Genomic DNA, 72,089 nt, shown 5'->3' on the forward strand with positions numbered 1-72,089 from the left:
TTTCATAAAAAAAACATGAACATGCCAAAATGTCAATTTACAAATCAATGGCGTGTGTGTCCACCTCTGGTTGCGATGCAAGCAACACATCTTCGTCTCATGGAATGGACCAAGCGTCGCACAAAGTCCTGTGGGATATCCGTCCATATATGCTGGAGAAAGTTTCGAAGTTCCTGGAGTGTCTGTGGAACACGTGGTTGACGTCGGAGGCGCCGATCCATCTCATCCCACATGTGCACGATTGGTGAGAGATCAGAGAGGCGAGCGGGCCAGGGGATGACATTCACGTTGTTTTGTTAAAGAGAATCCTGAACAAGTCGAGCATTATGAGGCCGGGCTTTGAAAGGTAATGCCTGGGCCATGACGACGCAAAAACGGTAGAACAACAGGGTCCTCTTGCTGTAATCCCACCCCATACCATAACGCTGCCGCCCTCGAACCGATCTTCTTCCATGACACAATGATTGATGTAACGTTCACCTCGACGTCGGTACACTCGAATCCGTCCATCGCTGTGACTGAGGTGAAAACGAGACTCGTCAGTGAACAGAACTTGTCCCCACTGCATGGCCGTCCAGCGTAGACGCTGTCTGCACAACTGCTTGATGGTGGTTTCCTGTCAAAATGGGACGTCTGGTGGGTCTTCTGGCGACAATCCCTTAACATCTGAGGCGACGACGTACGGTTTGTGAAGATTCGTCGAAGGCCAGGTATACTTCTTGCAGTCACTGTTTCTGGCTGGAATCGACTTCGTAGGTGTGTTGTTCGAATCCAGTTGTCTTGTCGATTATTGGTTACGCGTGGCCTGCCACTCCGGGGATGGTCTCTGACTGCATTCGTCTGTTGCCAACGTTGCCATAAACACCAAATGGTGCTTCTGTGGACGTTAAACTGTCTTGCAACATCACGTTGACTCGATCCTGCTTCAAGCATACCAATGGCTCGCAGACGCTTATTTTCGGATAGGCGTGTCATTTCGTAATGTTGAATAATTGCGTAATTTTGTTGTTTTTCTGAGTGGTTGTTGTCAGCACGATGCTAAACAATGCATATGGAAACCCGTTAACGCACATGTTTTTATAGTGAAATGCATGGGGCTTGCATAAAGTAAACTTTTGCATGGAATGCCTGCTTTTCTGTAGCAGTTGTGTTTTTGTGACTTGATTCCATACATGTACTACAATATTGAAAACCAAACTTTTCTTGTTTGAAAAGTACACTAAAATATTGGTGTCACAGGAACTTTTGTTGTTGTGTAAAGATGGAACTTAACTTCCCTCCAACTTGACCCGGGTGGTCAAATTTAATTAAAACAAACCATGTGTATCATAAAATACAGTATTTAATCTACCCCAATACTACTTTTATAAGACCATAACAAATTGTATTTAAAACGAAGTCTTTCAATCGTTACAAGAGCGCCATTTCTCCACCTCACTCGCGACATAGTCCCTATCACAAATGTTTGCTGACTTGTTCCGGGCTGTCAAAATCAACTTAAACTTCACAAAAAAAATATTATCAACTGTTTCTACAGCTGTAGAATTGTTTCATATTTTCTTAAATACTACTTTGTAATGTCCAAGTACAAAGTATTTTCAACGAACTCGTCCCTAAAGTGATGCCATTTTCCCCTCTACTCATAATCATAACATAATCTCTTTTAGAAGTTGTGATAATTTTTGTAACCCTAAAGTGGACCCGATTGTTTTATACTTACGGAAAAAATATAACTAAGTTTCATAAAAATTATAATAAAAATAGATTTATTCTGAAGTTAAATATTACAGCTTCAATACATATTCATGAATACATCACCTCGACTTTAAGGTGGTGATTCATAATTTGTACGTGCATGTTAGTACATGGCGCACAATTTGCATGTTTTCACGTTTATTGTGAGCATGAAATTCACACCCGTGTTTTTTTAAATGTGAACAGCACACAATGATTGTTTAGTTATCAGGTGCTCATAAAACCACTTTTGTTTGACCGTATGTAACGCTTACGGAATGCCATGGCCTCCTGAAAATCAACGTGAACGCGCCGTGGCTATGCTGTAAACAGGAAATGCGTAAAACGAAGTTGCCAGGCTTTTAATGTTCATCAAAACACAATATCATCTCTTTGGAGAAGTTATCTACAGAAGGGCAACACTCATGACTCACCACGGACCGGTCGTCCACTATGGAATCGATACCAAATTGCCACATTAACAGCTCGGACTATTCATGGGTTTGGACCAATTAGTTACAGAACAGTACGCAACTGGTTGAGTGAGTGAGTATGGTTTTACGCCGCTTTTAACAATATTCCAGCAATATCACGGCGGGGGACATGGGCTTTACATATTGGACCCATGTCGGGAATCGAACCCTGGTCTTCGGCGTGACGAGCAAACGCTTTAACCACAAGGCTACCCGACCGCCCCATCACCGAAGGAGCACAACATCCGTCCATCGATACGCACAATGTTTGCTTCCACGTCAGTTTGTTTAAGAAAGCATGTGAAGTTAGGAAGACAAGGATGGGACAAGGATCACAGATGAGTCCGTTTCCATCTGCACAGCTCCGAGTGTCTTGCATGGATCTACATGCGTTCAGATGAACATTATAGCGACGCTTGCGTTACTCAACGTTGCCAGTGTGGGGGTGGAAGTATCATGGTTAGGGGTGCCACGCGACTCATGGGAGAACAAAAATTTACATTGTTAATGGCAAGTTGAATGGCGTACGCATTTGGGACGACATCGTTCGAGATCATGTTTTACCCTCTGTGCAATTGTAGTAACGTCACGTCACAGCAGAATAATGGCCAGAGGACAGGGTGTGTGATTTGTCTGGTTCACCCGGTAGAAACACGGACTGCACGAGAGGCAATCGGGAGGTTTCAAATCAGTCTTGACTTGGTCGTAGTGGAGAAAGATAGACTCCGGGAGTAAGCTCGGTGACATTATGTCACTGCAGGAGGCTTTATACGAGGGCTGGTCAAAACGTTCTAAACCTAACAAACAAAACCAACAATTGTGGAAGTGTTATTAATTTTAATTTTAAACATAATCTCCCTGCTTTCCAATACACTTCTCATATCAGTAGTTAAGCTTTTCAATTCCAGTCAGGAAGGAACTTTCTTAAGCAACCCTGAAAAACCCTTTTTCGGCAGCTCTGAGGTCATCGTCGTCGGCATAGCGCTTTCCACGAACGTGTTCTTTTAGCTTAGGAAACAGGTGGATATCACTTGGTGCCAGATCTGGCGGGTATGGAGGGTGAAAATCACCCTTTGCATCCAAGAATACGGTGACCATAACTTTCTTCACTGATCTTGAAGACTTGAATGGTGCCATTCCATGGATTGACGTTTTGACTCGGGATCATAGTGGTTGACCAATGTTTCATCTACCGTTACTTATCACTTTTTGAATTTGACGAAACCCTCCCCAACTTGTCTCTGGCAATGTCAGTTCTTTTTCCCGTAAGATCAAAATTTAGAAACTTTGGCTCTCAAGGAGCAGATATCTTATTCATCTGTAAATGTTCATAATAGTTTCAATGGATCAAGGCTTGTTCTCCCAGCATTAAATATAGCTGTCCAACGCTTAACACTGGAATAGCTCGGGAACTTAACCCCATACACTTGTGGCCCAAAGTTGAAAGTTAGACAGGCTTAGAACTTTTTGACCAGCCCTCGTATTGATAGGGAGGTTTAAGGTAAATTATGTTTAGTTTCTGCCCCTAGTAGGTTGTAATAATTATAGTACTAATTATGTATAGTTTCAGATCCCAGTAGGTTGTATTAGATCTTTTTTGATTATGTATAGATTCTGATCCCAGTAGGTTGTAATAGATCTAGTATTGATAATGTATAGTTTCTGATGCCGGTAGGTTGTAGTAGATCTAGTATTGATAATGTATAGTTTCTGATGCCGGTAGGTTGTAGTAGATCTAGTATTGATAATGTATAGTTGCTGATGCAAATAGGTTGTAGTAGATCTAGTATTGATAATGTATAGTTTCTGATGCCGGTAGGTTGTAGTAGATCTAGTATTGATAATGTATAGTGTCTGATGCCGGTAGGTTGTAGTAGATCTAGTATTGATAATGTATAGTTTCTGATGCCGGTAGGTTGTAGTAGATCTAGTATTGATAATGTATAGTTTCTGATGCCGGTAGGTTGTAGTAGATCTAGTATTGATAATGTATAGTTTCTGATGCAAATAGGTTGTAGTAGATCTAGTATTGATAATGTATAGTTTCTGATGCAAATAGGTTGTAGTAGATCTAGTATTGATAATGTATAGTTTCTGATGCCGGTAGGTTGTAGTAGATCTAGTATTGATAATGTATAGTTGCTGATGCAAATAGGTTGTAGTAGATCTAGTATTGATATTGTATAGTTTCTGATGCCGGTAGGTTGTAGTAGATCTAGTATTGATAATGTATAGTTGCTGATGCAAATAGGTTGTAGTAGATCTAGTATTGATAATGTATAGTTTCTGATGCCGGTAGGTTGTAGTAGATCTAGTATTGATAATGTATAGTTTCTGATGCCGGTAGGTTGTAGTAGATCTAGTATTGATAATGTATAGTTTCTGATGCCGGTAGGTTGTAGTAGATCTAGTATTGATAATGTATAGTTTCTGATGCCGGTAGGTTGTAGTAGATCTAGTATTGATAATGTATAGTTTCTGATGCCGGTAGGTTGTAGTAGATCTAGTATTGATAATGTATAGTTTCTGATGCCGGTAGGTTGTAGTAGATCTAGTATTGATAATGTATAGTTTCTGATGCCGGTAGGTTGTAGTAGATCTAGTATTGATAATGTATAGTTTCTGATGCCGGTAGGTTGTAGTAGATCTAGTATTGATAATGTATAGTGTCTGATGCCGGTAGGTTGTAGTAGATCTAGTATTGATAATGTATAGTTTCTGACCCCAGTAGGTTGTAGTAGATCTAGTATTGATAATGTAAAGTTTCTGATGCCGGTAGGTTGTAATTCGATAATGTAATAATCAATTGATATTGCTGGATTTCTGACACAGATCATGGAAGGTGTTTTGATATAGTAGTAGCATATCCACGCTGGTTAAAGTGAGGCCCTTTTCGTCCATACTTGGTCTCTCCAAGGAGTGTTTGTCAGAGACACCAGAAACAGTTAAGGTAAGAGAGATTTACGGTAGTATCAGTCCAGTGACACCAGAAACAGTTAGGGTAAGAGAGATATACGGTAGTATCAGTCCAGTGACACCAGAAACAGTTAGGGTAAGAGAGATATACGGTAGTATCAGTCCAGTGACACCAGAAACAGTCAGTGTAAGAGAGATATACGGTAGTATCATTCACGTAACACCAGAAACAGTTTCGGTAAGAGAGATATACGGTAGTATCAGTCCAGTGACGCTAGAAACAGTCAGTGTAAGAGAGATATACGGTAGTATCATTCACGTAACACCAAAAAACAGTGAGGGTAAGAGAGATATACGGTAGTATCATTCACGTAACACCAAAAACAGTTAGGGTAAGAGAGATGTGCGGTAGTATCATTCACGTAACACCAGAAACAGTTTCGGTAAGAGAGATATACGGTAGTATCACTCACGTGACACCAGAAACAGTCAGTGTAAGAGAGATATACGGTAGTATCATTCACGTGACACCAAAAACAGTTCCGGTAAGAGAGATATAGGGTAGTATCATTCACGTGACACCAGAAACAGTCAGTGTAAGAGAGATATGCGGTAGTATCATTCACGTGACACCAAAAACAGTTCCGGTAAGAGAGATATACTGTAGTATCATTCACGTGACACCAGAAACAGTCAGTGTAAGAGAGATATACTGTAGTATCATTCACGTGACACCAGAAACAGTCAGTATAAGAGAGGTGTGCGGTAGTATCAGTCACATGACACCAGAAACAATTAGGGTAAGAGAGATATGTGGTAGTAGTGGTCACGTGACACGAGAAACATTTAGGGTAAGAGAGATATACGGTAGTATCAGTCACGTGACACCAGACACAGTCAGTTTAAGAGAGATATACGGTAGTATCAGTCCAGTGACACCAAAAAGTCAATGTAAGAGAGATATACGGTAGTATCAGTCACGTGGCACCAGAAACAGTTAGGGTAAGAGAGATGTGCGATAGTATCAGTCACATGATACCAGAAACAGTTAGGGTAAGAGAGATATACTGTAGTATCAGTCACGTGACACCAGAAACAGTTAGGGTAAGAGAGATGTGCGGTAGTATCATTCACGTGACACCAGAAACATTTAGGGTAAGAGAGATATACGGTAGTATCAGTCACGTGTAACCAGAAACATTTAGGGTAAGAGAGATATACGGTAGTATCAGTCACGTGACATTAGAACAAAGTCAGATATACGGTATTGTAAGTCACGTGACATCAGAACCTCGTCAAATATACGGTAGTATAAGTCACGTGACATTAGAACCTAGTCAGATATACTGTAGTATCAGTCACAGACACAAGAACCGGGGTCAGAGATATACGATATTATCAGTCACGTGACACAAGAAACAGCTGGAGACGTAAGAAGACAAGGTAGTATCAGCCTGGCATTGACTCTGTATGAACCCTTCAGGGTGTTTGACAGTTATAGGATGTAGACTTCATGTCGCATCCACACGGAACCCACACAGACAGTGATGGGCGATAGGGAACGTGCCGCTGTCACTGAAGAGCGCAACAAGACAATAAGCCGTAAAACTCCTAACGAAAACTGATGTATCCATGCTTGTCAAACGGTCGTATGGCAAGCCGTTTTCACATTTATTACGGAATTACAGATATCTTCAATTGTTTTAAAGATATCCTGAATTGAATTCGAATAATTAATGTGAAAAAGGCTTGCTACGCCATATGCTTGAAACAGTTACATCTTGGGAACATATTTGTGTGGATTTCACATACTTGATTACTGTTGGCATCGTGATCGGATCCCCGGCCGCGTCATACCAAAACACGTTTAAAGATGTCACTTGTTGTTACCCTGCCTGAAACTCGGCATGAAGGGGCTAAAACAAGGACTGTACGGCGCCTGCACGCACGCACGTACACATAAATACATAGACACGCACACGTCGCTACGTGCAATGATCATAAACGAGGAGTTTAGAGCCATTTCATCTCACCTTTGACCTCGGCTCGCACTTTGGTTGTCAGAGAAACCCTGGATTGCTGACAGTGAAAGTTTTCATAAATGTTTGAAATTAGTATTAGGAATAATACAAATGTTGCAATAGTATCAAACACTAATTTATTTGCTAAACTGTATATTAACAAAGAAGTTGAATGACCAACTGTGTTTAAAATTAAGAGTTTATTCAATGCTTATGTGTTTGCAGACAATTCTTTAGGTGCAGATTCTCGTTGCCCTCAGACATATGGATATTAGGTCATACATTCAAAGACGTTAAAACATACCAAGGACATCAGTAATATCACTTGCATGATCACAGACACGGTGAGCTCGGTCATCGCATATGCCATCACTTCAGACCGGGGTGCACCTACCACATGCTGCAATGTGACGTCATCCATGCACCGGAATGGATATAATGGCCATGACGTCAGAGGGAAACGTGCAGCTAGGAGTAGTGCTGATGCCAGATGGCCGCAGTCATAGAGCTAACCCAATGTTACTTAAAGCACTGCGCATTTGGCAGTCGAGACTTGGGGGAAGTACAAGCGGCTACCTTCGCCAATAAGGTTAAATTATCTTTCCTTCCAAAAAAATAAACCACATCCTTCTTCATCGCCTGTAAAACTTCGTCTTTATACATCAGCGGCAAACTTCAGCAAAGTTTCAGCACAAAATGTCAAGTATGATCTCTACATGTTTCTTCTTTAAAGGTAAGCCTGACATCCCCCTTGCAGCATTGAACATCCTACCTGTCCGTGAACAGCTTCCCCAGCACATCTGAATTGTACACTCCTTATCTTCAGTAATGGGTATACGCTCTACGGTTCTACGGTACTATGCCACTGTAGCCACAATGCATGGCTCTACCCACCTGTATCAGATGCATGCCCCTACGCCTTTGTCTCCGTGAGTCATGTTCCTTCTCTTCATGTGGTGTAGTGGATGGAGGGTCTGTCCGGAGATCGGAAGTTCTGGCGTTCGATCCCCCGATCGCGTCATACCAAAACTCGTTAAAAGATGATACCTGTTACCCTGCCTGGCAGACGGCATTAAGGGGATAATATAAGGACTGGCCGACTTGGAGTTAGTATTATGTGTCTAAGTGGGGTATATATGTTAAACTGTAGCATGGTATCAGACATGTACAAGCGCACACAGAGACACACACGTGTCACCTTTTCTATAGGTAATCAATCATTTCCAGTTTCTTCATTTGTGGAATTGACTGCACGCTGATACACGAGGTGTCCCATATTCCAAATCCAACGTTGTATTTCCAAGTATATTGTGACACCCGATTGTTTGATTATTTCATGCCTTTTGTCTAAATGTCCAGTCCTAGACCAACGTTTAGTCTTTGAAAATATACTACTGGAAATTATTTAAGCACCACCAACATGTTCATGAATGAGCCAATTTACTTGCGTGTATAATGCGTTCAAGATAACAGTGTGCAACGACGTTTACTGCTTACCATTAATCATGAAGACACTAAGGGTTGGAATTGAAACATTGACATTTACTCTGACTTGTTGGCATTTTGAAGGAAGACGTTATATTCACCAAAACCAAAGTAGAAATTACTATTGTCGCACAATAAATACTGAACTTATTCAAACCAGTCTGTATAAATGGAATCCTAAACCAATGTCTGTAGATGCAAGAAACAGTTCTCGAGAATACAAGAACGCCAGACGCCTCCTCATTCCATGAATCAGATGTTGCACTTGGCGTTGAGGTAGTCAATCACATTCCGCATGCAAAGCAACAACAAGTTCACGTGAATTGGGGACAGGTGGGTCTCTGTCGAACTTGACGGCCTAAAAGGTGCTACATATGTTCTATTGGAAATGAGATCTTGTGTTATTGCTGGTCAAGGAAGTGTCTCGGTGGCATTCTGACGTGAGCATACCAAAAAGAGCATGTGACCTGTGATTTCCAGCATTGTCATCCATGAAGACAGGACTAGTGGCCAACGCATGATATCGTGGTCCGTTCAGGATACCCTGCACAGTGATACCATAACCCACCACCCACCAAACGGAGGGGTCTCTAGTATGTTGTGTGCGTAAGCTGCTTTATGGGCCGAACAATGGATTTTTGATTGGTCTTCTGGCTCAGATCCAGCTGCTTTAGACGACTTCTGATGGTTCTGAATGAAATCGTTCTGCCTGGTAACCACTGTGCCTTTAAAGCTGTACTGTTGTCAAATGGACGACATATAACTAGTAGCCCATATAGTAATCGTGTTGTATTATTCAAGTGCAAATGATACGAAAAGAAAACAACCACGACACGAAATATATATACTCTGTGTATCTGTGTTGCTATTTATAGCTTGGAAGACGAAGCAGGAACTTTTAAAAAGCCATGCAAGCAAACAGATTTAATACGATGGGACTCGCTGTAGTGCTGTAGACATTTGTAACAAAGCTTTCCTTATGGTCTCGGTATAGCGAGTGGTAGAGGACAACAGACAATTTGTTGAACATATGATTACTTTTCTGTTTTATTACCAATAACCATTTACAGATGGGGCCACGCGAGCGTTATAACGAGGATGTGTAGGCATCTGGTGGTGAAGGTAAGAATGTCGTAGCCTGTTGGTATGGAAAGGCAGGATGTGGGCGGATCATGGTGGCAGAAGGCCTGCCTCATTCAAGACCAGAGTAGTTTTACACATAACGCAAACAGAAAAATGGTACGACCCACCTTTGAAACGATTTTGTGAAAATGTTTAATGGAACTTGAACTACTTGTGCATGTTCGTAAAACCAACTGTTTTCTTCAAACATTTGTAAAACCCGGAACATATGATAGTTTACCTACACATACTCTCTCTCTCTCTCTCTCTCTCTCTCTCTCTCTCTCTCTCTCTCTCTCTCTCTCTCTCTCTCTCTCTCTCTAACGTCAATCCGTGTTATCAGTGTCAACTATGCGGTTAGATAACCTGGTATTGTTTTAACATCCTGAAAGGTTAACATGTGAGAAACAGTCGCACATCCCTCGCCAACATTGACATTTATAGGAGAATGCTCCACGGACAAGCTGGCCTGAATGCCCTACACCCACTGTACTGCCACCACCCAGTCGACAGTTTTAGGCAATCTCGCCATTTTACACACATATGTTGCGCAGCATCTAATCTTGCCTCTGGAACAAAAATTGGCTTGAATGTCCGCCATTCGCGCCAGCTTTACGTCACGGGTATCGATAAGCACGTACGTCTACCGCTAAGTGCATTTTGACATCAGAAGCAAACAGTTCGCCTGTTAAGAATAGTTTAGTTTTGAAAAAAACGATAAACTCGTTTTATTGCATAAATACATTATGACTAATGAATCGACCAAATGTGCAACGCTTATCAGCAATCCTGGACTTTCCAGTCTTCCCAGCCTCCCTGCTAGAACACATATACCTGCATTCACATTGTTCCAAACATTAATACGACCAGACAGTAACTTAGCTAAGTATCACCGTTCCCTCAGCCAGATAACCAACGTTCTATGTCTAGTTTACTATGTCCTGTCAAATCCACCCACCACTGCCTCACTATTTAAGGTGTATTATATTTCAGACATATCCGGGATTACTACAATGAACTCGAGCTGGACCGACAGGATTAACTGGTAACTTCAGTAAGATGTCTGTGACGTAACCACGACCGCTGACCCTTCCATCCGCCCGCCCGGGGTAATGACTGCAGCAGGCACCCCACATGTAACCCAGCAGTGACCACACGTCTGACCAGCGGGAGGCCCTCATCCCTTCAACGGAGGGGAAGTGACTGATACCCATGACGTCATTCGACATAACCCTTCACGTCACTGTCTACTTCCGCTTATAATGTATCTGCATATACATGTAAACTGTGTATTGTAAAGTCACATTACAGCATCGTCTGATTTGCTGGTTCAATTACTGTATCCCATAGTTCAGATTATGTCTGGCCCATCTGGATCTATGACATGTAGACTATACCGCCTACACGTAAAGTGAGCTGGTTATCATGCTTGCGCATGCTTACAGACATCACGATGAACGTCTGTTTGCTGCCAGTCTGTGCCAGGCAGGCAGTATTTCCGTCTCCTAAAGAACAGAATAACATGGCGCCCCGCGGTCAACTTGCAGCCGCGAATAACCTGGCGCCTATGAGTAAGTCTAGGTGTGGGCGCGAACTGACGTTCCAGAATGGCCTGACTGCCAAGTTAAACCACAAAGGGAGAACTCATCATGTTACCTTGATTACGGTATAGATTTGGTTTGTGAGAAGAGGTGAGTTTGGCTCGAAACAAGTGTCTGTGCATCTTATCGTAGTGATGATGTCACTGAATACCTTCTGTTGGAGACATTATGTTTTCGAAGAGTTTTTTTAAAAACTTAAGACTTCCAGCTGCATATAAATTCACCCCTCCTTAATAATCAGGAGATCTGAAGATCGGAAGTGCATCACGATTAAATGGGGATTTGAACACATGTGTGTTACATGTACTCTAATCTGAAAAGCAACTCTGAACGATATGCTCCGTGTGTCCCATTAAACACAAATGCAAACGTCTTCCCCCTATCCCCTTTGCTGATAATACACACACTCTCTCCCACGTCGTGCATAACCTGCACAATGACCATCTACACACCCTTATGCGTACTGTGCATTCCACTTGTAGGAACACATCAGGACTATATCTACAAGACCATGAACGTGTAACGTGAAGCCACCCCAAAATGGCTCAATACGTGAGCGTGTTCATGTCAAGACAGATGGACGATACCAGTTGCCTTGTGAGCAATGGTACCTTACATTGTGAGGCGTACCTAGTTCTCCGGCTCGGGTTTCATTCAAAGACCCATTCCAACCTCAGTACATCTGCGAGTTCTTGACGAGATTGTACAGATGTTGTTCATTACAGTGGTTGATGCACAGCAGAGGCCATGTCGGCTCGTAGACACATCAAGGGGGTTACAACCGGGTTCCCTCACACATTGTAACTAATCAATTCTTAACCCTATGCCAGACCAGCCTGTGTACATACGAAATAGTGACTGGGGAGGCCCGATCACGAATTTTAATCAGAAATTAATTCGAAGTGTCGATGATGAAGCTAGAGCCTGCATGAGGGTTTGTTTCAGCTTACTCTGTAAGGTGTGACAGTCAGGTAAATGTGAGGCAGCAGTCTGTAAGGTGTGACAGTCAGATAAATGTGAGGCAACGGTCTGTAAGGTTGAACAGTCAGGTATCTGTGGGGCAACAGTCGGTAAGGGTTGACAGTCAGGTATCTGTGAGGCAACGGTCTGTAAGGTGTGACAGTCAGGTAACAGTGAGGCAACAGTCTGTAGGGTGTGACAGTCAGGCAACTGAGAGGCAGCAGACTGTAAGGTATGACAATCAGGGAACCGTGAGTAAATAGTATGTAAGATGTGACAATCAGGTAACTTTGAGGAAACAGTCTGTAATTTTGGACAGAAGGGTAACTGTGAGGCAACAGTATGTAAGGTGTGACATACAGGTAACTGAGATGGAACAGACTGTAAGGTTAGACAGTCAGGTAAATGTGAGGGATCAGTTTGTAAGGTGTGACAGTCAGGTAACTGTGAGGCAACAGTATGTAAGGTGTGACAGTCAGGTATCTATGAGGCAACAGTCTGTAAGGTGTGACAGTCAGGTATCTGTGGGGCAACAGTCTGTAGGGTGTGACAATCAGGTAACAGTGAGGCAACAGTCTGTAGGGTGTGACAGTCAGGTATCTGTGAGGCAGGAGTCTGTAAGGTGTGACAGTCAGGTAACAGTGTGGCAGGAGTCTGTAGGGTGTGACAATCAGGTAACAGTGAGGCAACAGTCTGTAGGGTGTGACAATCAGGTAACAGTGAGCCAACAGTCTGTAAGGTGTGACAGTCAGGTAACAGTGAGGCAACAGTCTGTAAGGTGTGACAGTCAGGTAACAGTGAGCCAACAGTCTGTAAGGTGTGACAGTCAGGTAACAGTGAGCCAACAGTCTGTAAGGTGTGACAATCAGGTAACAGTGAGGAAGCAGTCTGTAGGGTGTGACAATCAGGTAACTGAGAGGCAGCAGTCTGTAGGGTGTGACATTCAGGTATCTGTGAGGCAGCAGTCTGTAGGGTGTGACATTCAGGTATCTGTGAGGCAGCAGTCTGTTAGGTGTGACAATCAGGTATCTGTGAGCCAACATTCTGTAAAGTGTGACAATCAGGTAACAGTGAGGCAACAGTCTGTAAGGTGTGACAGTCAGGTAACAGTGAGCCAACAGTCTGTAAGGTGTGACAATCAGGTAACTGAGAGGCAACAGTCTGTAGGGTGTGACATTCAGGTAACAGTGAGGCAGCAGTCTGTAGTATGTGACATTCAGGTAACTGTGAGGCAGCAGTCTGAAAGGTATGACAGTCAGGTAACAGTGAGGCAGCAGTCTGTAGGGTGTGACAGTCAGGTATCTGTGAGGCAGCAGTCTGTAGGGTGTGACATTCAGGTAACTGAGAGGTAGCAGTCTGTAGGGTGTGACAATCAGGTAACAGTGAGGCAGCAGTCTGTAGGGTGTGACAATCAGGTAACTGGGAGGCAGCAGTCTGTAGGGTGTGACATTCAGGTAACAGTGAGGCAGCAGTCTGTAGGGTGTGACATTCAGGTAACTGAGAGGCAGCAGTCGGTAGGGTGTGACAATCAGGTAACAGTGAGGAAGCAGTCTGTAGGGTGTGACAGTCAGGTATCTGTGAGGCAGCAGTCTGTAGGGTGTGACATTCAGGTAACTGAGAGGCAGCAGTCTGTAGGGTGTGACAGTCAGGTATCTGTGAGGCAACAGTCTGTAAGGTGTGACAATTAGGTAACAGTGAGGCAACAGTCTGTAGGGTGTGACAATCAGGTAACTGAGAGGCAGCAGTCTGTAGGGTGTGACAGTCAGGTAACCGTGAGTAAATAGTATGTAAGATGTGACAATCAGGTAACTTTGAGGAAACAGTTGGTAAGGTGTGACAGACAGGTAACTGAGAGGGAACAGACTGTAAGGTTAGACAGTCAGGTATCTGTGAGGCAACAGTATGTAAGGTGTGACAGACAAGTAACTGAGAGGTAACAGACTGTAAGGTTAGACAGTCAGGTAACTGTGAGGTAACAGTTTGTAAGGTGTGACAGTCAGGTAACTGTGAGGCAACAGTCTCTAAGGTGTGACAGTCAGGTAACTGTAAGGCAACAGTATGTAAGATGTGACAGACAGGTAACTTTGAGGAAACAGTATGTAAGGTCTGACAGTCAGGTATCTGTGAGGCAACAAACTGTAAGGCGTGACAGTCAGGTAACTGTGAGGGAACAGTCAGAAAGGTATGACAGTCAGGTAACTGTGGGGAAACAGTCAGAAAGGTGTGACAGTCAGGTAACAGTGAGGAAACAGTCTGAAAGGTATGACAGTCAGGTAACTGTGAGGGAACAGTCTGAAAGGTGTGACAGACTGGTGACTGTGAGGGAACAGTCAGAAAGGTATGACAGTCAGGTAACAGTGAGGAAACAGTCTGTAAGGTGGAACAGTCAGGTAACTGTGAGGAACCAGTCAGAAAGGTATGACAGTCAGGTAACTGTGAGGAAACAGTCAGAAAGGTGTGACAGTCAGGTAACAGTGAGGAAACAGTCTGTAAGGTGGAACAGTCAGGTAACTGTGAGGAACCAGTCAGAAAGGTATGACAGTCAGGTAACTGTGAGGAAACAGTCAGAAAGGTGTGACAGTCAGGTAACTGTGAGGGAACAGGCTGTAAGGCTGAACAGTCAGGTAACTGTGAGGAAACAGTCTGAATGGTATGACAGTCAGGTAACTGTGAGGAAACAGTCTGAAAGCTGTGACAGTCAGGTTACTGTGAGGCAGCACTCTGTAAGGTGTGACAGTCAGGTAACTGTGAGGAAACAGTCTGAAAGGTGTGACAGTCAGGTAACTGTGAGGGAACAGGCTGTAAGGTGGAACAGTCAGGTAACTGTGAGGAAACAGTCTGAAAGGTGTGACAGTCAGGTAACAGTGAGGAAACAGTCTGTAAGATGTGACAGTCAGGTGACTGTGAGGGAACAGGCTGTAAGGTCGAACAGTCAGGTAACTGTGAGGAAACAGTCAGAAAGGTGTGACAGTCAGGTAAATGTGAGGAAACAGTCTGAAAGGTATGACAGTCAGGTAACTGTGAGGGAACAGTCTGAAAGGTATGACAGTCAGGTAACTGTGAGGGAACAGGCTGTAAGGTGGAACAGTCAGGTTACTGTAAGGGGACACACTGTAAAGGCAACATGGGACAGACAGGTAAATAGACCTCTAGATTTTAGAAACCAACTACAAATTTTGCTTTGATGGTTTCTTAAATTGATATATGTTGTTTTCCAAATTGTGACATCCAAGTTTCGAGGCAATACAGTAAATTGCCGACATTTGCATTACATCTTTCGCACTCCCCAAATGGCCACCTGATTACCATATCGCCAGTTTGTATATACCACCCGACATGGCCACCTGACGACAACATCTCAAGTTTGTATATACCACCCGAAATGGCCACCTGACTACCACATCTCCAGTTTGTATATACCACCCGACATGGCCACCTGACTACCACATCTCCAGTTTGTATATACCACCCGACATGGCCACCTGACTACCACATCTCCAGTTTGTATATACCACCCGACGTGGCCACCTGACTACCACATCTCCAGTTTGTATATACCACCCGACGTGGCCACCTGACTACCACATCTCCAGTTTGTATATACCACCCGACGTGGCCACCTGACTACCACATCTCCAGTTTGTATATACCACCCGACGTGGTCACCTGACTACCACATCTCCAGTTTGTATATACCACCCGACATGGCCACCTGACTACCACATCTCCAGTTTGTATATACCACCCGACGTGGCCACCTGACTACCACATCTCCAGTTTGTATATACCACCCGACGTGGTCACCTGACTACCACATCTCCAGTTTGTATATACCACCCGACATGGCCACCTGACTACCACATCTCCAGTTTGTATATACCACCCGACGTGGCCACCTGACTACCATATCTCCAGTTTGTATAGACCACCCGACATGGCCACCTGACTCCCACATCGCCAGTTTGTATATACCATCCGACATGGCCACCTGACTACTATATCGCAAGTTTGTATATACCACCCGACGTGGCCCCCTGACTACCACATCGCCAGTTTGTATATACCATCCGACATGGCCACCTGACTACCATATCGCCAGTTTGTATATACCACCCGACGTGGCCACCTGACTACCACATCGCCAGTTTGTATATACCATCCGACATGGCCACCTGACTACCACATCGCCAGTTTGTATATACCATCCGACATGGCCACCTGACTACCACATCTGCAGTTTGTATATACCACCCGACATGGCCACCTGACTACCATATCGCCAGTTTGTATATACCACCCGACATGGCCACCTGACTACCTATCTCCAGTTTGTATATACCACCCGACATGGCCACCTGACTACCACATCTCCAGTTTGTATATACCACCCGACATGGTCACCTGACTACCTATCTCCAGTTTGTATATACCACCCGACATGGCCACCTGACTACCATATCGCCAGTTTGTATATACCACCCGACATGGCCACCTGACTACCATATCGCAAGATTGTATATACCACCCGACATGGTCACCTGACTACCTATCTCCAGTTTGTATATACCACCCGACATGGCCACCTGACTACCTATCTCCAGTTTGTATATACCACCCGACATGGCCACCTGACTACCACATCGCCAGTTTGTATATACCATCCGACATGGCCACCTGACTACCACATCTCCAGTTTGTATATACCATCCGACATGGCCACCTGACTACCTATCTCCAGTATGTATATACCACCCGACATGGCCACCTGACTACCATATCTCCAGTTTGTATATACCAACCGACATGGCCACCTGACTACCACATCGCCAGTTTCTATATACCACCCGACATGGCCACCTGACTACTATATCGCAAGTTTGTATATACCACCCGACGTGGCCACCTGACTACCACATCTCCAGTTTGTATATACCATCCGACATGGCCACCTGACTACCTATCTCCAGTATGTATATACCACCCGACATGGCCACCTGACTACCATATCTCCAGTTTGTATATACCAACCGACATGGCCACCTGACTACCACATCGCCAGTTTCTATATACCACCCGACGTGGCCACCTCTCTACGACATCGGTGCTGTGTAACACCTACACCACCTGACACTGATCATCACTACGACGTCTCCGGGGTGTAACACCTACACCACCTGACACTGATCATCACTACGACATCGGTGCTGTGTAACACCTACACCACCTGACACTGATCATCACTACGACGTCTCCGGGGTGTAACACCTACACCACCTGACACTGATCATCACTACGACGTCTCCGTGCTGTGTAACACCTACACCACCTGACACTGATCATCACTACGACGTCTCCGGGGTGTAACACCTACACCACCTGACACTGATCATCACTACGACGTCTCCGTGCTGTGTAACACCTACACCACCTGACACTGATCATCACTACGACGTCTCCGGGGTGTAACACCTACACCACCTGACACTGATCATCACTACGACGTCTCCGTGCTGTGTAACACCTACACCACCTGACACTGATCATCACTACGACGTCTCCGTGCTGTGTAACACCTACACCACCTGACACTGATCATCACTACGACGTCTCCGGGGTGTAACACCTACACCACCTGACACTGATCATCACTACGACGTCTCCGTGCTGTGTAACACCTACACCACCTGACACTGATCATCACTACGACGTCTCCGTGCTGTGTAACACCTACACCACCTGACACTGATCATCACTACGACGTCTCCGTGCTGTGTAACACCTACACCACCTGACACTGATCATCACTACGACGTCTCCGTGCTGTGTAACACCTACACCACCTGACACTGATCATCACTACGACGTCTCCGTGCTGTGTAACACCTACACCACCTGACACTGATCATCACTACGTCTCCGTGCTGTGTAACACCTACACCACCTGACACTGATCATCACTACGACGTCTCCGGTGCGTTTACACCACACATCGTGACCTCACTTCGCAACTTCGACAAATGGTATGCACACGATCAAGATATATGAGACTGCATTACACTTACCACTTGTATTATCACAGTGCAGTTCTGCCATGAATAGCAACGTTTATATTGCATGCTGTATAACATATAGTTTCATTACACGTTCACCTCTTTCATAGCGGATTATGCTCATTTGTTAGTTCGTGTCACACAGTTCCAAGCATATACCATTTTATGTTATCATTGCCCTTGTAAACAAGCACACAACATGTCCTCCATGTGGATGTACAAGACAAGTTACTGACCCTGGCGTCCCCGGACTTCCCCTGGCGTCCCCCGTCAAACGTGCGCCAGGCAACCATTGCAGAATCCAGATGTGCTGCACGTGAATTCGGATATAAGAGATTAATACACATTAGATAACAGAAACGTGAAGGGTGGAGTGCGTTTAGTCCCTAGGCAGCAGTTTGTTTGTTTGTTGTTTAACGCCGCACTCAGTAATATTCCAGCTATATGACGGAGGTCGGAAAATAATCGAGTCTGGACCAGACAATCCAGTGACTGACATCGTGAGCATCGATCTACGCAATTTACTTCATGCATATAACTGGTTTTCATTCGTGAGACAACTACACCGGTATTCAGTGTCATTCGTGAGACAACTACACCGGTATTCAGTGTCATTCCTGATACAACTACACCGGTATTCAGTGTCATTCCTGGGTGCCGTTGTACAAAACAACCTTAGCGCTACGACTGTCGTAAGTCTATGTTAAGGTATGGGCGTTACGATCACCTTAGCGCTCAGATCGCTTTGTACAACGGCACCCTGATATATAACTACACCGGTATACAGTGTCATTCCTGATACAACTACACCGGTATACAGTGTCATTCCTGAACTATAACTACACCGATATACAGTGTCATTCCTGATATATAACTACACCGGTATATAGTGTCATTCGTGATACAACTACACCGGTATTCAGTGTTATTCCTGATACAACTACACCGGTATTCAGTGTTATTGATGAGACAACTACACCGGTATTCAGTGTTATTCCTGATACAACTACATCGGTATTCAGTGTTATTCCTGATACAACTATACCGGTATTCAGTGTTATTCCTGATAAAACTATACCGGTATTCAGTGTTATTCCTGATACAATTATACCGGTATTCAGTGTTATTCCTGATACAACTATACCGGTATTCAGTGTTAGTCCTGATACAACTATACCGGTATACAGTGTCATTCCTGATACAACTATACCGGTATTCAGTTTTATTCCTGATACAACTATACCGGTATTCAGTGTTATTCCTGATACAACTATACCGGTATTCAGTGTTAGTCCTGATACAACTATACCGGTATTCATGAGTGAGTGAGTTAAGATTTAACGTCACATCGGCAGTATTTCAGCCATATCGTGACGAGAAGTACATTAATAATACACATAATTATACGAAATAAAAACCTGTCGACGAAGGACAGTAGAATAACTAGAATATCACAGACTTGATTTAAAACTAGTTGTGAATAATAAAAACAGTAAGCATTAATGAACATCACAATATAAAAATGGGCTAGAAATCGTCAGCCACTGAAAGGAGATCACCATACTGGGGACCATGGGGACTTACAGTACCTTAGCTTCCTGCACGGACCCCGGCAGGATTTATATCATCCCTTCAGTCACTGACGACATTGTATCAGTTAAGCCTTAGATTAAAATAACGAATATACTACGTTTAAAAGCCTGGTATGCAGAAAAATACCTGGAATGAAATGGGACTTACATACCCTCTTAGGGGGACAATAATTTTACGCTACTTCAACCCCCCTCGAGGGTACAGCCACTAACAATCTAAGTTATTAATTAGCACTACCAATTAATAAAATAATACATTAAGCACATCAAAATTTATGGACAAGTTCTATTTCTTTTAAAAAACATAATATTAAACGAGAATTAACATCATTAAAAAGGTCCTTAATTGTTTTTACATTGAAATATTTAGCCCTTGTGATGGAAAAATCAACACAGTCAAGCAGGACATGCTTGACTGTGATTCTTTCATCACAAGGGATACAAAACGGAGGATCCTCACCTTTTAGTAAATATTCATGAGTATATCTGCTGTGGCCAATACGACATCGTCGCATAATGACCTCTTCAAATCTGGACTGACACCCCAAGAAGGTATATCCGATATTTGGTTTAATTTCATGTAATTTATTGATACCTACTTGGGCGTCCCACTTCTGTTGCATAAGATCTCGGATGTAGGATCGAATCATGGGTTTAAAATCAGTGTACCGGTATTCAGTGTTATTCCTGATACAACTATACCGGTATTCAGTGTTATTGATGAGACAACTACACCGGTATTCAGTGTTATTCCTGATACATCTACATCGGTATTCAGTGTAATTCCTGGGACAATAATACCGGTATTCAGTGTTATTCCTGATACAACTATGCCACATGTATCTAGCTGGTGTCTGATTAGCATTCAGTGTTATTCCTGAGACAATGTTAACGGTATTTGTTCTTATTCCTAATACATATACTACATGGTTATCGGTGATGTTGCCATACGTATGTTTCCATCGTTGATTTTGAAGTGTCAGAATATATCAGTTCTGATGCCATTGTTGAGTGTGAGGCGTCTAAATATATCAGTTCTGATGCCATTGTTGAGTGTGAGGCGTCTAAATATATCATTTCTGATGTCATTGTTGATTGAGAGGTGTCTGAATACATCAGTTCTGATGCCATGATTGATTTTGGGGTGTCTGAACATATTCGTTATACCCGAAGGATTTCGACAGTAACAGTCCGACAATGAGAGTCAATGCCATCCTGTCACACATTCCATTTACGAGAGTATCCATATTGACCTATTACCCTATTGACTTCAGTTCCCTAGGAGTTAGTATCTCATGGCGGCATTTTTCATTTTCTGGTACTGAGGGCAGTAATACTCCATAAACTAGACAGGGTATACACATTTCGCAGGACCCGTGAAGATCCGGCGTAGAATAGGTCATCAGCAATCCATGCTTGTCGTAAAAGGCGACTATGCTTGTCGTAAGAGGCGACTAGCGGGATCGGATGGTCAGGCTCGCTGATTTGTATCCCAATTGCGTAGATCGATGCTCATGATGTCAATCACTGGATTGTCTGGTCCAGACTCAATCATTTACAGGCCGCCGTCATATTGCTGGAATATTGCTGAGTGCGGTGTTAAACAACAAACAAACAACATTTTGAAGAAAGGCCAGTTCCATAACACTTCACGTCTGAATCCACAGAGGACATTTGTGGAACACAATACGAATAGTGGTTGCTTCTGAAATGTTGTTACACAATTCGTTGCGCATATCTAATCAAGATAACAATTACTCCGACATAAATGAAACGGCAGCTTGTGCGAGTACAATGCAAACAGTAAGGATACCGATGCCTGTTGATGACAGTACAGCAGCATCCCGAGTACAGTATAAGATGACAGGTGTCATGTTTCACCTACCCACACCTCCTAACACAGCAGCTGCACCAGCACCATGGCGTAAGTGATGTAGTGTCGGCGTCTCACTGCCGTCACATGCACAACCATACACTCACACTAAAGCGTCACGTCTTGAGATAACACCGACCCTTCTATGTCAGCGCCATACTTCAGTCACCATGGCAACCAAAACTTTGGTTCAGATCAGGCGCACATGCATACTCTCACCTACTGGTTTCAGTTTACGAAACATGGCGGATATCGCGCACAGATGTTCCATAGAAAACGTTATTAAAGGGTTTACAAACATATTGATAAAAATAACACGAAACCGAAACATAGAATCAAGTTTTTCTCGATCCATTTGCTGGAATTGTTTGGCCAATTAAGTTCCTCGAGTAGACAGTACCAGTCAGGTAAAAGTTGCCAAGTTGCAGGATTGTCCCTCACCCCTGCAATACCAGATGGGATCGTCTACACATCCACCGTTCGAGGTCTTGCCAAACAAGGCAGTAACCCTATCGCTGTGGATGCCGCCAGGAGGGCCCTGCTTGTACTATAATTGCCCCTACAGCCTCTGATAGGCTATCTTGTGCATTCCTCCTGTTTTGGCCCACTGTCAAATCATTCGCCAGAAACCTTGCTACAGTTCTGAGATCTCTCTTTCGGAGTCTAAGTCCAAGCACAGACGCTCTCAGTTCAGTTGTTGAGGCACTCTCGTCTGCAGTTGCGATCATTCCCTTCTGCTTGGAATTCCCTTTCTTTTATACTTTTGTATTTGTTAGCGCTCCACTACACAAACTACAGCCATGGATGCCATCAAGAAGAAGATGTTGGCCATGAAGATGGAGAAGGAAAATGCTGTGGACAGGGCCGAACAGAACGAGCAAAAACTAAGGGATACCGAAGAGCAGAAGGCCAAGGTAAGACCCCCTTTCTGGCATCAACGGACAGTCACATTATCCTAAGTATGGAGTGGATCTCGTCTCGCGAAAACGCGCTTTCTTAAAGTTTCTGCAAAATTGCGATTATTTGCCATCGAAAAACATGCATATTCGGCACGTTTGAATACGGAACAATATGAGAACTATCCAAAATTATAAGTGGGTTTTTCTTACCCCGTAATACACTGCCAGAAAACCTTTACTAACACACCCTTTCCTTTTCCAAATTTTACTGTATACTCTATAAGTTTTCACTTTCTTCCTCTTAAGACATCCCCTTCATACAGAGTCGGCCATCTTGAAACCTGATCCATCACCCGAACATCCTCGTCTGCTGCTATTTTCGCTGTACCAGCACTCATCCTGTTGTTGGCTAATGCTTTATTTGGCTGCTCCTAATGTCTTGTTAACAATCATGAACTGTATTCCCCTACACACCAATAATTACCCAAATCAAACCCGACGTATATACTAATTGAGGGTACTTCTAGATGTTGCCGCTATATATTATATATAAATGTTAGTTCATTAAAAACAATACAGAAATATGTATTCAATAACTGCATGTTTATTTCTTACCAATCACGAACATAAAAAGTTACAAATTGACAAGATAGCATTTCTCTTTAAGGTTTACATCTACCTGGACAGTATATGTCTTACCCATACTTACATCAGAAGATTTTAATAGTCATTTATACTCTTTAATGGTTTTGGTTGTTACTTCTTAGAGCGACTAACATTAAACTAATGGTCATGCACAAATCAGTTATATATAATGAAAACTCATATGATCTTTAGGTCTACACTCATATCCAAGGTTACAGGGTATACATCTGGGTTATGTATACTTACATGTTACATAATCTTTGCAGATTGAAGAAGATCTGAACAACCTGCAAAAGAAATGCGCAAATTTGGAGAACGACTTCGACAATGTAAACGAGCAACTGCAGGAAGCCATGGCCAAGTTGGAAACTTCCGAGAAGAGAGTGACAGAGGTAGGTGTCGGGGTGGTCATGACGTGACCTTGCACGGCGACATCAATGACACAAGCTGCTACAGAGAAGCAACGTTGCTGCAGTTGCACGCTTTTAACACCATATCAGTTGCTGCAATAAATTTAACAATAAGTGATGCGTAGTTTTACCTAAAACAAAATAACCCCATACATGTATGTAAATGGAAAAAGACAACACATATAATCGATTTGGGGCAACTGTAACAAAGCAAAAAATATATTAAACAACAGATCAAATTAAATACACCAGTTACAATAACCATGCCCAAGAATAATCACCTATATAGGAAGTCCTGGGGCCCATATTAAGGCCCACGTCGTAGCGTTCTTTTCAGAAGTGGTTCCATAGTGTGTCTGAATAATTACTGACCGTAGATCTAGTACAAATGTGTATGTTGTGCATCAGAATGCTGTATGTACTCGTGTGTCATTATCGTTGATTAATAACGTTTGCTACACATGGCTAACCTCTTAGCTTCTGTCTTGTGTAATAAGTTCGCAGTCTGACATAATCGCCAGTATATGTATTACGTGATATGCGAATGGCTTACTATGTGTCCGCTCAGTATCAGATTACATGCATTAACCGTGCTGAAATATGATAATCCTAAGTCCTAATTTGGGGAGGCTTACAGCAAGTTAATTCGTCTCAATGACCTTTGTCTCTGGCGATCAGTCTATGACCCAAGTGTCCATGTTAGGTTATTTAGAACCTATTTGCAGCTGGCGTCTGACAGTCACACGACTTATGGCGCTGTTGTGAATCTGGTGTTTAACTCAAAGGTATTTCTGTCTCTTTCATCAAGTCAATCAGTTTAGTAGTGTGCTGTGGAACAACATCTCTTGTTTTCGTTGTGGGAAACTTGTCAAATATTTACCGCCGGCAGGAAAGGTCATTTGGGATGGCCTGCCATTGAAAGAAGACTGTGTATTAATATTAATGTCAGCTTAGCCACGCCTCCTGCTCGTTGAGACCGTGATATCAATAGTTCGGGGGTACACCCTCGTCCGTCTCAGCTCGTTATGATACGAGCCTGGTGATTCATTCCAGGACCGTGACGTCATGAAGCCATAAATGGAATGCAACGCGAGGAATGTTTGTACAGGCCCAAGCGGCAAGATTGAAGTGGGAAATAGCGGCTGTGTAGGCAGCCGCGCTTCACCCCTCTGGACGGAATAGCTATTTTTAGCGTGTGGTTGCCATCTCTTGTGTTGTAGACTCACTTATACAAGTTGTGCCCTGTACCTAATGTTTATGTAAACTCTACACGTGTCTACATCGGACTTTAGGGTCCAAATGAAGAGACAGTTCAACGTCTCTAAACTTCAGAAAACTCCGCACAAAGTTCAGTCAGTATGGGAGAAAGTTTACTCTCAGTCGAACCGGAGTATAGTGGCTGTGTGGAGCTCTCGCAGGAGTCTCAAATTTCCACACAGGATCTCTCACAAGGATCTACCGATATTCAACTGACAACAGACGGTGCTAAACCTAAAAAGAAGAAGTCTAGCAAAAAGGTTAAAAAGAAGAAAGATAAGGACAAAGACAAATCATCCAAGGACAAAAGTGAGAAAAGTTCCAAATCCAAGTCCGGACGTTCGTCAAGCAGACGACCCGAGCCTGAGGGAGGCAACGCGCCCGCCTCCTACGTAGATGACTATGAGAGGATTATTTATAGTAACGATGCTCTGTTCTCAGACGTGGAGCTCACTGATGAGGACTATGCCAACTTCAATAAAGACTGTCGAAGGCCTCATAGAGCCAACAGGCAGGGAAGGGACGGTGCAATACTTATACCGTGCACACAACTCGGGATCAATTCCAACACTATGATAAAGTTTGCAATAATTGGAACAGAATTGCAGAATGTGATACAAGTATCTCTTAAAAGGGTAGGCATTGCAGATATTGGTGTGCATATAACACGAGTCCATGTGGTGCTCATAAGGTTGTTTCAGTTTATTTATTTTTCTTTTAAACAAATCACATTATGTAGGTAAGTTGTTATTTCCACAGCTCTGTACCAAGAGTTCATCAATAATAACTGTCTCCCAGTCCTTGGTCGGACCGGAAGTTATTACGTTGACCTTTCAAAATGATTGCAGGGGAAACTGTTTTCGTCGTATAAGTGATAACCATGTAGAGTTTGCTAGTACTGTTTTGTGGATGGGAATTCATCTCTATTCGTGCCTCGTATTTACGTGGTGCAAATTGATCAATCTTATGGTTTGTCTTAGGAAAGTGTGGAGAACTTTTCGTCCCTTGTCCCTATTTGCACAATAGCTTAAGACAACAGGTCGATGACACCTCAACGACTTTTGCAACATTATCTAAAGATGACGTTTTGTTTCTTCGTTGGTAATGAACATGAGATGCATACACATGCAGCAGTTCCTCGTAGCATTTTGTTCTCTGCAGTCACTACCCTTCAATCAGCTTTTACCTTTTCGAGCACAAATATCCCACAGCTCCTGACTTGACGCGTCTTGTGGCCAGCGCGACTGTAGAGTAGGCGATTCTTTTAGGTCAATCATTTGTACGATCCAGGTTGGCAAGGTCGACTGCTCGTGTACATACATTCTTTCTGTCATATATATTGTGGATATCGAGGGGAGCGCCCGCTCTCAGGTATGTCACTTTTCTTCTGAAAAAACACTTGTTTACCAAGGACATTTGATATTGTGTATTGGTTCAGATATATGAAACATGCCATTACTTCTCCAAGTGGGAATATTAGTATCATCCAATGCCTTTACTTGCATTAGTGTTATGGTTTAAGTAGTGAACATATATTTTGGAGACACTAATGTGCAAATGGAATGCACCAGAAAGCATGCTTGGGTTTATCAATGGCAACGTGGTAGCCGCAGTTTCCCTAAGTGCAGAGTACAATATATTCTGAATTAATCTCCCTGGCAAAACAAATTATTCACCTCAAAATTGGATCCGACAAAAACATTGCAAACGATATGGCAATACTCGTCAACTCAATAGGAACTTAGTAATCCTTTAATATTGTTATGAACTTTTCTGAAGATTATATGTCGTGCTTTTTGTGATGGTATAGGTATAATGTGTTTGTTTGTTGTTCAACGCCGCACTCAGCAATATTCCAGCTATATGACGGCGGTCTGTAAATAATCGAGTCTTGACCAGACTATCCAGTGATTGACATCATGAGCATCGATCCACGCAATTGGGATACGATGACGTGCTTCAAACAAGTCGGCGAGTCAGACCACCCGATCCCGTTAGTCGCCTCGTATGAAAATCATAATCGCCTTTTACGGCAAGCATATGGGTTGCTGAATACCTATTCTACCCGGGATCTTCACGGGTTGATATAGGTATAAAGTGACGTGTGTCACACATATGCTAACGCGACAATATATAACATAAAATGTCACATACTTCAAACTATACGTCAGGGATCCTCTAACTTAATGTTTTAGGAAGTTAGGTTGAGTCAGTAGAATAGTGATAACCAATAGATATACATGAATTACTGACAGTACAACACTACTTCTTGGCCCATGTGACATAGTTCTTGGTTCGTTCGGATGTTATTGTCAAGCAGTCCGTATCACATGAGTAGTTATGTAGAGGCAGGTTGGATTACTTGATCTAACAGCACATAGTAGTTACCCTTGCAATTTGCCTGCAAACCTCACTGAGGTCAGGTGGTCAAACCAGTTTTTACTGACCTTATAAAGAAGTGACACGATTGTATTCGATATAATGTACTTCTTGTAAAGAACACGCTAAACCAACCATGTAAATAGTCACCTGCTTCAACATCTCACTGAAAATATAACACTATTGTTAACAGCTGTCTCTTATAGAGCCAACTTTTCTTCGCCTTATTCGGTGGCTGTGGGGTATAGCTTGGTGGTTAAAGCGTTCGCTCAACACGCCAAAGACCCGGGTTCGATTCCCCACATGGGTAAAATGTGTGAAGCCCATTTATGGTGTCCCCCAATAGTTGTTACATTAATTCCCCCATGTGGGAAATCATTCCCCCATGTGTGACGGGTCAGAGCTTTAACTATCAGGCTACCCCACTGCCCCCCTATTCACATTAGTACACACACACACACACACACACACACACACACACACACACATACATATATCTTTCTTTATTTATTTATTTACCATGTACATGTGAGTGGTAGTATTTCAGAATAAACATCATACCGAATACTGTTCGGCTGATTAGTATGCCAGTACTTATGTTTGATATTCAAGTACCGTTTTGAAGACATAAAACTTCGTTGGATGACTTCTTTAATGTTTTAACGACGTTCCTTATGAACTTCTTGTCCCTTCGTGTGGAGATTTATTAAAGGCGACTAAGATTCCTAGTTATGATAATTACCGGAGTTTTTTCACGCGTATTGATGGGCACATCGTAGGGCACCTGTTCAAAGAAGGGGGATAACTCTAACAGCCCGGTACTTGATGTTTGTCCAAATAAAGTGCATGCATTAACGTGTGTGCTACTGGGTCCGCCTTGGAAACACATCTTTACTGAAATATATAGCCGACCTCGATTTTAGAAGAGTTTATAACTAGTTTTCAGATTTTAAGCTACATACTTCAGCGGGTACAAACCATTAGCCTATCAAAATGAGACAACATACATTAGTTTTTACATTGTCTTCAAGTAGAAATACATCGGTATTGAACGTATGCAAAGCAGGCTCACTTCTTACTTGGATTCAATTTGGCAACGATTTATTTTCTTGAAACAGACACTACGATCTGCAATTACTTTAGACTTAGCACTACCCTCATTTAGTTGTGTGTTCGTTTCCTCGTCGATATAGTTCCGGGTGAATGCTATGTTGTTTTGAAAGTCTAGCCACCGCAAATCATTGCTGCTGCTAAGTTACCATGGTGAGACTAGTAATCGTGTTTTAATCGCCATTATGATCAAACCGATATTGACTTGTTTTTGTTTTTCTTACAATAGATCAGCGAAAAACTTGGAAGTTATATTAAATGGATTAGACGGTAAAATATGTAGTACTCACGTTTAGTATTTTAGTGGTCGATGGATGCACTCCATCTCGCTACAACGAATCTAGTTGCCCCTCATTTCAAGATTATGTATTTCAGACGCTACTGTCTCTGACAATTACACACTTACACACACACCAAGGCCGTAGTTAACTTTTTTGACAGGGGGGGGCAAATATTTGTACAAGTATCACTTGTCCCCAACTTGATTCAAATAAAACTGTTTTCTATAAAAAATAAATAAAAAAAACCTAGGGGGGTGGGGGGTGGGGGGCAACTGCCCTCCCTGCGCGCCCCCGGCTGTCTACGGCACTGCACACCCCTCTTTATCGTATGGCGGGATTCCCGTAATGAACTTTGCTATTGCCTTAAAAGGAAGTAAAGTTTGTAGAGGGAGTGACATATTTCAATGGAACAGCCAGGTGTCCCCTGTCACGTGACAGTATACACCTAACGCAGACCATATCGCTTTTCCGGAGCTAGTGTGACACGGTTGAAATTTGACGAAAATATTTGTCGTAGTCATTCAGCTTGGACCTTTCTGCAAGTGGAAAACCATATGATCCACAGTTACACGAGACAAACGTATTGACCCAATAGACCGGAGTCACTACACCAGAAGGGACTATATTTGTAGTGCAGGGTTACAGGCAGAGTGGTGGTTCGGTCTGCCCGGCTAGGAGTTGATTGTCTATTCTAAAGCATAGAAGTTGGAGCTGGACACCAGGCAAAATGAGTCAAATCCAAATGCAGCAAAATTCTGGGGGTATTTTGGCAGCTCTAAAGAGCAAAATGAACACACTACGGGAAGAAAGTGACAATTTGAAGGACGAAAGGGATATGTTAAAACGTGAATTGGCTGAAAAGGACGAGAAAATTTACAAGGTAGGTGTAAAATTGTCAGATATTCTTGCGATTGGAGGTGGAATGAAGCTGTTGTTTGCATTTTTCTGACAATTGCAAGTACGATTACCTTTGCCAAGGCACTACGAGCAGGTGCAACGTCACATAATGTCAAGATAAGCATGTAACACGATCTCGTGTACGTCTCGGTAACCTCACAACGATACATAGAAATTTAGGTAAGATGGCGGACCTCAGGATATTTCCGGAAACAGCACATTTCTCGCGAAGTTTTTTTTACAATTATAACACCGTGAGCGTTTTATATAACAAGGACATACATCTCATCAGTAAACCTTTCTATTCGGGAGAGACTGTATCTATTCTTTATGTTGTTTCCAGTAGGGCAACGTGACCTTGTGCCGGCAAACCCAAATTGGGCCTCAGTGACAGGATGCACTGTTCTTTACGCTGTAGGGAGTAATTTAAGTTTCAGAATAATAGTGACTATATAGGCCTATACTACTCACGCGATAGATCAGTTTAATGCACAGTCTTCCACACTTCATATTGTTGTTAATCATTTCTCTTTTTAGATAACATCAATTTTGTTGAGGTCTTTTTTCAGGGTAAATTGTGCACCCCTTCTCATTTCCTTATGAGTCTGGAAAGAAATGTAGTATATCTAATGGGGATCAGGTCTGACCAATCTAAAATTAATCTGACCATGGTTGGTTGGTTTGTTGTTTAACGCTGCACTCGGCAATATTACAGCTGTGATGGCTAATCTGACCATAACAATATGGATTTTAAAAAACAACAGTTTGATCATCATGATCATAGGAATCCTTACTTTTTCGGGCGTTTTGAAAGGCATGTATTTTATCGATCCATACTCTTGTTTATAATTACCCATAAATAAGTGATAATGTCCAAAATGGTAATAACTTTTATTTAGGCTTTGGTCAATTAGCAGGTTTGATTCTGAAAGTTGTTCAAAATCCACTTAGTCCACAGTATCTACTTTTGTTATGTCTTTCAATCTAGCAGTAATGACAACCCTAATTACACACAGAAATTGTCTTAGTTTGACGCTTAAGTCATTAATTGCATTAACTAGACCAAGAAGTGAGCCTGGGACCAATGAGCAAAGACATCTGAATATGTTTAAATATTTTAGTATTGGACAGTATGTATACAGTATCTACAGCTTTTCAGCTTGGAATGGTGGCGAAATAATACATTTACTACTTCTGACTTCAGTGCTATAGAATAGCTGTTAAGTAAGACACAGTAACATTAGATGTCCTACCATATAAGGCCAGTGTTTCGCATGAAGGAGGGTATGCATTAGGATAGGCTAAGTGTTGGTATCCTGCTGTATTGTGGACCACTGAGTGATTCTATTGTAATGTCACACCCAACCACTGTTGACTCACAACAGGAACTTGATGAAGGGTTCACAACTTTCAAACATGTACGCCCATCTTTGGAAAATTTATGGGTACGGGTAACTTGTTTCATTTATGACCTCTTAATAAATGCAGTGGTTGAGGATGGCTGAGGATGGGCGCATTGCTGTCCTGTCTAAATGTGTCTGTAAATGAAGTGTCTCCACAAGTTGTAAAGATAAACATAACCTGATAAAGGTCACGCTAGCTATGTGGGTCAAAGCAGGAATGCAACTTACCTCTCTCCCTTTAGACACTTGAAGCAACTATTTTCTCTTCAGGACTACCACAACATTAAAAGATTAGTCAATCTGTTATCAGGATCAATATCAGGATTGTTAAGTTAATTGTACACATTGATAAGAAGAATTAATTCATGTTCCTACATGTCATACTTTTAGGGATTTCTTTTTTTATGCAAATCTTATTCCATGCATTATAGTATCTGATAATCTACTAGAGTTTTACACAGTCACTGTTAGTATACTTGTCTCAAAATTTAAGTGAAAATCTGGAATGACAAATTGCTTTCTTCCAAAATAGTTATCCCAGATGCAGCACTAATTGAGCTGCAGATTAGTTGTATTTAACTCCTGTTGTGTACACCTGATCAGTGTACATGGCATTACATTAAGTATTTGGTACTGGTGTTGTAGGTTATGGTTAATAAGAAGGCCGTCTTAGGATTTATGTTAATGAGTAAACAGATAAACCAGTCATAACTGTTTAGCAGTATATATATGTATTGATTTTTTAACATTGTAGTGTAAGAATCCATTACATTTGTGTTCATTATCAACTGTCGCATAGTGTCAAGAGTAGCAAGTGTGGGTGGTGAATACAGCATTGGCAGTAGTAGCATATCTCATGACATGAGTACATGTCAATTGGAGCTACAGTCCCTACTCCGCACAATTATTGCAGTCAGAAGATGGATGGTACAAATTTACTTGTTGCCTTTTTTAACCTGTTCTTTGCAAAATGAATATCTCTTCAGAAACAACATGACATTTATCATACTTATATGTTTATCTTAAATAAGAAGAGAATCAAATCGGGCAAATTTGCAGTTATGATAACTTTGACGTGTCATGCTCTTAAACAGATGTCAGCATATCATGCATATGGCTAGTCAATATCATTCATCTGATAATTGAGACAATGTACATTTCAAACTATTGCCAATACTGTAAATTGTATGTTCTTTCACAATCAGTTGTGGCAGAGTTTTGTATGTATACTCAACATGCTCTATGGTCAGTTAAAAGTCTTTGACATATAACATGTGTTGTGGGAGGATGATTGATTAATCCACTGGCTAGAACATTAGCAGGACAGATATTTCTGATGTAATTATGTACTGTTATCAGTCAATTTATGAAATGGAGGTTATTTTTAGTTTGATACCATACACATTTATTTTAAGACCTTTGGGTGAGATTAAGATAATTCAGAGTATCCTCAGATATACTAGGGGCTTTCTTTATTTGGCCTATGCAAGTATTCTGATGTGATAGGTCAGTATATTGAGTAATGCCTCATGTTGCATGAAGCAGTACTTTCACCTTGTGCCCCACCAAGTCATGTGCGAGTATGGTCCTTGAATTGCAAGGAATTGCGAGGGTAGTGTTCCTGGTCTCTCAAGCACAGCAAAACACACTGGTGTTTGCTCAGCCAGATTTAATGATTAAGTTTCAGTTGAAAAGATAAGGTTGCTAATTTGTTTGCAGTAAGAAAGCTAGACATTATGGTATGTGAATAGGCAGGCAGCAGCAAGACTACAGGACTGACCTGGATACCCCTGGTGTAGAGCCAGCAAGCTAAGCAGTGGCTGTGCTACATAACACTGCATTATGCCAGATTACTAAAAATATCCTACTGTTTATTAAGCCACATAGATCTGAGCATTCATACACATAATTTGATACAAAGATGCGTATTCAGGCCATTGCCTAAAGAATTAAAAGTTAATAATGTGCATACATTATACCAAGACCAGTAAGACAAGCTTCACAAATACTGCACACTTGGCAACATACTCAAATGCGTACTTGCGAGGGGTTGCTGAAAAGTGCTGAGCAGCAGAACAACTGTACACCCTCAGGGCACGCTTTTTTAATTTCATGTTTCACTGATTTATTCCAGCTTTTCCGCACAGGGTCGGACGAAATAAATTTATTTGTTTGTTTGTTTATAAGTCAGTCTGTTGTGGAGTTAAAACAGCTGGCTTCTTGAACCACTGACATTGATGTAGACATAGAATTTATTTATAACATTTCATATTGTATAAGAGAGACATAATAATAATAATAACAATTTATTTATTCTATGTTTAATTTATTTCTAAGACAGGCTGCTTTTCAGTGGGGGCGCCGGGCCTGTGAAACGAAAAATAAAAACATCTGTGGTCTTAACAGTTTGGATGTATTCAGTACACTACTAACATTCCATGCTTACAGGCTGCATTTGGTTCAAATGCTCAACCAGGCAGCATATTCCTGCTTTTAAAAGATAATTTCACATTTCTATGGCAATTAACATTATTTAGCTTGACTTAATGATTTTACCAGTGGTTACCTAGAATAAGGTAAGACATTATTTTTGCTGTAGGGGGTCTTTTTACACCACTAGTAGGAGCTTTCTGTGCCAGTGGGATCTAGGTACTCGAAAGTATATGGACCTCTGAGGGGATAATGTTAAAAAATAATTAACAACCAAATACTCTAATGCAGTACATCATAGTTAAGTTCAGAGAACTTTTCAGCCACCCCCGTAAGAAAAAAACAAACCTCAAGTTATTTCTATTGTTTTTGTTTATAAACATATCAGACCATCAGATCAGGATTGTTTTTCTAAAAAACAATGCAAGTCTAGAAAATGTTTATCCCAGGTGCAAAGTGTGAACTGGTATGCAATACAACTTACAAGGAGTTTCTGCTGAATGTTTATTACGTAGATAGGACAGGTGCATGATATGACTTGTACTGTAGTGTACATGTAGGTTAGATGCACAACACTTAGCTGAGTATCATTGATAGAATTTGGATCCTCATCAGATCTCTTTTGAAACAGTAGATAGGAGAAATGTCTCTTCACCATGTGTTCACAAGAAACCTAAACAGAACTAGTTAATTATGTAAGCACTGATAAGTCATTGATTATATTTGTTTAGGAATTAATATATTCATTTGTGAGGTATATGTAAACTTAATGATTATATAAGGCTATTGCAATGAATCTTGTCTAGCAGCTTATGTAATAGAGTACTTGGTAGATATTTCTTAGACTTACTGCATTTTGAATGGTATGTGATTAGTAAATGTAGAATATAGCCATAACAAATGAGAGTTTATGTTAAGTTATTGCAGCATGTTAATAAGAAGTTCTGTGTTGAGTGCCAGGCATTCTGGTGAGACCAGGAAGGCTGTGTACACTCTGGTATTAGCATGATTAGGTAAAAGGAAAGTCAAACTACATTGGGAAGTGATCACATCCTGCTCATAAATATATGTGGTAGGCTGCCCTTCAATGCGAGTTCATATTTTCTGCTGCTAGCACCTTACTACCTGCTTGACTGTACTTGCAATGTGCTGTTACAATATCTAAGAAAGAAGCAGTGCAGATGAGTCATAGTTTGATCATGTAACTTGTGTCAGCAAGCATTCTGAGCCAGGTAGTACACAATCACCAAGGTCTTTCCCATAGTACACTTTTAAACCAATAACATACTTTGGTGGATTATTTATTACCAGTCCCAAGTTGTAAGCATGATGCCATTGATTCCTGTGTATCTGGTCCACTTTCATGGCTAAAGATGTTTCTCTGCTGTAAGTAATGAGATTTATAATACTGATAAAAATAAACCAATGTTATTGTTATTTCACATATATAGTGCATGATTCTGTAAGTGCTGGTAATGTAAAACATAATGTCACACTCATTATTTGGGGTTGGAAATAAAGCATGAAGTCAAAAGGTCATTGTCATGAGTCATGACCATAATGTTAACATCTAAACCATAATGTTAACAATTGAAGCATAATTTTAACAGTTAAACATTTAAAGTGTCCCTGGATTCAAATACTTAACCAGAAAACCGTCAGAACCCCAGGATTCCCTTAATATTGAACACGCAATTGTAGTCTTATTGAATGGAAATAACAAGATTGAAGTACAGTATGTTGGAGACAAAATCATACTTACACTTGCGATTCATAATTCAGGATTTTCTGTCTCAGGATCCACTGTTAATGCTAATACTGTTCAAAATTAACATAGCACAGGACCATTTAAGACAACATAACATGCCACCAAGTTGACCAAAATCAAAATGGTCACACTTTCGTATTGCACTTAAAGGACCGATCATGCTGATAGTATGTCTCAATTGCATACATGATACATGAGCATGATGAGAGATATTGTATTTTATTTTTTGGAGGCTGTCTTCAAAATATAAGATAAAGTTTTTCTGTTATATTTTTACTCAAAGAAGTTTACTGTCTGTGCTGTTTCAGCCCTGAACTATTGTATTCTGACAGCCTGGTCCAGAATTAACATGATCAATCTACTTAATTTTTCCTTATTTTTATGAAAGAACAAGTATCATCTATATCCCTGTCCAACACTTCTAAATTAATATGTGGTATGTACAGCTCCTTATTGCTTTTGTATGACATAAGTAATAAATTATTGCTTCTAGTAAAATAGTATGGTCACAGTGGTATCCTTGGCTTAGTTGTTTGTGCTATATGTGACTAAATGTAAGGTTATCTTGTAGATGGAACAAGAGGTGAGTGGAACCACCAGAAAGATCACACTGCTGGAGGAAGACCTGGAGAGGAACGAGGAGAGGCTTCAGACTGCCACAGAGAGACTCGAGGAGGCATCCAAAGCTGCAGATGAGAGTGAGAGGTCAGTCACCAGCCATGTAGTGAGCCATGTGACTTTGTGAGGCTGGGATATGGGTGCATATCAGAGAGTAAACTGGCATGTGTCTAGCTGGTATTTATGTCAAGGTTATTGTTTATGTTGTTCATATATCATACATAACGTGACAAGTGTTATTTACTGAAAAGTTCAATATGACAGGAATGGAAGGTGGGTTGTTGTTTAGATTTAACATGTGGATTTTTGTTATCACCAGACAATCAATAGATATTTCTCCCCAAAAAACATCATCCCTCATCAAGCATGTGTAGATTATGGGGACAATAGTTAAAGAATAAGAATGTGCAGAAATCAAATGAAAAGTCCGGAATAGTACTCTTAAAAATGCCAATTGGTGTCAAAAACGTGAATATATCTTTGGGTATTGGTCAGTCTGATTACATTCTCATATTGCTTCTTTTTTCTTTTCTTTTTATCTATAACTGTTTTTTTTATGTAGAATGCAACCCTCTTATTGTGAAAGTCCTCACTTTCGTTAATGTTGGGAATATGGGTTCCTAGAAATGCCTTTCAAGAAAGACATGTTTTCTTGATCAGAAATATGTGTAATCTGGAACAGTAGTGCTTGGTTTAACAGGAATTCTTTTTATAAGAAATTAATTCATTTTTTCTTTCAGCATGTTCAGTGTTTGTTTTTATGTCTATTTATGAATAAAACCATAAGCATTTATGGGATGTCTGATATCCATGAGTCTCTTTGAAGAACGTCTGTACCCTCAAGAAAATATTTGCAAATTGTTAGTCCTGGTTTTGAAAGGCAATCTTGATTGAATGACAAAACATAGAAGTAAAATAATAAACAGATTGCTTGTAATATGTCCAGTTTGTAGTGGTTGTTGGTGGAAACAATGGTCGATGTTGTGCTGCTGCCAGAGCCTTTCATGTGATCCCTACCGATCTCCCACTGTTTACATGGCATTTATTTAAACACTGATTCTCACTCCACAGAAAAATGCTGAAAGATTCCCATTCTGACCTGTGTACACATTCAGTGTTAGTGTTCAGTGACCGGATCACCTCTCCAGTGAGCCAATTAAGTACAAACGCCCAAGAACTTAGGTACCGTATATCGCTGTGTATAAGGCGACCCCCACGTATAAGACGACCCCCCTGTACACGCCTTCAAAATCAACCCAAAATCCTATACTCCGTGTATAAGGCGACCTGGAATGAAGCACATCACAAGTGCGCACACAAACCTTATATATGCAATAAAAATATGTTTATCTTGCGTTGTTTTTTCTACGATGATTGGTCGCGTGTTTAACTCCAGCACATGTTGCCATTTTGTGTTTACACGGTACGACACCAAATTGGTGCCCGTAAAATAAAATTCATTTATTAAGTAATAACATATAAGAGACAATGGTGAGTAATTCTATGGCCAATTAACTATGTTGTAACTAACTAGGCTTATGTTTGCTTCACATTCAGCGTGTTTATTCCACAATCACTTATACACACCGTCTAAACAGTTGTTAATACAACTGTAAAAACAGCGGGAATTGATTTCAGCTTCACCGGTTATCACATGTTAGGTCACATGTGCAATATGCAAATTCTTACCGGTACTTCCGGCTCTCTACTCACGGATGTTGATTGTTTTACCATTTTAGCTGGTTTGACAATCTGCATCGAGGTGAGGGTCATTTCAACTTTATTTGCAGAAATTATTAAACTTTATTCAAAGAAAAGCGATACAAATCATGTTTATGTATGGAAATAGTTATTGGAACAGTTATTTAGGACGAAATGCGAAGTTTTATTGTCAAATGCTGGGCTGGCTATCGGACGCCGGTTGACATCGCCAGTGGAAAAAATGTGAGATCTTCGACTCCGTGTATGACGACCCCCCTTCTTAACCCCCTCATTTTAGGTACGAAAAACTCGCCTTATACACAGCGATATACAGTATATAAAGAGGTGCTTCAGCTCTTCCCACCACCCCACCACCACCCTCACCGGTAATGAGCTTCTTAAAGTTCTTTTCCTTCGTGAGAAATATGAATCCTTATGCTGACCTTCGTGGATGCATCAAGTATCTGTGTCCTGTAGTAAAAGATGAGAGGCGCAGTGTATTATGTCGAGAATAAGGGTATGGACAAGAAATAGCCTCAAAATACACAGCTAATTTAAGTGGGACCTTGATGTGGTGCAGCATTGGATCAATTCATACCAAACAGGGTACAGCCAGAGACTCCTAGATGTCAAGTTGTCATCCGTTTTTGTTGGCATGCAGCAGTTAGCATGTTTGAGACAATGTGTGATTATAACATGTAAGTTATAATTTGTTTCATTGCTGTTATGATTTGTTTATATATGTGTCTGTGTATGTATATGTATTGTGAAACAAATGAAAACTGAAGACGTTCCTAACATGTTTCATGCCTATCAGGGAATCGGGGGAATCTCCATTGTTTCCATGATGATACAAATGAAACATGTTGGGACTGTCTTCACTGCATTCTTTTGTTTAAATTTTTTAGTGTAACAGTCTGTATTCAAGAATTTGCACATATACAGTTGTAGTAGGTCTATTTTCTTGACGTAAAAGTTGCAATCTGGACTGGCAACATTCTATCTGGTCTGGTAACTTTGTAATTTGCCAGTCCGGTTGTCTGACTGAAATTCTGGTGGATTTTATACACTGACAAATTGATATACCCTATTATTAATGGCAATCTGATCTATTACAGATAATGGCTTATATTGCTTTATCATTATTTATTAAATATTTATTTTCTTTATTTTTTCTTTATTGTTTTTATTGTTTTTGTTAATCTGTTGGAAATGGAAAAATGGAAGCAACCTATTTGTTATGTTCATGTTTTGATATGATACAAGTATATAAAAAAGTCACTTATTTTAAATGACCATGAAGCATATTGTTACTCTTGACAGTTGGCTGATCAGTACATGGTTAGTGTTAATGCAAAAGTGCAGTTAAGAGATCAGGTGAAGTTGTTAGAGCATGAGATTTGCATGGTGTGTTGTGATGTCTTCTACAGGGCTAGGCGGAGTTTAGAAAGTAAACTGTTTGCTACTGAGGAACGAGCTGAGGCATTTGAGGAACAGTTGAAGACTGCTCAGATAGTGGCCCAGGAGGCTGAAATGAAATATGATGAGGTAGGTCGGCCCTCCCTGTATAAATAACTACATATTTCTTCATTTTTTCAGGTTGCAGATGAAAGCAGGCGATACATGTCTGTCTTGCTAAGCCTTGTGCTCAGTACTTGTCTTGCTGTTGTAGTCACAGATGGGGGTCATGTACGCATCAAAGATCAGAATTTATTGATCACAAAAAGGGATGAAGAGATGGTGGCATGACTGAACTCATGCCTTACAGTAACAGCATTAAGTGAAAACTGATCATGCTGATGGGACTATTTTCTTCTATGAAAAAAGAGTATTGTGAGTTACAATGATAGGAACGCAGTACTAGCACAATGGCTGCTTCAATGGTTGATGTATGTTGACTAATTGACTTTTTTTAAACAGTTTGTAGGTGATGCAGAGAAAGAGGTGTGTAGGAATTTGTTGTGCTGGTTATGACTGTGTAGTTACCCTGTCTTCCCACAGAGGGCGCAAGGTGCTTGAGAGCAGGAGTCTTGCTGATGATGAAAGGATAGATCAGTTGGAAGCTCAACTTAAAGAGGCTAAATACATTGCAGAAGATGCTGAGCGCAAATATGATGAGGTGATTCCCGTGTCTGCCGCCAGATGTTGCTATATGGAATACTACGGCATGACTCGTGCTAACATCCCTCATTGTACAAAAGCGCTTAACAATGTCTTACAAGTGTCAAATGATCTCTTCTTCAACCAGCTATCTAATTTGTTTCTGGTAAATCCATCATTTTGAGGTAACAGAAAGAAACCTCTGTTTACTGGTTTGAGGGAGGGATCAGACAGTAGTATTAATATTTTTGTTTCTTCATCTTTGATAACAGCAAGTTGAGAAGTTATACTAAACCTAAACTGTGCTTGTTGTGGTATCTAACCCCACTGACCTGACAATCTCTGTCTATTACACCACTAGAGCACGTAAGGTACTGGAGAACAGGAGCCAGTCAGATGAGGAGCGAATCGAGTTCCTTGAGAAACAGTTAGATGAAGCCAAATGGATTGCTGAAGATGCAGATCGTAAATATGATGAGGTGACAGTCCCAAAGTACACCCATCCATCTGAGTGTTTGAATCAGTCAGCATTGTCACAGTAGGCATGGGCACATGGGCATCTTGCCATCCATGACCAACAATTCCGTCAGCAGTCACTGCACTGCTCTAGTTTTGGGGATCTCATCAGTCTGGTTGTGTTTTGTGCTGTGCTCCCAGTATGTCGTTGGCAACTTTCACTGCACAACATCATGGGTTATTCTCACATTGTTAAACCAATTTGATTCACTTTTGCACACCCGCTCAATTTGTTGGTGACATTTGGAAGATCACGCAGAATCAGTTAAAGCAGTGAAAGATTGCAAGTGACTTCAGTTATGTTCGCATTTACTAACCTCTATTACAAGCAAATTCAAGACCATAAAAAACTTTTTTTATTTGATTATTTAATACTTTTTATCATTTGATTTCTTTATCACGAAATGTTTTTGTTTCCTATGGTTACATAATTATTTTTTAATTTCTACTTTCACTTTTCATACTTGTAAAGTTTGAACTGAAGCTCCTAGCTTCCTTTTTACAATGGCCTCGGAATACGTGACAAATTTCCTCTCTTCCCTGTTATATAAGGAAATGAGAAATGCTTTCAGTCTCAGGTTTGCAACACTGAAACAGTGGCAAAACGGCTCTGTATAAATATTTCCAGTATTTTTTCAACTTGAACTGAATAACAGAATTATCTTCACTGATATTCCCCCCTTTTATGCATTAAACTATTTTTATTTTTTCTTCGTTTTTGCCATGAACCTATGTATTAAGGAAGGTCAAGAGACAGTTGTGTGCCTACTAACTATGAGAAATGTGCTGCTAGGAACACAGGCTTTGCTGCAATATTCAGTCTGTCTGTGTCTAGCAGAGTTACAATTGTATGCAAATGACTGCTTTGATGTTTGTGTTTCTTTCAGATGCATGTTGAATGTACAGAATTTGCTGTTTGATGAATGTCATGAACAGTAACGATACTTTTGTTTTTGTAAATATTTCTGTGGATTTCAAAGTTTTTTCATGAACAAGATTGTCATTGATTGGTAACTTATTTTTGATCACTAACACAGAATTTGAAATTTTGTTGGTTTAATTAATTTACTGTTTGCTATATTGGAATGTGAGTGTGTTTGTGACATTAGTTGGGTTAAGGTCCATCTGCAAGTGACTATATCAGCTATTTCCCCACCATTGAAGGAGGACGCCTTCCTCTTAACTGACCCTCACACTTCCAGGCCATAGTCTATTGTCAAAGTGGAAATAGTTAACATACATGACCAGCAGGGTTATAGTGCCTTGCGTAGTGTTTTGCTAATTAGGATTCTTTTAACTTCAGGATTAACAGTGATATCGATACTACATAGCAAAAGTTTACTTGGAAATTCTGATGACTTGTTCACTTGCAGTTGTTCAGTTTGTTAATTTCAAGTTTCGCGAAGTGTTGCTAGATTAACCATTCATGTAACTTGTCTACCTTGAACTTTTATTTGGTCTGACAAGTGCCATGTTAGACAATGTAAGTACTAGTACAGATGTTGTCCCACCAACATCGGCCTGTGCAGTATCTGTGCCAGTGCTACTTGATGCTGTGTGGAGGAGCACCTGGCATGTCCAATAGTCCATTAACTGTCCTCAACAGACCCTCAGCCCAATCTCGCTCGTACAGGGAGGAGCAGAGGAACCCTGTGGTCAGTAGCCTGCATTTTGAGTGCTACTAACGGATGTTCAACAAAAGCATGCATGTTTTGCAAACATTGGCATTCCATCCAAAGAAACTTGGTGTTTGATTACAAGGAAAAGCATGGTGCATGTTCCGTCAGTGTTCAAATAACCTATATGTAGAGGTCTTGGGACATAATGATTGATTAAAGAACTAAAGAATAATGGTTAAGATCCTCATCATTGAAGATGATGTAAAGAACAGTTTTATTCTTTACTACAGTTCAGGACGAAAATTCCACTAAATAGTTCAGGAAGAGAACTTGGCTAAATTGAATGTGACTAAATGTATGTAATTGATGAATAACACTTTTTGAAATGTCCCAAGACCTGTTATGAACTGGACATTTATGGAATTGACCAATGGCATTAATCTCAATGCAGGCTGCCCGTAAACTCGCAATCACAGAGGTTGACCTTGAGCGTGCAGAGGCTCGTCTTGAAGCCGCAGAAGCGTGAGTATTTTTTTAGCATTTCATAAAACTCAAGCTCTGATAAGTGAACATGTCTTGTATTCTCAGACTGCTCGCAAGTTGAAATTATCTGAGGATCAAATCGAACGCTTGGAGGAGATGAGCGAGGACTACGGGAGGTTGGTGAGATCGTTGGTGGCAGCTACTTCATGCTTATCAGCTCACTAGGCTCAGAGGGCTTGGTTGACTCTGTATGGTGTGTTGTCCACTGTTCATTCTAATTATTGGCACACCGTTTCAAGGTCAGTTTGCAATGGAAATAGTTAGAGATTCTTTTATTACAACTCAAATAATGACATGATGAGGTGTCTGATGTCTTTCTAATATTTGTCTTTATTCTTTCTTGTCAAATAAGATGCTGGAGTAAGGCAACTGGGTATGTAAGTTAGGTCAATGAAGTGGTTAATCATTCTGTGCCAGGAACTTTGAGTGTACTAGGCCAAAGTTGGCTCTCAGCATCATTTTTTATATATTTTAGTGTCGTAAATAAACCAAAAAGTATTTGACTAGTCTCAGGCTTGGGACATGTATCTAAAGTCATGTGGTTAATGCTGTTTATCTTACTATATGGTGTTTGTGGCCCATCTGATGATGCATAATGCATATATATGTAAAGATCATGGATGGAGTTATGCCCTTTCATAAGGATGATGATGTTTGAGACTGTCTTGTTCTTCATGTCTGCAAGTTATTTCATATTTATGAGATTTGGTTTAGTACACACTTTCTTACCGACTTGATGTCCCGTAAGGTTACCAAGACCTTTTTTTGTTGTGAATACCAAACTTTTGCCTTGACTTCTGTTATTAGTAGAGGTGAGCTCCTGAGCTTTTGGTGCTGCTTTTCTTCTTATCTTTCACTCTCACACACCTCACCTAGCTTGGTTTTTTTTATTGAAGACACAATCTAACCACAAGGTTAGATGGAAACCATGTGGTTGTCTTCTCAGTGTTCTTTGTATATTCTCTGCACTCTGTGCTTCACTTAATAGTTCTAAACATGCAAAAAGGCTGTAAATTCATGCTTTTGACATATTTTCTTCTTTTCTCTTTTTTTTTGTGTGTGTGTTTGGGGGGGGGGGGGGGGGGAGTATTTTTTTATAGTTTTTTTTTATCAATGATGTACTCTCTCTTTTTTTTCTCTTATTATTTTTGGAAGATACTATTTACCAGGTGTAAAGACATAAATTTCAAGCTTGTGTAGACTAGCAGAGGTATTCAGTTAGCTTTCTTTATTGTATTCAATGACATAATGATTATGTAAGATGCATGGCACCGTTGCATGAGTCTTACCATTGGTAAGAATATTGATGTGAGAAGTCTCTTCGAGTAGCTATTCAAACTAAGCTGACTAGTGTTCCTCAATATTTCTGTTAGTCTTTAGACATTACTAACATGACCTATTGAAGGTGAAGAATGTTTTTCTGTGTCCACTTAATCATTCTCCCTATTCCTTTTTCCTTTATGTAGCACTGCTGCAGACACACCTGTCCTTCAATCTCACCCGTGAAACTGCAACTGCATGTGGTGTTAGTAGCACGGGATGGAGTCAGTCTTGTTTTGTGCATCCACCTGTCACATACAATGAATCTTTCAAAGACCAGTTTCAAAGATCTAGTTTGATGCACTTTGCTAAAACCCTGCCATAGTTTTGGTTGTTTCATTCCAAATTAATTCTTTAAGAAATGAAAACTTTGAAACTGGTTGACTACCAGCATTCTTTCCATGATACTTCACTCATACAAAATTCAATCCAGTTGATATGTCATTTGTAATTAAGATTTTATTGACATTAAGAAATTAAGTTGACAATTCGTAATTATAGATTTGCCTGTATTTTCCCTGTACTTAATAAAGAGATGCTGAAAACTGGGTTGTAAAATCATATGTTCTGTTGCCTTGAAAGACTCATCCAGTTTCTTATTGTCTGATTCTTATCGTGTTTCAGTCTTTTTGTTGCTAGAGAAGTCCATCTGTGTTTAAAAGTACACATTCTAGAATGTCTCCTTAAACCTCATTTCAATGGACACAGAAAAAAATTGCTGAACAAGTTAAATGTAAAAACAAATTAGTAAACCACTATGCCCAGATTTCAACGTCGAGTGGTCTTGTTACTGACTCACCTTAAATGTCATCACATATGCCTGACTTGACTTATAATGTTCAATAAGTTTGAGAACGGATTTAACAAATTTATTTAGATATAGGTTGCATGACTAATTTGTGTGTGTGTTTGCTGTTTGCTTTTGCAGGAAGTACAAGCATTATGAAGCTGAAGTTTCCTCTCTAACCACAAACATTAGATCGTTTGAAATTAATGAAGAGCAGGTAAGATTAGCCCTCTCCAGCTAGATGGCTTGCACATTGGTTACATCATGATGCATTAGTTTTTTTACATGCATCAGTCCCTATATTGCTGATCATCCGACTACCATGATCTGCGAAAGAAGTGCACTGCGTTTTTGTTGCTGTTAAATTTGTTATATTATGGTTGTCTTCAAATTGGCATGTCTGTTTGGACAGCAACATGCAATAGTGATTTCAACTTTGTTTCTCTTCATCTGCGTTTGTACTTTGCTCTTTTTTTTTCGTTTGTCAAGAAAGTTCTAATTTTGGAGAATTTGCAGCAGCTGTGTTGGAGATACTCAAGTTTGGAAGGATTAGTTAATGCCCCCTGCCTTGCACCATGCTGGATACTTTGACACTGCCGTCAGCAGCCGCATCATAGGTATAGGAATTGTCAGTATAGGGACTGACTGCTATATGGGTGGATATCGTAACAAACTGCAAACCACCCTAGCTCACTGTGTTTGTTGGACAAGGCTGGGTTTGAGTGTTGCCCGCTGTGTGACCCATGACTTGATGATCAGTTGGTCGCATGTTTCTGGTCTGCGCCCCGTACATCCATATGTGCGTCCCTGTTCCCACTGTGTTCGTGCGTCCGTATGACGTCTGCCGTACGTACACACTCACCTTCATCTAACACACCCAGTAACAACCCCTTTTTTATCCCATTCCAGCCAAATTTATGAGCTTGACGAGGAGCTTCACATAGTGGGTAACAATCTCAAAACCATCCAGGTCCAACTTGATCAGGTAAGCTGGAGCTAGGGCTGGTGCCAGGGAGGCAGTTTGTACTCGAAATCTAATGTTGAGCTCTGTATTTCAGGAAGATTCTCGAGCTTGAGGAGGAGTTGAAGGTTGTGGGCAACAATATGAAATCACTGGAAATCAGTGAACAAGAGGTATCACCATAGTTGCATGGTGTCCAACCGTCTGCCTGCTTACAGGCATCAACGCATGTGTTTACATACCAGCAGAGTGCTAGATATCTGCTGACCGCAGTCAATCATGCAACTTTGCTGCACCCCATTCATACCCAGTAATTAATTCATTTATGTCGAGGACAGAGGTTTCGTCTGCAAGAACTTTCGACTTGCTATTTTCATGACCAAATGACCGGTTGTTGAAAAAATTGCTCTTGATCGCCTAGTGTCTGGTGTGAACGGGTGCTCGATGACAACCCACAGGTGTGGAATTATGTACTGCATGTATAGAAATGTTTCCCTGATAAATAATATCAGGATCTTGCCCTTATCACCCATTTGCTTAAGAATAGCTGAGTAGATATTGCTGTCCTACTAACTTGGTTTTAATATTTCTTCGTGGTACTTAATTTTGTAGCTTCATGACGCAAATCTCAAACTTGATGTTACCTTGAAATCAGTTGGGTTTCACAATATATATCAATGATCAGAAGTAGTGCCTTTTTCTGTACCATTTGGTGACTACCATCACTAACAGAAGATGTGGAGTTTCTATGTTGGCTTGTTAGCCACATGGTCAGCCGTGATATTGCTGGAATATTGCTAAAAACGGCATAAAACCGTACTCACTCACTCACTCACTGTTAGCCACATGGAGGTAACACAGACACTAGGACGAACTGAGGAAATCTACACAGAAATTGACAAAAAGGTTGGTGTAAGTGCCAGCTGACTACAAGTAGGCAAGCATTTAGATCTCCTCAGACTGCATAGCTGAGTCAACTATTTTGATATTTAACTGAAATATGTGAAGATGACACCCTGCCAGATGAACACTATACCTATAAACTGCCCTTCCAACATTGCCCCCTTTTTCTAATTGCATGTGTGTTCAAATTAACTTCATTTGAAAGCCACTTCAACAATACATTAAGTTATTTGTCAGTTTATAATAGCCAATTCCCCATGTAGATCTAACCGTGTGGATTTTTTGGAAAGAGTCTTAATTAACATGCATGGAAGTGAATTACTAATGTTGTCAAGTGTAAAGTTACTGAATCTATAATGGTACAAATCCCATCCCACCTGCCTGGCAAGCATGCAGCAGGATATAGGGCAGTCATGTTTGGCTTGGGACTAAAGCTGCTACACATTTGCCATCTGTGTCAAGTGAGGGCTGGCTAAGGCACAACTTCCCAGATGACCATCTCACACGAATGTTTCATGTATTAACCTGGCCCTCTCCATACAACTCACTGCAGCTTCACTATTATTATCTTCACATATTTCAGCCAAAGAGTTGCAGCAAATTTATCAGTTAGCAAAGGAAATTGTTTATTTTTACATCAACTTTCTGAGTGTTCACCACACTAAATGTATGGATTTCCTGAGTTCGTTGTATCTGGTTATTTTCCTATAGTTTCTGAATCACATTCAATCGTCTAATGCTGCCCAGTCAGTGTGGGCTGAAATGTTAGGGACGTCTCTATGACAAAGGACCACGAAAGGTGCCCTGGTCAATCTCCCTCGTTCAGTTGACCCTCCCCATCCGTGTGGTAGATGAACAGGAGGAGTGTGCTGTGCCTCCTAACTCATCATGTCGGGTGTTGGGGGAGAATGTTTAACATGCTCACCATTTACAGATTCTGATCATCTTCATCTTTAATGGTTCCAAATGGCCGCTTATCTTTTGTAACAGTAATTCCAGCATATATGTCTATTTATTTATCTTAAGTTACTATTCACATACCTTATTCTACTGATCTTATCAATGTAGAGGTGTGAATGTATATATTGTATAGTGTCTGTGTGGTCTATGTATGCTGTGGCTGCCAACCCATTGGAGGGAGGTTGTGCTCTGAGACCATGTGTGTGTGTTTCAGGCATCTCAGAGGGAGGACAGCTACGAGGAGACCATCCGGGACCTGACACAGAGACTCAAGGACGTGAGTACCTGCCTCGCTTACACACCTATAACCTTTTTATGGCAAATTTTACAGAATGTAATCTAGAATTATTTTTTCTCAAAGAGAAAATAAAATAAATTTAAAAAGAAAATTGTAAATTCATTCTTTGTAATTTTGAAAACAAAACAAAACATGATTCTAATTTTATGCAAGTGAATGTAACAGGTGTTTGATAAATGTTTTCTTTTATACCCTTTCCATGGTGGTGGGACGTTGAATGTCACTTTGTGATTTAAATGAACCCCCAAACCTGCCCATATGAATACTGTTGGAGCTGGGATGAGTATGCCCCTGGAAAGTGAATGCAATAGATTGAGCCACATGCTTAGAAGCATTTGTCATCAGGTGTGGAAACCTTTGGGGATGGGCAAAGAACCCTTGTTGGGTAGTGTGTAAGCATAGTAATGAAGCAAGCACTCCCCATTCTCTTCTGCTAGGCTGAGAACCGGGCAACTGAGGCTGAAAGAACTGTTTCCAAATTGCAAAAGGAAGTCGACAGACTTGAAGGTATGGCTGCAGCCCTGCATCTTGCCCATCTAATAAGAACAAATGTTTGTCCCTCTACTAATCTATTGGTTTCAGCATGCTGGCCTGTATACCATCATAGTATCATTTCATCGTGCCCCTCATAGCCTGTAGCAGACAGTGGACCAGCATATGCAAGGAATGGGTGGCGGATCTGGCTAGCCCTTGCTAGCAGCATGTGACAGCAGCAGAAAGTCATACCTGACATCTAACCTCCCAACTCCCCCAACTCCCCATCTACCCTCCAGGCCCTACAGCCAGGCTATCTTGGCAGCCTATACACACCTGGCTCACCAACAACTCACAGCACCGTCTAGTTCATTTTTTTTTTTTCATTTTTTTTTTTTACCATATCTTATTTTGCATGTGTTGATACTCTTGTTTTTGGCTGGTTTGATGTGACAGGCGGAAGCAACCTTGGAATTGACTGTGCGTGAGAATCAATCTCTTCAACATACGGTAGATGCAATGGAAGGTATGTCTCCTTCGTGGCCATCGCTTCCACTCTCGTACCTGCTCACTCAACATTCTAATAGAAAGGCATTGTTCACTGCCACAGTTGTAATCAGGCTAATACTTACTTACAAGTAACTCAGAGGTCATTCTAAAATATGCATAAGCGCTTCATCAGCTTTTCTTGTCCAAAATATTAGGAATGTTTAGTGCCATGTGTGAAAAGATCTTATTTTCTTTTCGATGGTTTAATTTGTGTCAAGCAGTTACCTTGGTGTGACACATGAATGTAGGACTAAATTCATTTATCCATTCACGTGTTGTGGCAATGTGAACTTGTGATTTTGACAATGTAATTGGTTGAAGAGCACATCAGTTCAGCTCGAGATTTTGTACTAGAGCTTGTACCCTTGAGAGGAGGCCTGTTAAGGATTGATCAACCCCTTCACTTTTCTTGAAATGTCTTCCTCACTTTTCTCTTACTTTGCTCTTCATCAGTAGTTGCTAATGGTAGCTAACCCTATGTTTTCCACCTGTCTCTCCTGATATCAGGTATGCCTTTCTCTCCAACACTTAAACCCCCCTCCCGTGACCGGAATGCTCATGACTCCATCAAAAGATAGACAAATCATGACAGTTTAATTCCAGTAACCCTTTGTATTCACATTGTAGTAATCACATTTACATACCATGTACATACAAATGTTTAATGTTTTGTTCCAGTGTTAGTGTCTAAATGAAGCATGGATGCTTGCAAGGTTTCTTGTTTTGATAGAACATGTTTCATTATTAAGATACTGATTACTACTTCCAATTATTATTTAGTATAGATAACCAAGACTGCATGGTTGTTTATTAGCTTTGACATCATGAAAACATTGAGAACTTGCTCCATGAAATGGTGTGATATTTGCATTTTTGTGACATCCTTTCAGTCTGAATAATTGATTTACAGTGTATGCTTTGAAGTTTGATAACCTGTGTGAAGTATTTTATTACCTTTATCATGGCACATTAGATTTCCACCAGACTTGTGACATTCATTTTCATGATGCTGAAAGTTGTATCATCTTCTAAAGACTGAGTTGCAATGTCCAGTGGAATTGCTAATTTCATGAGATTTACTAATGAAAATCTTTGTGTTTTGGTAAAAGGTGCTGATTATTTTTAATGTGAAGTAAATATATATTTTCTACTTTTGAGACTTTAAAGACATGTTAGATAGACATGTTTTAGAAAATGTACAAAACAAAAATCATCGGCACCCTTCAGTAAAGTCTGAAGTGAATACTTTCGAATTTAGAACTGGGGGATTGGAACATATTTAATTAGAATGTTCCAGCAAAAAGATTTCTTCACTTCATTTGAAATGAACAGAAAATACCTCGAGACCCTTTGTTAATTAACACAGAAAAGTGTCAGTAAGTGTGGAATTTGAAGTGAATTCTTGAGTCGTTAGTTGTGTGTTACACCCCTCTGAACAGTTTGTGGCAGGGGAGGTAGCTGAATCCTCCAGTTCTGACTAACCCCACCTGCGATTAGTCAACCATGCAAATGGTGGCTGTTTGTGCATGATGTGCATGTGTCTGTGTGTGTGTTACAGACGAGCTAGGTCAGCAGACGGAAAAATACCAGAGTCTGAAGCTGGAGATGCAGCAGACACTCGCCGACCTGCAGGACATGTACTGACACCCTCCATTATTTCCTCAAGTATTGCCATGTACCTCAAACCCACTCACCAACATACTGCTCCGTCTTTGTAATTTGTTTAGTGATAGAAAGCTACTATCTGTGGAAACTGAAGAATTGTCAGGAACTCCTCTTGAGGTGAAAGTAACAATGGCAGTGTAGACAAGGATATACTGGTCACTGTGACATCACACTCTATTGCCTCTCACTGATTCTTATTGTTTAGGTAACTCTTGTATCTTCAGTAAATAAGAAAGGATCTTGAGATATTATTCATATTTGGATGTGGATGTAACACTGAAGACAAAATATACATTCATGGTCATTTATATCTAATTAATGTGCTTGAAGAAGACATGAAATGTGGTCTCTCCATTACTACTAGTGCTATGTATTTGAGTAATTTTGGTAATTGATAATGGGTTTGAGGTGCAAATGATATAACTGAGTTTTGATTAAGTGAATGATAATTTGTGTTAAGCCATCATGAATGAAGCAGCATTTAAATGCATTGCATGAATTTGATGTGTTCAATTTATAGATTAAAAAACTAACCATCATAAAGGGGCAGCCCATGCCTTAAAATGATGCAAAACAGGGGTCCGGAAAATTTAAAATCCCAATCGGACATTAGCGTATTTTTTGTAAGACTTTTCACACACATTACAAGTTGTTACGTACAGTGTTCCCTCGTTATTGCGCGCTTTAGTTATATAGCACATGGTAAAGCATAGCTCCCAAAATTTACTAACATTTTTAATAAACTCAAGTTTTCCAATGACACAATGTTTTCCCCCATCTCAGAAAACATTATCACCTGATCACGTAACACCGGAAATACCAGTCAACAAATCCAAACTGAAGTACGCAATTTAATCCTATCATTATAATATCTGGTGATAAAAAAATTTGTTCATTGTTTATCTGGACTAGAGTTTGCAATATATTTGATTAATTTAATTCCATATTTCATTCAATAATTATCATGATGTTTACAATAATTTTGGCGAAATCTTGTGCATCATTGATCGGTAGATCGCAGAACTCACCGTTATTTACAGCAACAAGAAGTTGTATCATTGGGTACGTTTTAACTGAATCACCGGTAGATTGGGAGGAAACGTGTGCACAGCTGATTGCTATTTCCGGCTTAGTTTACGAGAGAATACACAAGGTAATCTTAATCACCGCATATAAAACAATGTCTTGGAGAGCAGGAAATACATTTTAAATTGTAAATCATCATAACTAGTGATGTTTTATGTCAAATTTCATACTTTTATTGACCAAGTTTGTTATACCTGTTTATTCACCTGAATTCGCTGAAGGGATACGATAATGCTCATCAATTATTTGGACCCTGAAGGTAGAGTTGCTTGTTTTTTAAAATGTCCAGACAGAAAAATTTAAATATCAGGTTAGCAATATTTTAAACTGGACATTTGAGATTCCCAATCGGACATGTCAGGGGCATATGACCCTTTCCGGACCCCTGATGCCAAGTAAAAGCGATTGCAATTACATTTAGCCACCATTTTGTAACTGTTTTTGTCTAAGATAAGAGGAAAGTATCTATCTTCTGCATAAATCTGATATACAGGCAAAGATGCTGACTAATGATCGTTAGAGAAGCCATGTGTCTTGTGATGTTGCAGAAGTTAAGTGTCTGAGAAGTGATGGTTATGAAGGTGTAATGTTGGACTAGTGATCATTGCAAGGGTTATGTGTGTAACAAGTGATGGTTATGAAGGTGTAATGTCGGACTAGTGATCATTACAAGGGTTATGTGTATTACAAGTGATGGTTATGAAGGTGTAATGTCGGACTAGTGATCATTATAAGGGTTATGTGTATAACAAGTGATGGTTATGAAGGTGTAATGTTGGACTAGTGATCATTACAAGGGTTATGTGTATTACAAGTGATGGTTATGAAGGTGTAATGTCGGACTAGTGATCATTGCAAGGGTTGTGTGTAACAAGTGATGGTTATGAAGGTGTAATGTCGGACTAGTGATCATTGCAAGGGTTATGTGTATAAAAAGTGATGGTTATGAAGGTGTAATGTCGGACTAGTGATCACTGCAAGGGTTATGTGTATAACAAGTGATGGTTATGAAGGTGTAATGTCGGACTAGTGATCATTGCAAGGGTTATGTGTGTAACAAGTGATGGTTATGAAGGGGTAATGTCGGACTAGTGGTCATTGCAAGGGTTATTTGTATAACAAGTGATGGTTATGAAGGTGTAATGTCGGACTAGTGATCATTGCAAGGGTTATGTGTATAACAAGTGATGGTTATGAAGGTGTAATGTCGGACTAGTGGTCATTGCAAGGGTTATGTGTATAACAAGTGATGGTTATGAAGGTGTAATGTCGGATTAGTGATAATTGCAAGGGTTATGTGTATAACAAGTGATGGTTATGAAGGTGTAATGTCGGATTAGTGATCATTGCAAGGGTTATGTGTATAACAAGTGATGGTTATGAAGGTGTAATGTCGGACTAGTGATCATTGCAAGGGTTATGTGTGTAACAAGTGATGGTTATGAAGGTGTAATGTCGGATTAGTGATTATTGCAAGGGTTATGTGTATAACAAGTGATGGTTATGAAGGTGTAATGTCGGACTAGTGATCATTGCAAGGGTTGTGTGTAACAAGTGATGGTTATGAAGGTGTAATGTTGGACTAGTGATCATTGCAAGGGTTATGTGTATAACAAGTGATGGTTATGAAGGGGTAATGTCGGATTAGTGATCATTGCAAGGGTTATATGTATAACAAGTGATGGTTATGAAGGTGTAATGTCGGACTGGTGATCATTGCAAGGGTTGTGTGTAACAAGTGATGGTTATGAAGGTGTAATGTCGGACTAGTGATCATTGCAAGGGTTGTGTGTAACAAGTGATGGTTATGAAGGTGTAATGTCGGACTAGTGATCATTGCAAGGGTTATGTGTGTAACAAGTGATGGTTATGAAGGTGTAATGTCGGACTAGTGATCATTGTAAGGGTTGTGTGTAACAAGTGATGGTTATGAAGGTGTAATGTCGGACTAGTGATCATTGCAAGGGTTGTGTGTAACAAGTGATGGTTATGAAGGTGTAATGTCGGACTAGTGATCATTGCAAGGGTTGTGTGTAACAAGTGATGGTTATGAAGGTGTAATGTCGGACTAGTGATCATTGCAAGGGTTATGTGTATAACAAGTGAGGCAGAGGCAAAGTGAGTGACTGGTCATACCGGTAGGTCAATTGTCTGACAAGTAATGGTAACAGACGCCAAATGACTGAATGGTTATGGTTCCTGAGGTCAAGTGACAGACATGTGATAATTCCTGAGGTGTCTATCTGATGGGTGACAGTTGTAGAAGTCCAGTTTGAGACCAATTGTTTTAAGATGTGACAGAACCATTTTGTTTCATTCAAGGTTTGGATTACCAGTATTATTTTGAGAGGGGCACTCGAATGGCTTGATCAGTAGTTTTCTTTTCTTGATCATTTTACGGGTGCTTCAGTTAATTTTCAATCATGCTGTAGAATAATTTGTTCAAGTTGAATGTGATTCAATCCCCTCATTCAAGTTAAGCACAGTACATACTATTGCCGACAGTTTGACAAACAAAATAGCATATAACTATGATGGAAAACCTATACCAACTTCCGCAACGCTCCTGAAATATTATTGCCTACTTTTTTTCAGATGAGCTGCTTGCCGAGAAGGAGAAGTACAAGGCCATTAGTGACGAGCTCGACCAGACTTTCGCGGAGTTGGCTGGTTATTAAAAGTGTTTTCTTCCCTCTATCAACCGGCCATATGGATTTTGTAGGCTATTCAAAAATTTGTCAATTTTTGGAATCATGTTGTAAAGTTATCTCTCGGTGCCTCTTCTCTTCTGCCTGTTATTTTGAGTGCGTGAAGCGAAAAAATGATGACCAACGTAAGACGTGTATACATATTTCTTGCTTTCACTTACACCTATCATGAATTGTACAGAGTTACTAGCATACATGTTGGGGCCCTGCCAAAGGTATTGGGGGGACATTATGGGAGATTTGCAGTTGTCTTGATACTTTGATTCATTTTTCGAATCACCCTCCTCCACTAGACCATGTTGACTGGGTATCTGCTCGAGCTGCCATGTATACACGACTAGCGCTAACCATCTAAGCAGAAGGGAAGGTAACTCAGAACTGCCAATGTCTGGATATGTCTGCACTGCATGTACTTCTACTATAGTGTCCCTATATATGTTTGGCGAGGCTTGTGTAAGTAGAAGTGGGACAATATGGACTTGAAATTTCGCCGCTGGTTAGGCTCTGAAGGCCACGTGATAGCAAGCTAGGTCTCCCAAGTCCAAAGATGAGAAGAATGTGGCGTGTGCTATCTCAAGACCATGTCTCATTCGACTACTGGCCACCGAGGGCTGCGACACAAACTTGTCAAATTTGTCTTGTACATTTAAGAAACAACCAAATCCACCATGTTTGATAGATACATTAGAGTAGTAAATTTGCATGCGATCAAAGATCACGAAAAAATTGTATATGTATTTATTTTGACCTAGATAAATTAATGATTTTCTTTATTTCCCGCAAATGCTCTTCTTTCCTGGGCTAGTATCTCTCAGCCATCTTCTAAGATCCAGATCTGCTGATAATGCAAATAATTTTCCATGCTGTATTGTAACTTTATTTCGTACAGAGTAAAATTGTGCATTTAATCCAAGAAATGTGTACTTATTGACTTGTCATAATGTATATTGAACTATCCTGAAAACAAAAGAAAATTTTGTACTTTGCTTGTAGTGGACTTCCACATAACACATACAACAATTGTATCAAGTTACACATAGAACCCTAGCCATGGCTTGCTGCATTTCCTGGGTATTGCCATTGTTTTTTAACAATAAAAAATCATCTACTTCCCACCAGGCGTCAGTGCTTTTTTTAAAACACTGGTATTCATTCTAAGGACTCTGTCTATTGTGACTTTGAGGCAGAAATCCCTTTTCTTTCTTAAACTACAAAGATCAGGTATATTACGTTTTTGTCCAATATAGTACCTCTATTGCTTTTCAAGTGGAATAGAAGTGTATTCTGACAATGAGGAATTTGCCTAAAATGGACCGGAATCTTTTGACGTTCATATTTTTTTTAACTTTCATTTACTGAAAGTAATTTTACAGTTTTACCTTTATAATCAGGATGAGCATTACAACTTCCAACAGTTATTTTGTATTCGTGATATTGTTTTTGGAAAAAGGAAATCTGGGTTTTCTTTCGATTTACTGGTCCAAATTGCTAGTGCTAAAGTGTCGTAACCGTGATGCGGAAGGAAATTAGATTGTAACCAGAACCCTTGGATTAATTACCTTTATGTAAAATCAAAGATTGTGTGGAGCTAAGCAGTATACCCAGCAAATAAATCCATAGGAATGGTTTTGTGGTTCTAAGACCCAGCAAGTTGTCACGGGTCGGGCGTTTCACTGTCACAACTCCATGTTGAAGATCTGTAATAATTGAAAAGGGGTCCAGACCAGTTCTGGTGAACAGAGACATGAAACCCTTTTCACGGTACTTGCACTTAAAGTGTTTTTGTCCTGAAGTACTAATGAAAGAAGGGTACCTTACAGTGGTCACTACCATTCCGTCATGTATAAAGCTTGGTGGAGGCCATTGTCTGGTTCCTTTACACTGGTATTTCAAAACTAAACGCGACGGATAAAACACGTTTAAGTGAACACATGACATGGAATAGGAGCACACGACAAGAATATAAACTTCGTAAAGTCAATGTGTGATCACCATTTGCGAAATATTCGGCAAATATTGACAGAATTAAAGATCGCACAAACTGATTTATTTACACTTTCATTTTATGGAAAATGAAGTGCATATTTCGCAAATTGTTTTCACGTGAAACGATGTTCTGGCGTTCTTTCTTTCAACACTGGCATGTTCTCCGAGAACAGGAGTGTTCTAAACAATAAAAAACGCGTGACGAGCAAAGTTTTTTTTTAAAGTGTCATGAGCGATACTACTATCATTTTCTAACTTTAGGGAGTAGCTTAGCCAGGTTGAACAAGAGACAAGTAAAATACAGATTTATTTGCAACATGTATATACATATATATAAAACAATGGTGTGCATACATCGACATCCCGGGAACTGAGCATAATCGTTGAAAGGCGAGAATAAGTCTTTACTACACAAGTATATATACAAGAAACGCTGTGTGCCAGGTCGGCACAGGCAGGCATTGTCCTAGCTAGGTTCGTGTTTAAAGACGCCAATAAGTGCCGGTAGACCCCTGAATGTCTGATCGCTAAGCCTATTACAAGAGGGCGAACCTAGAGAACGGCACAGCCAGTGGGGGCCTACAGGAACTAAATAGTGTCTTGAAACAACTGGGGTCTGGATGGGGTGGACCCTCTTGGCTAAAGGTGAGACCTTATTTTTCTTCTCTGAACCAAGGCTTATATCCAAGGTCATCTGACACGGATTAAATCACAAACACCAGTAATAATGAGAAGTGGTATAGTTCCACATCTCGTTCAGGATGGCTGACAGTCACTGTTCAATACAATTGCGATGGTTAACATCTTATGAATAATCCCAGTTAAGTGATTCTAGACCTACATGCACAGGGTAAGTAACCTTTGGAATCAAGCGCTCTCTTGGACAAAGGTGGTCTCAAATCGGTGCTATGACACAACGCGCATAGCACCCATATCTGGCGGTGTTATTTTACAAGCCCACTATTATACATGTTGATTTCTTGCGCGTATAGAGAGCTCAGCGAACGGGCTATCACTGTGAGGAGCTTGTCGCCCGGCGAGACCTTGCTAAATGTTACAGTGCACAGAGTTCCCCTGTTACAATTTCTAGATCGCATTTGTGTCAATGCTTAAGTCTTTAGTTTCGCAATTTATAAAAGTATGTCAATCTTACATACTTAAAGAAAACCATAAAGGTTTCGCATCATTTTTTACATCTAAAATCGTGTGGGACGAGCGGTTTTAACAATTTTAAATTTTAACTATACACTAGTATTTTTTGACTTAACAAGGAAATACATGTGATGAAATATTTGGGTGGTATATTTAATATATTTCTAGCAAAAGTAATTGTATTTTGTTTCGTTTTTAATAAAATCTCTAGGCTTTCTGTACTATTGAAAGACAAATATTTGATAACAAGTGATTAAAAACTGTCTGTTGAACAATTGCATTCTTTGAAAACAGATGATAACGGCATATAGATGTATTCCATTTAATATATCAATTTATGTATTGAAAGTTATTGACAGCAAAGGTTAAGCACACATTTTCGTTTCGAAAAATCAATTAAAAAATGGGTTCCCATGCTTGTTCGGGTTTAAAATGTCAAAGAGTAGAATAGTTTGAACATCGTCCTAAATCTCTCCAATATATGTTTCGTACGGTTTTCAATATTTGCTCCGGAAACGAGGACTACCGCCATTTTCTGTTTAAGTCAAAGTCGTTGCCATGGAAACTGGAAAAATAATTATTCTAAAAATCCCAAACTATCAAAAGGCACCAGTTCACCACTAGACCTATCTATGTGCCACGTTAAACGAAGAAATATGGTACGGTTTTCAAGATCTGCTCCGGAAACGAGGACAACCGCCATTTTCAGTTTAAATCAAAGTCGTTGCCATGGAAACTCGAAAAATATTTATTTTTTTAAATCCCAAACTATCAAAAGGCACCAGTTCCAACACTAGACCTAACTGTGTGCCAAGTTTGGTTAAGATATCTCTCATGTTTTTTTGTTCTGCTTCGGAAACGAAATGTGACGGACGGACGGAAGGACGGACAGACAGCACCCATTCCTATATCTCTCTTCCACTTTGTGGCGGGGGATGATAAATGGTTAAATGAGTGAGTGAATTTATTCCACCAATATCACGGCGTGGGACACCAGAAATCAAACAATAGTTATCATTGTGTATAATTCAAAGAGTAATACCTCTGCTATATCATTGCCATAAATTCCTGTTTGGCTGTCAATCACACTATAAATTTTAATTTATAATTTCAACAGTCCTGTTCACTGCACACATATCCAATACAGTAGTTGTTAGGGTAAATCTATCCCTGACACTCGGCGCAACTGCGAATGCGCAAGGCGGGAAAACATCATTTCATTCCACCCATAACCTCATGTACCAGATGTAGATAATTTAGGGAGGTGGGAGGGACAATTTCCTGGTGTAATAGTTGTAGTATTCTTAGAATTAAACACAATGATAACCGCATCATCGGTGGTTCGAGAAAGGAGCTAACTCCGTTTGCCTAATCGAAAGTTCGAGGTTGGCCCACATTCGAAACTAAACGCACTTTTTGTTGAGAATATTTACTGCGTAAACAAACCCGCATTACGAACTGCTATTTTGTCTATTTAAAATAAGTATTATGACTTATAATTGGATTAAAATGTACACATGCGATGGCAATACAGCAGAACTCACTTCTACCAAAGACGTATATAAACGTCTTTGCTTCTACGAACATCGCCAAACTAGGTCGTGGGGTCATTAATATTCATGAGTTATTCCTTTAATGGAACAGGTTCTCGGAAACGTTTGAGGCTTGTATCATGTCCGAGATCAATTCAAGTGTAGACATATTTTCAGGCTTATATCGCCATCAACACTTATGATTAGATTGATGTGTTATACTGGAAAAAGTAGAATGAGGGGATTGTCTAAAAGTCGGGCCGGGCCGGGCCAAGACGGGCCAAAGTGTTATTGACTAATTACTTAATTATCGGCGATCATATCTACATATTATTGATGCAACATACACACATGACACTACTGAACAATCACCAATCCAAAACGTGCAGCATTATTAAGTAATTCGGAGTAAATCACTTAAAAACTAGAAAGTGGAGCTGTGTGTTAGCGTCGCTGATCTAGGTAACATGTAAAAGAGCAATCGTTAAACGAAATAGGATTTGACACGTATCAAATACTTCTAGCTATCGTCATACGAATTTCCATCTGTCGGCATAGCGTTTATATTATAGGAACGTACTATATCTAAGTAAATACCACTTTATAACGTCACTGTTCATCGTATTTAAAGCAGACACGTTGGTTAAAGTAGACCTCTTCTCCCTCTACTCTCGACAGTCACACAGTTCGCTCCGACTTGGCCCGGGCTGTCAAAATCAACTTTAAACAGACAGATTTATCTTCAAATGTGATTACCTCTATAGATTAGTGTTATATCTACATATACACCACTTTATAATGTTACAGATCGCAGTATTTATAGACAACAAGGGGCTCAAAGTGAAGCCCTTTTCCCTCTACATTCTCAACATAGTCTCTATCAGAAGTGTTTGGCTTGTGTTGGGTCCGACTTGGCCCGGGCGGTCAAAATCAACTTTAAACACACAGATGTATCTACAAATGTGATTAAATCTATAGATTAGTATTATATCTACCTATACACCAATTTATAATGTCCAGGTGTATCGCATTTAAAGAAATCTGCGCCCTTAAAGTGAAGCATTTTTACTGTATTTTCTTTAAAAAATCCAAGTCAGAAATGTTCGGTCCGACCTGGCCCGGGCTGTTAAAATCAACTTAAACCTCACAGATGTATCATCAAATGGATTCACATCTATAGATTAGTATTATATCTACCTATACACCACTTTATAATGTCACAGATTGCAGTATTTATAGACAACAAGGGGCTCGAAAGTGAAGCCCTTTTCCCTCTACATTCTCAACATAGTCTCTATCAGAAGTGTTTGGCTTGTGTTGGGTCCGACTTGGCCCGGGCGGTCAAAATCAACTTTAAACACACAGATGTATCTTCAAATGTGACTAAATCTATAGATTAGTGTTATATCTACCTATACACCAATTTATAATGTCACAGATCGCAGTATTTATAGAAGACATGGGGCTTAAAGTGAAGCCCTTTTCCCCTCTACATTCTCAACATAGTCTCTATCAGAAGTGTTTGGCTTGTGTTGGGTCCGACTTGGCCCGGGCGGTCAAAATCAACTTTAAACACACAGATGTATCTTCAAATGTGACTTAATCTATAGATTAGTGTTATATCTACCTATACACCAATTTATAATGTCCAGGTGTATCGCATTTAAAGAAATCTGCGCCCTTATAGTGAAGCATTTTTACTGTATTTTCTTTAAAAAATCCAAGTCAGAAATGTTCGGTCCGACCTGGCCCGGGCTGTTAAAATCAACTTAAACCTCACAGATGTATCATTAAATGGATTCACATCTATAGATTAGTATTATATCTACCTATACACCACTTTATAATGTCACAGATTGCAGTATTTATAGACAACAAGGGGCTCGAAAGTGAAGCCCTTTTCCCTCTACATTCTCAACATAGTCTCTATCAGAAGTGTTTGGCTTGTGTTGGGTCCGACTTGGCCCGGGCGGTCAAAATCAACTTTAAACACACAGATGTATCTTCAAATGTGATTAAATCTATAGATTAGTGTTATATATACCTATACACCGATTTATAATGTCCAGGTGTGTCGCATTTAAAGAAATCTGCGCCCTTAAAGTGAAGCATTTTTACTTTATTTTCTTTAAAAAATCCAAGTCAGAAATGTTCGGTCCGACCTGGCCCGGGCTGTTAAAATCAACTTAAACCTCACAGATGTATCATCAAATGGATTCACATCTATAGATTAGTATTATATCTACTTATACACCACTTTATAATGTCACAGATTGCAGTATTTATAGACAACAAGGGGCTCGAAAGTGAAGCCCTTTTCCCTCTACATTCTCAACATAGTCTCTATCAGAAGTGTTTGGCTTGTGTTGGGTCCGACTTGGCCCGGGCGGTCAAAATCAACTTTAAACACACAGATGTATCTTCAAATGTGATTAAATCTATAGATTAGTGTTATATCTACCTATACACCAATTTATAATGTCCAGGTGTGTCGCATTTAAAGAAATCTGCGCCCTTAAAGTGAAGCATTTTTACTTTATTTTCTTTAAAAAATCCAAGTCAGAAATGTTCGGTCCGACCTGGCACGGGCTGTTAAAATCAACTTTAAACACACAGATGTATCTTCAAATGTGACTAAATCTATAGATTAGTGTTATATCTACCTATACACCAATTTATAATGTCCAGGTGTATCGCATTTAAAGAAATCTGCGCCCTTAAAGTGAAGCATTTTTACTGTATTTTCTTTAAAAAATCCAAGTCAGAAATGTTCGGTCCGACCTGGCACGGGCTGTTAAAATCAACTTAAACCTCACAGACGTATCATCAAATGGATTCACATCTATAGATTAGTATTATATCTACCTATACACCACTTTATAATGTCACAGATTGCAGTATTTATAGAAAACATGGGGCTTAAAGTGAAGCCCTTTTCCCCTCTACATTCTCAACATAGTCTCTATCAGAAGTGTTTGGCTTGTATTGGGTCCGACTTGGCCCGGGCGGTCAAAATCAACTTTAAACACACAGATGTATCTTCAAATGTGACTTAATCTATAGATTAGTGTTATATCTACCTATACACCAATTTATAATGTCCAGGTGTATCGCATTTAAAGAAATCTGCGCCCTTAAAGTGAAGCATTTTTACTGTATTTTCTTAAAAAAATCCAAGTCAGAAAAGTTCGGTCCGACCTGGCACGGGCTGTTAAAATCAACTTAAACCTCACAGACGTATCATCAAATGGATTCACATCTATAGATTAGTATTATATCTACCTATACACCACTTTATAATGTCACAGATTGCAGTATTTATAGACAACAAGGGGCTCGAAAGTGAAGCCCTTTTCCCTCTACATTCTCAACATAGTCTCTATCAGAAGTGTTTGGCTTGTGTTGGGTCCGACTTGGCCCGGGCGGTCAAAATCAACTTTAAACACACAGATGTAACTTCAAATGTGATTAAATCTATAGATTAGTGTTATATCTACCTATACACCAATTTATAATGTCCAGGTGTATCGCATTTAAAGAAATCTGCGCCCTTAAAGTGAAGCATTTTTACTGTATTTTCTTTAAAAAATCCAAGTCAGAAATGTTCGGTCCGACCTGGCCCGGGCTGTTAAAATCAACTTAAACCTCACAGATGTATCATCAAATGGATTCACATCTATAGATTAGTATTATATCTACCATACACCACTTTATAATGTCACAGATTGCAGTCTTTATAGACAACAAGGGGCTCGAAAGTGAAGCCCTTTTCCCTCTACATTCTCAACATAGTCTCTATCAGAAGTGTTTGGCTTGTGTTGGGTCCGACTTGGCCCGGGCGGTCAAAATCAACTTTAAACACACAGATGTAACTTCAAATGTGATTAAATCTATAGATTAGTGTTATATCTACCTATACACCAATTTATAATGTCCAGGTGTATCGCATTTAAAGAAATCTGCGCCCTTAAAGTGAAGCATTTTTACTGTATTTTCTTTAAAAAAAAACAAGTCAGAAATGTTCGGTCCGACCTGGCCCGGGCTGTTAAAATCAACAGATGTATCTTCAAATGTGATTAAATCTATAGATTAGTATTATATCTACTTATACACCACTTTATAATGTCACAGATTGCAGTATTTATAGACAACTGGGGCTCAAAGTTAAGCCCTTTTCCCTCTACATTCTCAACATAGTCTCTATCAGAAGTGTTTGGCTTGTGTTGGGTCCGACTTGGCCCGGGCGGTCAAAATCAACTTTAAACACACAGATGTATCTTCAAATGTGATTAAATCTATAGATTAGTGTTATATCTACCTATACACCGATTTATAATGTCCAGGTGTGTCGCATTTAAAGAAATCTGCGCCCTTAAAGTGAAGCATTTTTACTTTATTTTCTTTAAAAAATCCAAGTCAGAAATGTTCGGTCCGACCTGGCCCGGGCTGTTAAAATCAACTTAAACCTCACAGATGTATCATCAAATGGATTCACATCTATAGATTAGTATTATATCTACCTATACATCACTTTATAATGTCACAGATTGCAGTATTTATAGACAACAAGGGGCTCGAAAGTGAAGCCCTTTTCCCTCTACATTCTCAACATAGTCTCTATCAGAAGCGTTTGGCTTGTGTTGGGTCCGACTTGGCCCGGGCGGTCAAAATCAACCTTAAACACACAGATGTATCTTCAAATGTGATTAAATCTATAGATTAGTGTTATATCTACCTATACACCAATTTATAATGTCCAGGTGTGTCGCATTTAAAGAAATCTGCGCCCTTAAAGTGAAGCATTTTTACTTTATTTTCTTTAAAAAATCCAAGTCAGAAATGTTCGGTCCGACTTGGCCCGGGCTGTTAAAATCAACTTAAACCTCACAGATGTATCTTCAAATGTGATTAAATCTATAGATTAGTATTATATCTACTTATACATCACTTTATAATGTCACAGATTGCAGTATTTATAGACAACAAGGGGCTCAAAGTTAAGCCCTTTTCCCTCTACATTCTCAACATAGTCTCTATCAGAAGTGTTTGGCTTGTGTTGGGTCCGACTTGGCCCGGGCGGTCAAAATCAACTTTAAACACACAGATGTATCTACAAATGTGATTAAATCTATAGATTAGTATTATATCTACCTATACACCAATTTATAATGTCCAGGTGTATCGCATTTAAAGAAATCTGCGCCCTTAAAGTGAAGCATTTTTACTGTATTTTCTTTAAAAAATCCAAGTCAGAAATGTTCGGTCCGACCTGGCCCGGGCTGTTAAAATCAACTTAAACCTCACAGATGTATCATCAAATGGATTCACATCTATAGATTAGTATTATATCTACCTATACACCACTTTATAATGTCACAGATTGCAGTATTTATAGACAACAAGGGGCTCGAAAGTGAAGCCCTTTTCCCTCTACATTCTCAACATAGTCTCTATCAGAAGTGTTTGGCTTGTGTTGGGTCCGACTTGGCCCGGGCGGTCAAAATCAACTTTAAACACACAGATGTAACTTCAAATGTGATTAAATCTATAGATTAGTGTTATATCTACCTATACACCAATTTATAATGTCCAGGTGTATCGCATTTAAAGAAATCTGCGTCCTTAAAGTGAAGCATTTTTACTGTAATTTCTTTAAAAAAAAACAAGTCAGAAATGTTCGGTCCGACCTGGCCCGGGCTGTTAAAATCAACTTAAACCTCACAGATGTATCTTCAAATGTGATTAAATCTATAGATTAGTATTATATCTACTTATACACCACTTTATAATGTCACAGATTGCAGTATTTATAGACAACAAGGGGCTCGAAAGTGAAGCCCTTTTCCCTCTACATTCTCAACATAGTCTCTATCAGAAGTGTTTGGCTTGTGTTGGGTCCGACTTGGCCCGGGCGGTCAAAATCAACTTTAAACACACAGATGTATCTTCAAATGTGATTAAATCTATAGATTAGTGTTATATCTACCTATACACCAATTTATAATGTCCAGGTGTGTCGCATTTAAAGAAATCTGCGCCCTTAAAGTGAAGCATTTTTACTTTATTTTCTTTAAAAAATCCAAGTCAGAAATGTTCGGTCCGACCTGGCCCGGGCTGTTAAAATCAACTTTAAACACACAGATGTATCTTCAAATGTGACTAAATCTATAGATTAGTGTTATATCTACCTATACACCAATTTATAATGTCCAGGTGTATCGCATTTAAAGAAATCTGCGCCCTTAAAGTGAAGCATTTTTACTGTATTTTCTTTAAAAAATCCAAGTCAGAAATGTTCGGTCCGACCTGGCACGGGCTGTTAAAATCAACTTAAACCTCACAGACGTATCATCAAATGGATTCACATCTATAGATTAGTATTATATCTACCTATACACCACTTTATAATGTCACAGATTGCAGTATTTATAGAAAACATGGGGCTTAAAGTGAAGCCCTTTTCCCCTCTACATTCTCAACATAGTCTCTATCAGAAGTGTTTGGCTTGTATTGGGTCCGACTTGGCCCGGGCGGTCAAAATCAACTTTAAACACACAGATGTATCTTCAAATGTGACTTAATCTATAGATTAGTGTTATATCTACCTATACACCAATTTATAATGTCCAGGTGTATCGCATTTAAAGAAATCTGCGCCCTTAAAGTGAAGCATTTTTACTGTATTTTCTTAAAAAAATCCAAGTCAGAAATGTTCGGTCCGACCTGGCACGGGCTGTTAAAATCAACTTAAACCTCACAGACGTATCATCAAATGGATTCACATCTATAGATTAGTATTATATCTACCTATACACCACTTTATAATGTCACAGATTGCAGTATTTATAGACAACAAGGGGCTCGAAAGTGAAGCCCTTTTCCCTCTACATTCTCAACATAGTCTCTATCAGAAGTGTTTGGCTTGTGTTGGGTCCGACTTGGCCCGGGCGGTCAAAATCAACTTTAAACACACAGATGTAACTTCAAATGTGATTAAATCTATAGATTAGTGTTATATCTACCTATACACCAATTTATAATGTCCAGGTGTATCGCATTTAAAGAAATCTGCGCCCTTAAAGTGAAGCATTTTTACTGTATTTTCTTTAAAAAAAAACAAGTCAGAAATGTTCGGTCCGACCTGGCCCGGGCTGTTAAAATCAACAGATGTATCTTCAAATGTGATTAAATCTATAGATTAGTATTATATCTACTTATACACCACTTTATAATGTCACAGATTGCAGTATTTATAGACAACAAGGGGCTCAAAGTTAAGCCCTTTTCCCTCTACATTCTCAACATAGTCTCTATCAGAAGTGTTTGGCTTGTGTTGGGTCCGACTTGGCCCGGGCGGTCAAAATCAACTTTAAACACACAGATGTATCTACAAATGTGATTAAATCTATAGATTAGTATTATATCTACCTATACACCAATTTATAATGTCCAGGTGTATCGCATTTAAAGAAATCTGCGCCCTTAAAGTGAAGCATTTTTACTGTATTTTCTTTAAAAAATCCAAGTCAGAAATGTTCGGTCCGACCTGGCCCGGGCTGTTAAAATCAACTTAAACCTCACAGATGTATCATCAAATGGATTCACATCTATAGATTAGTATTATATCTACCTATACACCACTTTATAATGTCACAGATTGCAGTATTTATAGACAACAAGGGGCTCGAAAGTGAAGCCCTTTTCCCTCTACATTCTCAACATAGTCTCTATCAGAAGTGTTTGGCTTGTGTTGGGTCCGACTTGGCCCGGGCGGTCAAAATCAACTTTAAACACACAGATGTATCTTCAAATGTGACTAAATCTATAGATTAGTGTTATATCTACCTATACACCAATTTATAATGTCCAGGTGTATCGCATTTAAAGAAATCTGCGCCCTTAAAGTGAAGCATTTTTACTGTATTTTCTTTAAAAAATCCAAGTCAGAAATGTTCGGTCCGACCTGGCCCGGGCTGTTAAAATCAACTTAAACCTCACAGATGTATCTTCAAATGTGATTAAATCTATAGATTAGTATTATATCTACTTATACACCACTTTATAATGTCACAGATTGCAGTATTTATAGACAACAAGGGGCTCGAAAGTGAAGCCCTTTTCCCTCTACATTCTCAACATAGTCTCTATCAGAAGTGTTTGGCTTGTGTTGGGTCCGACTTGGCCCGGGCGGTCAAAATCAACTTTAAACACACAGATGTATCTTCAAATGTGATTAAATCTATAGATTAGTGTTATATATACCTATACACCAATTTATAATGTCCAGGTGTGTCGCATTTAAAGAAATCTGCGCCCTTAAAGTGAAGCATTTTTACTTTATTTTCTTTAAAAAATCCAAGTCAGAAATGTTCGGTCCGACCTGGCCCGGGCTGTTAAAATCAACTTAAACCTCACAGATGTATCATCAAATGGATTCACATCTATAGATTAGTATTATATCTACCTATACATCACTTTATAATGTCACAGATTGCAGTATTTATAGACAACAAGGGGCTCGAAAGTGAAGCCCTTTTCCCTCTACATTCTCAACATAGTCTCTATCAGAAGTGTTTGGCTTGTGTTGGGTCCGACTTGGCCCGGGCGGTCAAAATCAACTTTAAACACACAGATGTATCTTCAAATGTGATTAAATCTATAGATTAGTGTTATATCTACCTATACACCGATTTATAATGTCCAGGTGTGTCGCATTTAAAGAAATCTGCGCCCTTAAAGTGAAGCATTTTTACTTTATTTTCTTTAAAAAATCCAAGTCAGAAATGTTCGGTCCGACCTGGCCCGGGCTGTTAAAATCAACTTAAACCTCACAGATGTATCATCAAATGGATTCACATCTATAGATTAGTATTATATCTACCTATACATCACTTTATAATGTCACAGATTGCAGTATTTATAGACAACAAGGGGCTCGAAAGTGAAGCCCTTTTCCCTCTACATTCTCAACATAGTCTCTATCAGAAGTGTTTGGCTTGTGTTGGGTCCGACTTGGCCCGGGCGGTCAAAATCAACTTTAAACACACAGATGTAACTTCAAATGTGATTAAATCTATAGATTAGTGTTATATCTACCTATACACCAATTTATAATGTCACAGATCGCAGTATTTATGGAAAACATGGGGCTTAAAGTGAAGCCCTTTTCCCCTCTACATTCTCAACATAGTCTCTATCAGAAGTGTTTGGCTTGTATTGGGTCCGACTTGGCCCGGGCGGTCAAAATCAACTTTAAACACACAGATGTATCTTCAAATGTGATTAAATCTATAGATTAGTGTTATATATACCTATACACCAATTTATAATGTCCAGGTGTGTCGCATTTAAAGAAATCTGCGCCCTTAAAGTGAAGCATTTTTACTTTATTTTCTTTAAAAAATCCAAGTCAGAAATGTTCGGTCCGACCTGGCCCGGGCTGTTAAAATCAACTTAAACCTCACAGATGTATCATCAAATGGATTCACATCTATAGATTAGTATTATATCTACTTATACACCACTTTATAATGTCACAGATTGCAGTATTTATAGACAACAAGGGGCTCAAAGTTAAGCCCTTTTCCCTCTACATTCTCAACATAGTCTCTATCAGAAGTGTTTGGCTTGTGTTGGGTCCGACTTGGCCCGGGCGGTCAAAATCAACTTTAAACACACAGATGTATCTTCAAATGTGACTTAATCTATAGATTAGTGTTATATCTACCTATACACCAATTTATAATGTCCAGGTGTATCGCATTAAAAGAAATCTGCGCCGTTAAAGTGAAGCATTTTTACTGTATTTTCTTTACAAAATCCAAGTCAGAAATGTTCGGTCCGACCTGGCCCGGGCTGTTAAAATCAACTTTAAACACACAGATGTATCTTCAAATGTTTACTAAATCTATAGATTAGTGTTATATCTACCTATACAACAATTTATAATGTCCAGGTGTATCGCATTTAAAGAAATCTGCGCCCTTAAAGTGAAGCATTTTTACTGTATTTTCTTTAAAAAATCCAAGTCAGAAATGTTCGGTCCGACCTGGCACGGGCTGTTAAAATCAACTTAAACCTCACAGACGTATCATCAAATGGATTCACATCTATAGATTAGTATTATATCTACTTATACACCACTTTATAATGTCACAGATTGCAGTATTTATAGACAACAAGGGGCTCAAAGTTAAGCCCTTTTCCCTCTACATTCTCAACATAGTCTCTATCAGAAGTGTTTGGCTTGTGTTGGGTCCGACTTGGCCCGGGCGGTCAAAATCAACTTTAAACACACAGATGTATCTTCAAATGTGACTTAATCTATAGATTAGTGTTATATCTACCTATACACCAATTTATAATGTCCAGGTGTATCGCATTAAAAGAAATCTGCGCCGTTAAAGTGAAGCATTTTTACTGTATTTTCTTTAAAAAATCCAAGTCAGAAATGTTCGGTCCGACCTGGCCCGGGCTGTTAAAATCAACTTTAAACACACAGATGTATCTTCAAATGTTGACTAAATCTATAGATTAGTGTTATATCTACCTATACAACAATTTATAATGTCCAGGTGTATCGCATTTAAAGAAATCTGCGCCCTTAAAGTGAAGCATTTTTACTGTATTTTCTTTAAAAAATCCAAGTCAGAAATGTTCGGTCCGACCTGGCACGGGCTGTTAAAATCAACTTAAACCTCACAGACGTATCATCAAATGGATTCACATCTATAGATTAGTATTATATCTACTTATACACCACTTTATAATGTCACAGATTGCAGTATTTATAGACAACAAGGGGCTCAAAGTTAAGCCCTTTTCCCTCTACATTCTCAACATAGTCTCTATCAGAAGTGTTTGGCTTGTGTTGGGTCCGACTTGGCCCGGGCGGTCAAAATCAACTTTAAACACACAGATGTAACTTCAAATGTGATTAAATCTATAGATTAGTGTTATATCTACATATACACCAATTTATAATGTCACAGATCGCAGTATTTATAGAAAACATGGGGCTTAAAGTGAAGCCCTTTTCCCCTCTACATTCTCAACATAGTCTCTATCAGAAGTGTTTGGCTTGTATTGGGTCCGACTTGGCCCGGGCGGTCAAAATCAACTTTAAACACACAGATGTATCTTCAAATGTGACTTAATCTATAGATTAGTGTTATATCTACCTATACACCAATTTAAAATGTCCAGGTGTATCGCATTTAAAGAAAACTGCGCCCTTAAAGTGAAGCATTTTTACTGTATTTTCTTTAAAAAATCCAAGTCAGAAATGTTCGGTCCGACCTGGCCCGGGCTGTTAAAATCAACTTAAACCTCACAGATGTATCAAATGTATTAACATGTATACAAAGTGAAGCATTGTTTCGCCTGAGCCAAAATTCACCATAACCTTATAGATTTAAACGTTGTATATGTCATTTTAACTGTAACCTTTTGATTGAAATCCTATTCTTTTGAAAAGGAAAATAACTTACACGTTTAGAGGCCTCCCAATCGTAAATCCTTGGTAGAAAACGATTGACAAGGTAGACGTTACCCATAAAGTTGTGTCTACCTTGTCATCCGTGAACTTCAACAAAGAGAAACAAATGTTTCAACTGTTAGATGCATGGACGTAACACATCCTTCGATCATTGTAGTGGTCAGTTTACTGACCCGGTGTGTTGACATTTGTCATCAGCAGGTTGTCAGTTACTGACCATACCAAACCACACCACGTGTTTGTGTCTACGTAAACATACCAATTGTGTTTTTTAGATCACAGACCCCTACGTATGAAATGAGTCCTTTATAATTGAAAGAAACGCCGGAAAGGATTATTCCAAATAATTAGAAACTGGCAGGCTGCGTAGACGGGGCGTAGTTGTTGGCATCTAATTGTGTCACTATTAGTACGATGCATGTACTACATGCCATTCCACTTCCCGTTATTAGTTATACAATATTTATAATTCCAAAATAAGTGAGTAAATGCTTTTGACTTCCCCATTCTCGAGATTAATCTAAGCTTGTATACCTTGTTTGATCTCATTGTAGAGTAAGTTTTGCAGCTATGTTGCTGAATAAATTGTAACTTCAGCTGTTTATTCCAACAACAGATAACGCGTGTTGAAGTCTTGGCATGTTTATATGGTGTCATAAGCTATGATCTTTAGTCAAACGTGTTTTGAATTTATAAGAAATGTAAAAAAACACTATCTCAAGACTCACACATGTTCCTTTTTTATGCTGATTCAGAAAACGCAACATTCATATTCATATTTATTGTAATGTGAATTTTAAACATGTGTTTTAACTTTCTCAATTATGTTTTGCCATTTTACGCAATATTTGTTCTTACATCAGGTGTAGACACTAAAGGTTTCTTTCCCGAACGCAAACTAAACTGTAATTAGAAATATACCGATGCGGGTTGAGAATGCATTTACAAAACTGATTCACATGTACTCATAAAACATACGCATAATATTTCCAATTGAGAATTATTCGTTATAACGTACTACTGGTTAACACATGTGAACACATCTCAATGTTGAAGATTATCGTGAACTGTTAGTATTTGTACTTACATCTGAGGTACCACTTAGGGACCAGGTTTTCGTACCTATATGCACATGTACATCTTTTTTTGCAAGAAAAACACTTCCTGCACCCGAACTTGAGTTGATAACATTAATGTTTGGTTTCACAGTTCAAGCATCGTCTCACAATGCGCTAATTTGATTATTCGATTATACTGGAGAAACGTTTTTGCCTTACTTCAAGTCTTGTGTCTCATCGATCCTTCTCATTGCGTCCGTATATGCACGTTAAGTGTGGAATTAATCCAAATTACACCTGTACCCAGCTTGCTTAATTGCCCCTTGCTTAATTGCAATCAAGTAGGTGTTGCGTAATCAATCAACCATTTGCCCTTAATTAGCTGTCTTGAGCTGTAGTTAATAGCAGACCGTTTCATTGATAACTTATGCATTTGGTGAGGCTAATTAACAAAACCCATTTATTTTCTTTTGAACTTACGTTAACATGTTTGTCCTAAAATGCTTCCAGAATACTTTTGTAAGCTATGATAGTGTCGTGTCCCTCGCAAGTACGAAATAAAGTTATAACATATCACCATATTGGTATGAAAGATACTATTCCATAAAACATACTATCACTGGCCACTGACAAACATTAGCAGTATTAGAATAAGTTAGTGAGTGAGTGAGTACGGTTTTACGCCGCTTTCAGCAATATTCCAGCAATATCACGGCGGGGGACACCAGAAATGGCTTCACACATTGTACC

At 39.8% G+C, this 72,089-nt stretch overlaps 1 protein-coding gene and 1 long non-coding RNA gene across 20 annotated transcripts; both read left to right on the forward strand.

Moving 5' to 3' along the window:
- Window positions 1–22,410: 22,410 nt before the first annotated feature.
- Window positions 22,411–55,229, forward strand: LOC124121889 (tropomyosin). 19 transcript variants are annotated; one of them, XM_046485006.2, is made up of 9 exons: window positions 22,411–22,741; window positions 23,638–23,763; window positions 35,878–36,011; window positions 39,627–39,744; window positions 42,312–42,382; window positions 45,569–45,644; window positions 47,549–47,611; window positions 48,070–48,139; window positions 54,002–55,229. In XM_046485006.2, exons 1-9 carry the CDS (start codon window positions 22,628–22,630, stop codon window positions 54,082–54,084), a joined length of 855 nt encoding a protein of 284 aa, XP_046340962.1. In that variant the 5' UTR covers window positions 22,411–22,627; the 3' UTR covers window positions 54,085–55,229. The 19 variants fall into 19 exon arrangements, with proteins under 19 accessions (XP_046340962.1, XP_046340966.1, XP_046340965.1 ...); XM_046485010.2 differs by lacking the exons at window positions 39,627–39,744; window positions 45,569–45,644 and adding exons at window positions 40,087–40,204; window positions 45,420–45,495 and having other exon boundaries at window positions 22,422–22,741; XM_046485009.2 differs by lacking the exon at window positions 45,569–45,644 and adding an exon at window positions 45,420–45,495 and having other exon boundaries at window positions 22,426–22,741.
- Window positions 51,639–53,500, forward strand: LOC125380152. The gene is made up of 2 exons (XR_007221090.1): window positions 51,639–51,987; window positions 52,544–53,500. It is a non-coding gene; the product is annotated as an uncharacterized LOC125380152 (long non-coding RNA).
- Window positions 55,230–72,089: the final 16,860 nt, after the last annotated feature.

This window comes from Haliotis rufescens, unplaced genomic scaffold, assembly GCF_023055435.1.
Source record: "Haliotis rufescens isolate VD_foot unplaced genomic scaffold, xgHalRufe1.0.p SCAF_1, whole genome shotgun sequence".
NCBI lineage: Eukaryota > Metazoa > Mollusca > Gastropoda > Lepetellida > Haliotidae > Haliotis > Haliotis rufescens.

Coding starts and splice junctions, on each gene's coding strand:
- LOC124121889 (XM_046485005.2), top strand. CDS start 25,140: ATGGGAGAAAGTTTACTCTCAGTCGAACCGGAGTATAGTGGCTGTGTG. Junction 39,174..42,448: donor CTGAAATGAAATATGATGAG/GTAGGTCGGCCC, acceptor TTGTATTCTCAG/ACTGCTCGCAAGTTGAAATT. Junction 42,520..44,651: donor ATGAGCGAGGACTACGGGAG/GTTGGTGAGATC, acceptor TTGCTTTTGCAG/GAAGTACAAGCATTATGAAG.